The sequence below is a fragment of the Staurois parvus genome, unplaced genomic scaffold, assembly GCF_062004578.1.
Source record: "Staurois parvus isolate SC_StPar_1 unplaced genomic scaffold, SC_StPar_1.0 ptg001185l, whole genome shotgun sequence".
NCBI classification, from domain to species: Eukaryota; Metazoa; Chordata; class Amphibia; order Anura; family Ranidae; genus Staurois; species Staurois parvus.
The window spans coordinates 300,942-373,030 of NW_028318981.1; the positions used below are offsets into that span (position 1 = coordinate 300,942).

The following is a 72,089-nucleotide window of genomic DNA, read 5'->3' on the forward strand; positions in this document are numbered from 1 at the left end:
TATGGGATGTCTCCAACCTCTAGCCACACTTGTAGCATGTCCGCAGTCTCCTCCTATCTCCTATAGGATGTCTCCAACCTCTAGCCACACTTGTAGCATGTCCGCAGTCTCCTCCTATCTCCGGTAGAATGTCTCCAACCTCTAGCCACACTTGTAGCATGTCCGCAGTCTCCTCCTATCTCCGGTAGAATGTCTCCAACCTCTAGCCACACTTGTAGCATGTCCGCAGTCTCCTCCTATCTCCTGTAGAATGTCTCCAACCTCTACAGACACTTGTAGCATGTCCGCAGTCTCCTCCTATCTCCTGTAGAATGTCTCCAACCTCTACAGACACTTGTAGCATGTCCGCAGTCTCCTCCTATCTCCGGTAGAATGTCTCCAACCTCTAGCCACACTTGTAGCATGTCCGCAGTCTCCTCCTGTCTCCTGTAGAATGTCTCCAACCTCTACAGACACTTGTAGCATGTCCGCAGTCTCCTCCTATCTCCGGTAGAATGTCTCCAACCTCTAGCCACACTTGTAGCATGTCCGCAGTCTCCTCCTATCTCCTGTAGAATGTCTCCAACCTCTACAGACACTTGTAGCATGTCCGCAGTCTCCTCCTATCTCCGGTAGAATGTCTCCAACCTCTAGCCACACTTGTAGTATATGACAAAACCGAATGATTCACTTACCGAACGAATCCGAAGCCAACCCAAACACAGGTTTCCATCGTCACTTCCGTTTTCCAGGTATCTGGAAATGAGGAACGGGAAATGAGGATGAATTCCCCAGTGAGGGGCGGCAACAAAAATACAGCATTTAAAAACCGAGCCGAGGTTGTACCATTTCCCTTCTCCACAGATCACCAAAGAATCAAACTCCTTTCTCTGGACTTGGACTTTAGAAGTGCCTTCAAAACGTGGACCTATGACTGGGAAGCCACCGCTGACGCTACCTGTGTCTTTCTCCGCAGGACCAAAGGGCGTGTGCCCCACGGGGGACAGTTCGGAGTCGTCATCTGAGTCCTGCGACAGCTCCGTTGGCGATAAATGTTTCTTCGACACGAATTGTGGGGAGAATGAGAAGTGCTGCCTGTCGAAGTGCAAGAGACGCTGCCTGCGGGGTGAGTGGGTGGTGGTGGATGGAGACAACATGGGAGACTCTGGCTGTGTGATGGCGTAACACCTGGGGGAGGAGTCATCAGGGCATGTCCCTATTTAATTTGAAGAAAAAATTAACCGGAAAGCATCAAAAACGCACTGGAACGCTTTATTATGGTGTCACATTGGGTGTGACTTGGAATGCGATTTGCATGCCCTACGACTTGTAAATCTCATGCCAAGTCGCACCCTATTCTCTGCAATTATTGCGGTCAAATTGGTGCAATTCCGACTTGGTCGGAGCTGCACCGATTTCTAAAGTAGCGCATGCAGTACTTTTGGTGCGATTCACATAGTGCGATTTGATCCTTGTTTTTCATTTTTACACATGGGTTTTTTACGCATTTTTGATGCGTTTTGCATTTTTGCTTTTTTACGTTTTTATTTTTTCGCCAGTTTATCGCTGAGCAGATTAAAACACCAAATGAAAAACACATCAAAAACGCACCACATGTACTGTAAGTTGCACAATTTCAGTCAGGCTTGATGCGACCGGGGAGTAAGGCTAGGTTCACACCTATGAAGTTTGCGCTTGATACATTTTTTTGCGTTTTTAACCCCTTCACGCCGGCGCCTCCTGGCCCTTTAAGCGTTTCAGAAGCCGGGAGGCGGGGCGGTGTTTAGGGTCATGTGACGCGCCATCATGGTGGTCACATGATCGGGAAAGGTCCCGATTGAAAGAGGAGATTGGGACCTTTCCGTGAGTACCAGACATGTGTGCTGGGAGCGAGAAGAGCGCGCACTCTCTGCACATATGTCCTTTTTTAATAAAACACAAAATGTGCGTTCGGCCGACGAAAAGAGGTTAAACATGCGTTTTTGACACATTTTTGATGCATTTTGCATTTTTGCTTTTTTATGGGGTTTTTTGCCAGCTTGTCGCTGGGCAGATTAAAACACAAAATGAAAAACGCATCAAAAACGCACCGCATGCACTTCTGCAGCGTCTCCGTTGAAAAACGCAACACTTTGTGTTTAAAAAAAAATCCCTTTCTAAAAAACGCTGTAAGTCGCATGATTTCATTATGTCCTGGCTTGATGTGACCGAGGCATAAAGCTAGGTTCATTCACACCTATGAAGTTTGCGTTTGATCCATTTTTTTGTGTTTTTAACCCCTTCACGATGGCCCTTTAACCACTTCCCGACCGGCCGTTGCATATAAACGGCCGGACGGTGGCAGTGCAGGGTCGGGTGGCCGTTTATAAACGCCCTCCCCGCCCCCTGCTTGTGCGCGCTCCCTGGGAGTGCACAGCACCGCGATCCGGTGCCCGCTGTGTCCTCCGGACACAGTGAAACACCGATCGTCGGACGGGACCTCTGTACGAGGTCCCGATCATGTGATCACTGATTGGCCGATCAGTGATCACATGCAAAGTAGTAAGCAAGATGTCACGTGTGAAATCTGTGAATGATCACAGAGATCACATGGTACAGGGCTATTCACAACAGCCTTGTACCATGTGACAAGCTGTGACCAATCACAGCTCACTCAGTAGTTCTCAATGGCTGCAAGAATGCAGACAGAAAGAGAAATGATTGCTTTTACATCCTATATGGGTGTAAAAGCAATCAGTGTAAAAAAAAAAAAAAAAATCTTCGTCACCCCCCACAAGTAGTACAGTGTCACCATGGTGCTAGGGTGACAGTACGTAAAAAAAAAAAAATATATATATATATATAAAAAAATAAAAATGTAAAAAAAAATGTTTAAAAATTATAATTTTTGGTTATAAACTTATTTGGATTTTTTTTTTTTACTAAAAAGATAACGGAATAAATTTTGGCCAAGATTTATGATGAAATATTATTTATTTGCAAAATTTTATAAAAAAAACACTTTTTCTCAAAATTTTTGGACTTTTTCATTTACATAGCAAAAAAATAAAATCCCAGCAGTGAATAAATACCACCAAAATAAAGCTTTATCTGTCTCAAAAAAAGGCTATAAAATTCATACTGGTACAGTGTTGCATGACCGCGCAATTGTCATTCAAAGTGTGATAGCGCTGAAAGCTGAAAATTGCCCTGGACAGGAAGGGGGTGAAAGTGTCCGGACAGGCAGTGGTTAAGAGTTTCAGAAGCCGGGAGGCAGGGCGGGGTCTAGGGTCATGTGACTGCCGTAATGCACCGTCACAGTGGTCACATGATCGGGAAAGGTCCCAATCGAAAGAGATCGGGACCTTTTCGTGAGTACCGGGCATGTGTGCCGGGAAGGTCCAGACTCCGGGAGGCCGCCCATTTGCGTTCAGCCGGCGTGAAGAGGTAAAACATGTGTTTTTGATGCATTTTTTATGCATTTTGCGTTTTTTGCTTTTTTAGGAGCTTTTTTGCCAGCTTGTCGCTGGGCAGATTAAAAAACCAAATGAAAAACGCATCAAAAACGCAACACATGCACTTCTGCAGTGTCTCCGCTGAAATCCATTAAACGAAAAAACGCAATGTTTTGTGCTTAAAAAAAATTCTAAAAAACGCAGCGCATGCACTACTTTTGGTGCGATTCGAATAGGCGTCGGTGTCAGATGTCTTACGAATCGCACCAGAAATCAGCGCCTCACCCGACTTTGAAATCGTGCGACTTCGCTGTAAGTCGCACGATTTCAAAGTGACCGGAGGGTAAGGTTAGGTTTACAACTTTGAAGTTTGCGTTTGAGACTTTTTTTGCGTTTTTGATGCATTTTTGATGCGTTTTGCGTTTTTGCTTTTCTTATGGGTTTGTTTGCCAGCTTGTCACTGGGCAGATAAAAACACCAAATGAAAAACACATCAAAAACGCACCACATGCACTTCTGAAGCGTCTCCACTGATGTCCATTAAAACAAAAAACGCAACATTTTGCACTTAAAAAAAATCCCTTTCTAAAAAACGCAGCGCATGCAGTACTTGTGTCAGTGTCAGATGTCTTACAAATCGCACCAGAAATCGTCGCGTTACCCGGCTTTGAAATCGTGCGACTTCGCTCTAAGTCGCACGATTTCAAAGTGACCGGAAGGTAAGGCTAGGTTCACACCTATGAAGTTTGCGTTTGAGCCATTTTTTTGCTTTTTGACGCATTTTTGATGCGTTTTTGCTTGTCGCTGGGTAGATAAAAACACCAAAAGAAAAAACGCATCAAAAATACACTACGTGCACTTCCGCAGCGTCTCCACTGAAGTCTATTAAACCAAAAATGCAATGTTTTGCGTTCTAAAAAATGCACCGGGGTGAAAACGCAGAGATGCAAGCCTGTGCCCTAGGAAATCATGTGAAATGGACTGCAGCGCGTTTCTGCAAAACGCATCGGTGTGAAGCTAGACTTACAGCCCGGTCACGCTTTGAAATCGTGCGACTTCCAGCAGATGTCGTTGCGACTTGCAAGACATCTGTAGCTTGCAAGACACGGATGTCTGCGCAAGTCGCCCCTGAAGTTGTGCGTGCGCAACTTTAGTAATCGGAGTCGGAGTCGCACCGATATGACCGCTTTTATTGCGGGCAAAAGGGTGCGGCTTGCAAGTCGCATGGCATGGCAAATCGCATAGCAAGTTGCCCCCAGTGTGACCCGGCTTTACAACTACTTTAACGCTTCATACATTTTTCATCCATTTTCATGCGTCATGCGGGTTTTTTTTTTGCTTTGGCCAATGGCTAGCAGTAGCAGCAGTGACATCAATGTTGCTAGGCGGAAAAGACTGGACTTAAAGGGTTTGGTTCACCCCACCACGTTTTCAGGTGCGATTTGGGAATTGAAATCGGATCTAATGAATGTGAATGTGAGTATCTTAACATATACGCCATTGGTTCCAGCGCCATTTCAAAAGTAATTCTTGTGTGACTTTTTCTGCGGTTTGTTACGATTTTAAATGTAGACTACACTAGTAATCGCACTGCAAAACAAAATGGAAAAAACGCAAGAAATCGTTGGGAAATCTTCAGAAAACACAGTGAAATCGCAAACAAGACACGCGATTTTAAATCACGTCCAGCGTGAACCAAGCCTAAGTACAAAACGGCACCAAAAACGCATGTGCATGCATTTTTTCGTGCGCTCCCATTGTGGCGGATGCAGCCAAAAAGGCACCAAAAGAAGCACACGCGCCCTTCCCAAAAATCGCACCGGCAGAGGCCCTAGAGAATAAAGTGGTGGGTGTTGCCATTTTTATATCTGACAGTATTTGCGAAACGTTTCTTCAAATGCCATTTTTTTGGCAAAGTCCCTAAATAATAAAGGGGTGGGTGTTGCCATTTTTTTTATGTCAGACGATATTTGCGAAACGGTTTTTCAAACGCCATTTTTTTTTTGGCAGGGGCCCTAGATAATAAAATGGTGGCTGTTGCCATTTTTTTTTTGTCAAATGGTATTTATGCAGCGTTTATTTAAATGCCTCTTTTTTGGGGGGGGAAGAGGTCCTAGAGAATAAAATTGTGGGTGTTGACATTTTTTTATGTCAGACGGTATTTGCGCAGCGGTTTTTAAAACGCCATTTTTTTTGCAGAGGCCCTAGAGAATAAAATGGTGGGTGTTGACATTTTGTTTTGTCAAACGTTATTTGCGCAACAAATGGTGGGTGTTGCCATTTTTTTTTCAAACGGTGTTTTCGCAGCGTTTTATATAAAACCCTTTTTTTTTGGCAGAGTCCCTAGAGAATGAAAAGGTAAGTGTTGCCATTTTTTTAATGTCAGACATTAAATGTTCAGACATGTTAAAAATTGCTGACCCAGCCGGTTCCAAGCATCTGGTGATCTAGACACTTTCACTATCTAACCAGCCAGACACTTTCACTATCTGACCAGCCGGATGCTTTCACTATCTGACCAGCCAGAAGCTTTCACTATCTGACCATCGGACACTTTCACTATCTGACCAGCCGGACGTTTTCACTATCTGACCAGCCAGAAGCTTTCACTATCTGACCAGCCAGACACTTTCACTATCTGACCAGCCAGAAGCTTTCACTATCTGACCAGCTGGACGCTTCCACTATCTGACCAGCCAGACACTTTCACTATCTGACCAGCCGGACACTTTCACTATCTGACCAGCTGGACACTTTCATTATCTGACCAGCCAGACGCTTTCACTATCTGACCAGCCGGACGCTTTCACTATCTGACCAGCTGGACGCTTTCACTATCTGACCAGCCAGACTCTTTCACTCTCTGACCAGCCAAACACTTTCACTATCTGACCAGCTGGACACTTTCACTATCTGACCAGCCGGACGCTTTCATTATCTGACCAGCCAGATGCTTTCACTATCTGACCAGCCGGACGCTTTCACTATCTGACCAGCCAGACTCTTTCACTCTCTGACCAGCCGGACACTTTCACTATCTGACCAGCTGGACACTTTCACTATCTGACCAGCCGGACGCTTTCATTATCTGACCAGCCAGATGCTTTCACTATCTGACCAGCCGGACGCTTTCACTATCTGACCAGCTGGATGCTTTCACTATCTGACCAGCTGGATGCTTTCACTATCTGACCAGCTGGATGCTTTCATTATCTGACCAGCTGGATGCTTTCACTATCTGACCAGCTGGATGCTTTCACTATCTGACCAACCAGACACTTTCACTATCTGACCAGCCAGCAGCTTTCATTGTCTGACCAGCCAGACGCTTCCACTATCTGGCCAGCTGGACACTTTCACTTTCTGACCAGCCGGACGCTTTCACTATCTGACCAGCCAGAATCTTTCACTATCTGACCAGCCAGACACTTTCACTATCTGACCAGCCAGAAAATTTTACTATCTGACATCCGGACGCTTTCACTATCTGACCAGCCAGATGTTTTCCATTTCTTACCAACCAACCACTTTCATGATTCAACCTGCCAGCTGCTTTCACTCTCTGACCAGCCAACAGTTTTACAATCTGGCCAGCTTGGCGCTGCATTCACTATCTGACCAGCCATCTGCTTTCTCTACCGTACCAGCCAATCATTTCAATATCAGACACTTTCACTATCTGACCAACATGTTGCTTTCAGAAAGGCCCCTCCTCTCTCTAAACTCCACTGCAATAATGGTGGCCACACTACTCAATTAGGAATCTCTTGTCAAAGAGAAGCCCTACTGTGGAGGCAATGCCCAGAAGGCAAGGGACTAGTCAACGCTATTTCCTGTCGTCTACCTGAAGATACAATATGTTGCCAAAAGTATTGGCCCCGCCCTCCAAATCATGTGATTCAGGTATTCCAATCCCCTCCATGGACACAGGTGTATACAATCAAGCCCCTAGGCATGCAGACTGCTTCTACAAACATTGGTGAAAGAATGGGTCGCTCTCAGGAGCTCAGTGACTCCAAGCGTGGACCCGTGATAGGTTGTCACCTGTGCAATAAGTCCATCCGTGACATTTCCTGGCTACTAAATATTCCACGCTCAACTGTTAGTGGGATTATAACAAAGTGGAAGCAACTGGGAACAATAGCAACTCAGCCACCAAGTGGTAGGCCACGTCACATGACAGAGCGGGGTCAGCACATGCTGAAGCGCACAGTGCGCAGAAGTCACCAACTGTCTGCAGAGTCAATAGCTAAAGACCTCCAAACTTGGTGTGGCCTTCAGACGAGCCCAACAACAGTGTGTAGAGAGCTTCATGGAATGGGTTTCCATGGCCGAGCAGCTGCATCCAAGCCTTACATCACCAAGTGCAATGCAAAGCGTCGGATGCCGTGGTGTAAAGCACGCCACCACTGGACTCTAGAGCAGAGGAGACGTGTTCTCTGGAGTGACCAATCACACTTCTCTGTCTGGCAATCCGATGGATGTGTCTGGGTTTGGTGGTTGCCAGGAGAACGGTACTTGCCTGACTGCATTGTGCCAAGTGTAAAGTTTGGTGGAGGGGGGATTATGGTGTGGGGTTGTTTTTCAGGGGGTGGGCTTGGCCTCCTAGTTCCAGTGAAGGGAACTCTTAAGGCATCAGCATACTAAGACATGTTGGACAATTTCATGCTCCCAACTTTGTGGGAAGAGTTTGGGGATGGCCCATTCCTGTTCCAACATGACTGCACACCAGTGCACAAAGCAAGGTCCATAAAGACATGGAGGAGCCAGTTTGGGGTGGAGGAACTTGACTGGCCTGCACAGAGTCCTGACCTCAACCCCATAGAACACCTCTGGGATGAATTAGAGTGGAGACTGTGAGCCAGGCCTCCTCCCCCGACATCAGTGCCTGACCTGACAAATGTGCTTCTGGAAGAATGGTCCAACCTTCCCATAGACACCCTCCTAAACCTTGTGGACGGCCTTCCCAGAAGAGTTGAAGCTGTTATAGATGCAAAGGGCGGGGCCAACTCAATATTGAACCCTACGGACTAAGACTGGGGGGCCATTAAAGGTCATGTGCGTGGAAATACTTTTGGCAATATAGTGTATTTTCCCATTATTGACTTGTGCACTGGCATTAAAAGTGTCTAGGCACAGGAATTGCACTGATATAATGACTTCCTAGGCACAGGAATTGAACTATTATCAGTGCCTAGGCATGGGAGGTGCACTGATGTTATAAGTGCCTAGGCACAGGAATTGAACTGATATTATGAGTGCCTAGGCACAGGAGGTGCACTGATATTAGAAGTGCCTAGGCACTGGAAGTGCACTAATACTATAAGTGCCTAGGCACAGGAATTGCACTGATATTAGACATGCCTAGGCACAGGAAGTGCACTAATACTATAAGTGCCTAGGCACAGAAAGTGCACTGATATTATATGTGCCTCTGCGCAGGAAGTGCACTGCTAATTTCAGAAGGAATTCGAAACAAAATATGAATTTTGGGGGGGTACCGTTTCTAAATGTTTCCTATATCGTAAAACACCCTGACCTTCTGAGTTCTGCTTCGCTGGTTTGGTCCAAAACTCACAAAAGCTTCCGGTGCCGAAAAAAAATTCACTCGACTTCTACAGATCAAGAAATGGAACCCCCATCCCCCATTGCTTCTAGCTCACCCCACTCCTGGTTCCCCCCTTTTCCCAAGTCTAATGCAATGTTCTGATGATGGCTAGCCTATGCCATTGATTGGCTAAAGGCATGATGACGTCACCCCTCGCAGGCCTATCAGAGAGCCTCACACTCCCCCATATAATTAGCATAATGGCTATCTGAGGTCTTTGAGGTTCTGGGAGGCCAAAAAATGCTGCATCTCATTATCCACAACTGTCACTGATGACTCAGGAAAGTGATATGAAGATCTGGTAACGAGGAACTTTTCTGTCTGTCTAGAGGATAAAACGGGAAGGTGTCCAACTCCTCCACCCAGCCACGCTCATTGTCCGTACAAGATACCCAAGGAGAACTACAAGTGCCATTATGACTACAAATGTCCGGATAAGAAGAAATGCTGCTTTAATGGCTGCTGGAAGGAATGCAAAGACCCCATACGTAAGAGCACCAGTGGTGCCAAACATGGCTCCCCGTCTATCAATGATTGTTGTCTGTGTGCCCTATGGCCAAGGCCTGGGACAAGGAGTGGGGGGCAGGAGGGACAGCTGCCCTAGGCACAGAGAAGCAGGGGAGAAAATAATAGATGCGAGGTGGTACCCCCATTTTAAGACATGCATTAAAATTGGGAGAGCAATTCTGGACCCATGGCAACCTAGAAGAAGACCTCCCCTAAGTATTAGAGCTCCAAAATGTCCCAAACCCAGGGAGTCCTATAGGAAATCTTCACAATGCAAGCCTTCCTATTGGTTAGAGAGGTTTGGGGCATTGTATTGTGGTAGTGGGGGCTCCATTGTCGGGAAGGTGGAGGTGGGAGCAGAGCTATGACCATAGAGCAGGAGATGGCCAGTGCCTACTAAGCTACCATAGAAGGTACAGCCATTCTACGACATGCATTAACATTGAGGGAGCAATTCTGGATCCTTACCTTGGGCGCTGGACGACCTGTCCCGGTACTGCGCATGGCAACCTAGCAGAGAACCTCCCCTAAGTACTAGAGCTCCAAAATGTCCCAAACTCAAGGCCTCCTATTGGACACCTTCACAATGCAAGCCTTCCAATTGGTTAGAGAGGTTTGGGGCATTGTATTGTGGTAGTGGGGGCTCTGTTGTCGGGAAGGTGGAGGTGGGAGCAGAGCTATGACTACAGAGCAGGAGATGGCAAGTGCCTACTGAGCTACCATAGAAGGCACAGTCATTCTATGACATGCATTAACATTGGGGGAGCAAGTCTGGATCCTTGCCCTGGGTGCTGGATGACCCTGTCCCAGTACTGCCCATGGCAACCTAGCAGAGAACCTCCCCTAAGTAGTAGAGCTCCAAAATGTCCCAAACTCAGGCCTCCTATAGGAAACCTTCACAATGCAAGCCTTACTATTGGTTAGAGAGGTTTAGGGAATTGTATTGTGTTAGTGGGGGCTCCGTTGTTGGGAAGGTGGAGGAGGGAGAAGAGCTATGACCATAGAGCAGGAGATGGCCAGTGCCTACTGAGCTACCATAGAAGGCACAGCCATTCTACGACATGCATTAACATTGGGGGAGCAAGTCTGGATCCTTGCCGTGGGTGCTGGATGACCCTGTCCCAGTACTTCCCATGGCAACCTAGCAAAGAACCTCCCCTAAGTACCAGAGCTCCAAAATGTCCTTAACCCAGGGAGTCCTATAGGAAACCTTCACAATGCAAGCCTTCCTATTGGTTAGAAAGGTTTGGGGCATTTTATTGTGGCAGTGGGGGCTCCGTTGTCGGGAAGGTGGAGGTGGGAAAAGAGCTATGACCACAGAGCAGGAGATGGCCAGTGCCTACTGAGCTACCATAGAAGGCACAGCCATTCTACGACATGCATTAACATTGGGGGAGCAAGTCTGGATCCTTGCCCTGGGTGCTGGATGACCCTGTCCCAGTACTTCCCATGGCAACCTAGCAAAGAACCTCCCCTAAGTACCAGAGCTCCAAAATGTCCTTAACCCAGGGAGTCCTATAGGAAACCTTCACAATGCAAGCCTTCCTATTGGTTAGAAAGGTTTGGGGCATTTTATTGTGGCAGTGGGGGCTCCGTTGTCGGGAAGGTGGAGGTGGGAAAAGAGCTATGACCACAGAGCAGGAGATGGCCAGTGCCTACTGAGCTACCATAGAAGGTACACCCATTCTACGACATGCATTAACATTGGGGGAGCAAGTCTGGATCCTTGCCTTGGGTGCTGGATGACCCTGTCCCGGTACTGCCTTGGCAAACTAGCGGAAGACCTCCCCTAAGTACTAGAGCTCCAAAATGTCCCAAAGCCAGGGTGTCCTATAAAAAACCTTCACAATGCAAGCCTTCCTATTGGTTAGAGAGGTTTGAGGAATTTTATTGTGGTATTGGGGGCTCCGTTGTCGGGAAGGTGGAGGTGTGAGCAGAGATATGACCACAGAGCAGGAGATGGCCAGTGTCTACTGAGCTACCATAGTAGGTACATGTGGCATCGAATAATATTGTGCAGCACTACTTCATGTGTATACTTCATCAATACATAGAAATTGGAGAATAAAGTCGATCATGTGTCATCGAAGTCTTCAGTGCATCACATAAAGTGAAAACGAAAGCAACAAACAACCACACCGCCTTCGTTGATTGTGTGTGTGGTGGACGTCAAGAAAAGGAGATGATAATCCTTTGGCAGGGATAGGTAAATGACAAATGGAGTCGATCTGCCGGATATGAATGGATGGGAATTGGGGCGATATTTCCTATCACCATTAATGGCGGAAGTGTGGAGTGATTATTTTTTTTTCCCCAATATTATTCGGTGCATTCTTCGACCTCTCTGGAGGTCAACTCCAAGGTGCTCAAAATCACATGCACCAGTGATGGAGAAGGTGCACAGATAGAAGAATTCCCAGGAACAAGCCACATACAGTATATAGTGTTTGGCACTTTTTGTATTCACTTTGTTTAATGTGCTAAAGCGGTGGTCTCCAAACTTTGGCCCCAGGTGGCTGGATGCGGCCCTTTGCTCGCCTTTATCTGGCCCTTGACACACTATTCCTCCAACGGATACCAATGATGGGGCACTATTCCTCCCACTGATACCAATGATGGGGCACTATTTCGACAACTGACATCAATGATGGGGCACCCTTCCTCCCAGTGACACCATCAATGGGGCTCTATTCCTCCAAATGACACCAATGATGGGGCTTCATTCCTCCCACTGATGCTATTGTTTCCCTATTGTTTCCCAATGATGGCATTATTTCTTCAACTGACACCTATGATGGGGCACCATTCCTCCTACTGACACCAGTGATGGGGTGCTATTCCTCCCACTGACACCAATGATGGGGAACCATTCCTCCCACTGACAATCAATGGGGTTCTATTCCTCCAACTGAAATAAATGATGAGGCACCCTTTCTCCCACTTATTCAATCAATGGGGCTCTATTCCTCCAACTGACACCAAAGATGAGGCACTATTCTTTCCACTGTCACCCTCAATGGGGTACTATTTCTTCAACTGACACCAAATGATGGGGCACCATTCCTCCCACTGACACCAATGATGGGGCTCCATTCCTCCCACTGACACCAATGATGGGGCATCATTTCCTCCCACTGACACCATCAGTGGGGTTCTTTTCCTCCCACTGACACCCAATGATGAGGTGCCATTCCTCCCACTGATACCATCAATGGGGCTCTATTCCTCCAACTGACATCAATGATGAGATGCCATTCCTCCCACTGACACCAATGATTTATTTATTTATTTATTTATCGAGTTTATATAGCGCCAAAGGGTTTGCTCAGCGCTGTACAATAGAGGGGGGACAATACATGAAACAGAACAGTAACATCAAACAGTACACAAGGGGTAAGAGGGCCCTACTCTTTCGAGCGTACAATCTAGGAGGGAGGGGGTAGAGGCACAGGAGGAAACGGCTGTGGGGGATGGAGTGGTAGGAGGAGGGAAGGGCAGCGGCTGTTAGGTGAGGGTGGGGTAGGCTTCCCTGAAGAGGTGGGTTTTCAGGGAGCGCCTGAAGGTGAGGAGGGAAGGTGACAGTCTGATGGATTGGGGTAGTGAGTTCCAGAGGATGGGGGAGGACCTGGAGAAGTCTTGCAGTCGTGCGTGGGAGGAGGAGACCAGGGAGCAAGATAGAAGGAGGTCCTGTGAAGAGCGAAGGGTACGGGTAGGGTGGTACCTGGGAATCAGGTCGGTGAGGTAGTTAGGGGCAGTGTTGTGAATGGCCTTATAGGTCAGGGTGAGCAATTTAAATTTAATGCGTTGGGCAATCGGGAGCCAGTGGAGGGAGAGGCAGAGGGGGGTGGCAGAGGTGGAGCGGCTGGTGAGGTGGATGAGTCTGGCCGCTGAGTTCAGGATGGTCTGAAGCGGGGAGAGCCTGCACTGGGGTAGGCCGGTGAGGAGGGAGTTGCAGTAGTCCAGGCGTGAGATAATCAGGGAGTGTACTAGTAGTTTAGTGGTGTCTGGGGTAAGGAAGGAGCGTATCTTGGCGATATTGCGGAGGTGGAGTCTGCATGTGTTTGTGAGAGATTTGATATGAGGTTGAAAGGAAAGGTTTGAGTCCAGAATGACGCCAAGGACTTTGGCTTGCTGGGCGGGATTGATGGTGGTGTTGTTGGTAGTGATGGAAAGGATGGGGGGGGTGGCGCGGGCTGGGGGGAAGATGAGAAGCTCGGTTTTGGAGAGGTTGAGTTTGAGGAAATGGAGCGACATCCAGTCAGAGATGTCGTTTAGGAGGTGAGTGATGCGGGCGGAGAATGTGGGGGTGAGGTGAGGGGTGGATAGGTAGATTTGAGTATCATCGGCATAGAGGTGGTAATTGAAGCCGTGGGAGTGTATGAGTTTGCCAAGGGAGGAGGTGTAGATGGAGAAGAGAAGGGGTCCAAGGACAGAGCCCTGGGGGACCCCAACAGAGAGGGGGAGTGAGGAGGAGGTGGCACCGTTGTAGGAAACGCTGAAGGAGCGTTGGGATAGATAGGACGAGAACCAGGAGAGAGCGGTGTCTCGGATGCCAAGGGAGAGTAGTTTATTAAGGAGGAGGGGGTGGTCGACTGTGTCAAAGGCCGCGGAGAGGTCTAGGAGGAGGAGGACTGTCAGGGATCCCCTCGATCCCCGCCGCGTTGGTCCCGGCGCAGGCGCAGTAGGCCGCCCGGCGCAGGGACTCGAGCACTGGTTCCGGGCCGGCCGCGGCGTTCGAGTTCGCGCATGCGCAGTAGAAGCCGCGGCCGCCCGCTGGGCACCAATGGCAGCGCAGGGCGGGATATTTAAACGACCCTGAGCTGTCATTCAGTGCCTTCTGGTCTTTCCTGCATTCTGAATCCTGTGAACCTGTACCCTGTAAGTTATTGACCCGGATTGAACCTGACCTTGCTGTTTTCGCCTGTTCTGACCCTTGCTTTGCCTGACCTCTCTCCTGAATGCCCCCTATTGGATTTGACCTGCTGTTGCTGACCTGGCGTGTGACCCGACCATTCTATGCCCGCTGCCTTGTACCTTGCCGCCCTCTCTGTTACCGACCCGGCCCGTCTGACCCTGCTCATCCATCCATCCATTCCGTGCAGTGGGGTCTTCTGACCTCCTCACATCAGACTCTTCCCCGTGGGAGCCCCTTGCGCATACTACTACCACTGACGGACGCACCCGGTAGTCACGACCTGGTCTCAGGGAGCTCCAAGTCCATCCCCACCATCAGGGGCCCTGGTGAACAAGCACCCTGGGACTTAGACTCCGTGCGCTGGGGACGCCTATTCAGTGGAGTGCTAGTAGTACCGCCGGGCGGTCCATTACAGTACCAGAAGGCCATGACTGAGTCTAGAGGAGGTCCCTCGCCGCTGGAGGAGATCTGCAGGCACCTATCCAATTTGACACAGGCCGTATCGGCCCTGCAGGATAGATGTCAGCAGATTGAAACTCAATTCCAGGCCTGCACTATATCCGTTCCTGCCCCACAGGCCGCGGTCCCCACACCTCCAGCAGCCCCTGTGCTGGTGTCTGGGGCACTCGCACCACTCCCGGCGGCCGACCCCCGAGTACCCTTACCAGAACGTTTCCACGGGGACCGCACACGGTTCAGAGCATTCCGCGAGTCCTGCCTCCTCTATTTTGAGCTACAACCCCGAACCTTCGTGACTGAATCCGTGAAGGTGGGGTTCGTCATATCCCTCCTGCAGGGTGAACCCCAAGACTGGGCCCATCGATTACGGGGAAAAAAATGACCCTCACCTTGGTTCGGTTGACAGTTTTTTTGATGCTATGGCCATCCTTTATGATGACCCGCAGCGGGCAGCTTCTGCTGAAGCTACTCTGTACACACTCCGGCAAGGCCGCCGAGCGGCGGAGGAGTACGCATCTGAATTTAGGCGGTGGATGGGGGATACTCGCTGGAACGAGTTCGCACTCCTGCATCAGTTCCGTGTTGGCCTATCAGACGGCCTGAAAGACGAGCTCGCCCGGGTGGAGGTACCTGAGACTTTAGAGGACCTAATAGCACTGACCATTAAAATTGACCGTAGACTGCGGGAACGCAGGTTTGAAAGGTCCGGCCAGGGTCATGGAAATCCCTGGGGATCATTTCAGGGTCCCAGTCAAACACCTAGGCCAGTCATCCAAAACCGGCCACCTGGAGACAACCCCGAACCCATGCAGCTCGGCCTGGCACGGCCTAAACTATCCCCAGAGGAACATCTGCGCAGACGATCCCAGAACCTGTGCCTCTATTGTGGAGAAGCTGGTCATATGGCGCGTTCCTGCCCGCAGAAACTGAGTAAGTGCACCTCTTCTTCCTTATCCCTTGGCAATGTTGGTCCATCCCAATACTTAGTGGTGCCCCTTTCCTTTCAGCTTCCAGAAAGGACCGTGGAAGTATCGGCCATAATTGACTCTGGGGCATGCAGCTGCTTCGTGGATATTAATTTTGCTCACCAGCAGGGTATTCCCCTTCAATTGAAACAAAAGGGGTTCAATATTTATTTGGCCGACGGTTCCCGAATAAAATCGGGGGTAGTGAACCAGGAAACCCCCTCCATCACCACTGTCATTGCCGGCCAGCACCAGGAACTCCTCCGCCTGGATGCTATAGCTTCACCCCTCTTCCCAGTCATTCTGGGGCTCCCATGGTTACGGGCCCATAACCCCCAGATTGACTGGGAAACCGGAGTAATCACGTTCCCTTCCCCATACTGTCGGATATACTGCCGCACTTCGGGCCCGGGGACCCCCCAAATCCTCCTGTGCTCTGAGGTGGAAGCTGAATTAAAACAAGTAATCCCTGCGGCCTACCATGGGTTTCTAGATGTGTTCAGCAAACGGGGAGCTGATACTCTACCCCCCCACCGCCCTTATGACTGCCCCATTGACCTGTTACCCGGCTCAGAAATTCCTTTTGGGCGAATCTTCCCCCTTTCAGAGCCCGAATTGGGGGCCCTAAAGGAATATATCGAGGACAGCCTCCAGAAGGGGTTCATCCGCCACTCCACTTCACCGGCGGGGGCGGGAATCTTCTTTGTTGAAAAGAAGGACAAAACCTTAAGGCCATGTATCGATTACAGGGAATTGAACAGGGTCACGATAAAAAAACGTTACCCACTACCGTTAGTACCTGAACTGTTCCAAAGTTTAAAGTCAGCAGTAGTTTTTACCAAGCTGGATCTGAGGGGGGCGTACAACTTGATTCGCATAAGGGAGGGGGACGAGTGGAAGACGGCCTTCCGCACCCGCTTCGGTCATTTTGAATATCTGGTCATGCCGTTCGGGTTGTGTAATGCTCCGGCCACGTTTCAACATTTTGTAAATGATATTTTTAGAGATTTTCTGGATGTCTTTGTGATCGTTTATTTAGACGACATTCTGATTTTTTCCCCGTCTCTGGGGGAACACAGAATACATGTAGCAAAAGTATTGGGGCGGCTGCGGCAGCATGGGTTGTACGCCAAGGCAGAAAAATGTTGTTTTGAACAATCCAGCATTGCCTTCTTGGGCCTGATTATCTCCACCGCGGGGGTCGCGATGGATCCCCAGAAGGTCGCTGCAATACTGGATTGGCCTGAACCCACAGACAGGAAAGGCGTCCAGCGATTCATCGGCTTTGCAAATTTTTACCGGAAGTTCATCAAGAACTTCTCGGGTCTGGTCTCCCCCATTACTCAGCTAACCAAGCTGGGGACCCGATTCAGATGGACACCAGAAGCGCAGGAAGCTTTCGATGTCTTAAAGAAGCTGTTCACTTCGGCACCCATTTTGGGTCACCCAGACGCCGCTCTGCCCTACATCTTGGAGGTAGATGCATCGGAGAATGCGGTAGGCTCCATCCTCTCCCAACGAAAAGGCACCAAGGAACTGCTCCACCCGGTAGCGTTCTTCTCACGGAAACTGACCCCAGCGGAGAGGAACTATGATATCGGTGACCGTGAGCTACTAGCGATCAAAACGGCGTTAGAGGAATGGAGGTACCTGCTGGAAGGTGCGGTGCACCCCATCTTAATATTTACTGACCATAAGAACTTAGAGTATCTGAGAACTGCCAAGCGTCTACGCCCGCGGCAGGCGAGATGGGCACTATTCTTTTCAAGATTCAACTTCCATATTACGTACCGGCCGGGATCAAAGAACACTAAGCCGGATGCGTTATCACGGATGTACGAAGACGCCAAGGAGACCCCAGTACCTGACACCATCCTATCCTCGGGTAACTTCTTGGTCCTTCAGTCGGACCTTCGTTCCAGGCTAATGGAGGCATCCACAAACTTCTCTACCCCAGGCGGAGGGCCACTCCAGAACAAGGGGGGACTCCTATGGAGGGAAGATCGAATTGTGGTGCCGGAAGAAGCTCGAACCCTGGTCTTGGGGCATTGCCACGACCACCCAATGGCGGGGCACTTTGGCCCAGAAAAGACCCTGGAACTTCTCCGACGCTCATTCTGGTGGCCAGACATGGCTAAAGATTGTAAGGGCTATGTCAGGTCCTGTGTCACCTGCCAGAAGAACAAGCCCTCAAGAAACAAGGTTTGGGGTCTGCTGCGACCCTTACCTATTCCTGAACGGCCTTGGCAAAAGATCTCACTAGACTTTATAGTCGAGCTTCCGCCATCCCGAGACCACACGGCAATCCTGGTAGTCGTGGACCGCTTGTCCAAGATGGCCCACTTCATCCCGTTGAAGAAGACCCCCTCGGCGGCCGAGACCGCGCGAGTCTTCATTCGTGAGGTAGTCAGGTTGCATGGGGTCCCCGAAGACATTGTCTCGGACCGAGGGGTCCAGTTCACGTCCAGATTCTGGAGAGCACTGTGCAAAGCCCTGGACATCAAATTATCTCTCTCTGCTGCGTTCCACCCTCAAACTAACGGTCAAACCGAAAGGACCAATCAGACCTTAGAGCAATATTTGAGATGCTATACCTCATTTACTCAAGATGACTGGCTGCCACTTCTTCCTTTAGCGGAATTTGCGTATAACAACGCCCGCCACTCAGCAACAGGGCAGTCCCCGTTCTTCGCCAACTATGGCTTTCACCCAGTCTTCCTCCCGGATTTGGTGTCGGAATGCCCAGTACCAGCAACACAAGATGTGGTAACGTTCTTCGCTGCGAACAATGAGAAGCTTCAAGTGGCCATCAGTCGGGCCCAGGAAGACTACAGGAAAGCATTCAACAGGAAACGGAGAGGAGATCTGGTATTGCGGCCTGGGGAGAAGGTTTGGCTGGCGACGTCCAATCTAAAGATGCTTTGCCCATCAAAGAAATTGGGACCCAAATTTATAGGCCCCTTCTGCATTAAACGGATGGTTAACGAAGTAGCCTATGAACTCGCCCTCCCTGACACGCTCAAGATCCACCCGGTCTTTCATGTGTCCCTTCTGAAGCCTGTGGTCCCAGATGCCTTCCCTGACCGGGAATCTAGACCCCCGGAAGCGGTAACGGTCGAAGGAGAAGAAGAATTTGAGGTTGAAACAATCCTGAAGTGTCGAAGGAGGGGAGGCCAGACCCAATTCCTTATCAAATGGAAGGGCTATGGTCCTGAGGACAATTCTTGGGAACCAGCCCATAATGTCCATGCACCCAGACTTGTCCGGAGGTTCTTTCGCGATCACCCGTGGTGGAGAGATCGGATGGGCATCCGGAGGTTGCCCGTAGGGGGGGGGCAATGTCAGGGATCCCCTCGATCCCCGCCGCGTTGGTCCCGGCGCAGGCGCAGTAGGCCGCCCGGCGCAGGGACTCGAGCACTGGTTCCGGGCCGGCCGCGGCGTTCGAGTTCGCGCATGCGCAGTAGAAGCCGCGGCCGCCCGCTGGGCACCAATGGCAGCGCAGGGCGGGATATTTAAACGACCCTGAGCTGTCATTCAGTGCCTTCTGGTCTTTCCTGCATTCTGAATCCTGTGAACCTGTACCCTGTAAGTTATTGACCCGGATTGAACCTGACCTTGCTGTTTTCGCCTGTTCTGACCCTTGCTTTGCCTGACCTCTCTCCTGAATGCCCCCTATTGGATTTGACCTGCTGTTGCTGACCTGGCGTGTGACCCGACCATTCTATGCCCGCTGCCTTGTACCTTGCCGCCCTCTCTGTTACCGACCCGGCCCGTCTGACCCTGCTCATCCATCCATCCATTCCGTGCAGTGGGGTCTTCTGACCTCCTCACATCAGACTCTTCCCCGTGGGAGCCCCTTGCGCATACTACTACCACTGACGGACGCACCCGGTAGTCACGACCTGGTCTCAGGGAGCTCCAAGTCCATCCCCACCATCAGGGGCCCTGGTGAACAAGCACCCTGGGACTTAGACTCCGTGCGCTGGGGACGCCTATTCAGTGGAGTGCTAGTAGTACCGCCGGGCGGTCCATTACAAGGACAGAGTAGTCGCCTTTGGCGGTTAGTAGATCGTTGGTGATTTTGAGGAGGGCAGTTTCGGTGGAGTGTAGGGGACGGAAGCCGGACTGTAGTGGGTCAAGGAGGTTGCTGTCAGTCAGGTGGGCGCTTAGGCGATCGAAGACCAAGCGCTCAAGGAGCTTGGAAGTGAGTGGCAGCAGGGAAATTGGTCTGAGGTTGTTGAGGTCAGTGGGGTCCAGGGAGGGCTTTTTGAGTATGGGGGTGATGTGCGCATGTTTTAGGGGGGAGGGGAAGACGCCAGTAGAGAGGGAGAGATTAAAGATGTGGGTGAGGGAGCGGATGAGGGAAGAGGGGGGTGACCGGAGGAGTTGAGAGGGGATAGGGTCCAGGGGACAGGTAGTGAGGCGGGCTTCTGAGAAGACTCTGCTGACTTCCTCAGTGGTAGTAGGGCTGAAGGAGTGCAGTGATGGGGGGGTTACGGTAGGCAGGGCCTTGGGTGTGGTGGGGGGCAGTGCCGTTGCGAGGTCAGAGGAGGGGAGAGATGAGGGGGTGATGGAAGGGGGGGGGCTAGATGGGGAGGTAGATTGCAAGTTGACTATGTCCTTGCGGATTGCGTCAATCTTTTTGTGGAGATGAGTGGCAATTTTGTGGGCGGTGAGTGAGGTACTAAGTGGAGGAGGGGGGGGAGAGAGCAGGGAGTTGAAGGTGGAGAAGAGTCGGCGAGGGCAGGTGGAGAGGGTGTTAATCAGGTTAACAAAGTAGGCCTGCTTGGCGGCGTGGAGGGAGGAGGTGTAGGTCAGGAAGGCAGATTTGTAGAGGGAGAATGCATGAGGGGACCTGGTTTTGCGCCATAGTCTCTCCAGCGCACGGCTGCGACGTTTGAGGCATTTAGTGTGGTCGTTCTGCCATGGTTGGAGCGGTCTGGGTTTGATGTTGCGTGTGGTTAGGGGTGCCAGAGAGTCTAGGGTAGCTGATAGTGAGTCATTGCACGTGTTAGTGGCTAGGTCAGGACATGACAGTGGAAGGATGCTGTCGTGTAAGCGGTCGGCAGCCGAGTGGAGGGGGGCCGGGTGCAGGTTGCGGAGGTTGCGGCTGGTGATGGTTTGGCGCACTGGGGGGGGGGAAGTTAGGGGAAGGGGAGGTGGAGAACGTGAGGAGGTGGTGGTCGGAGAGAGGGAAGGGGGTGTTAGTGAAGTGGTTAAGGGTACAGAGGTGGGAGAAGACGAGGTCCAGGGTGTTCCCATTGATGTGGGTTGAGGATTGAGTGTATTGTGTGAGTGTGAAGGAGGAGGTTAGGTGGAGGAGTTGGGAAGTAGCTGGGGTGTTGTCATTGATGGGGATGTTGAAGTCCCCGAGGATGATGGTCGGTAGCTCAGAAGAGAGGAAGAAGGGAAGCCAGGCGGCGAAGTCATCCAGGAAGCGGGCTATGGATCCGGGGGGCCTGTAGATCACTGCGATCCTTAGGGGGGTGGGTGAGAAGAGCCGGATGCAGTGAGCCTCGAAGGAGGAGAAGGTTAGGGAGGGGGGGTTAGGGAGGACCTGGAAGGTGCTCAGCGGTGATAGGAGCAGGCCGACACCACCACCTTTGTGACCGCCCAATCTAGGTGAATGGGACCAGATGAGACCTCCATGGGAGAGTGCCGCAGGGGAGGTAGTGTCAGTGGCCTGTACCCAGGTTTCGGTGATGGCTAGGAGGTTGAGGGAGCGGGAGATAAAGAGGTCATGGATGGCAGTTAGTTTGTTGCAAACCGAACGGGCGTTCAGAAGTGCAACCGAGAGAGGGGGGATGGATGCGGGGAGGAGGTGCACAGGTATGAGGTTGAGGGGATTGCGGCGGCTGGCGGGGGCAGGGGGGTCCCTGGAGGGGGGGAGAGGTGGTGAGGGGCCAGGGTTCGGGGAGATGTCCCCGGCGGATAGGAGAAGGAGAAGGGTGAGGAGGGTGGCATGGGAATGGGAGGTGTAGGAGCGTGTGGGTCTGGTAGTGGTGGCACGTGGGTCGACCGGGGAGTGGAGTACCAGGAGGAGGTGGTGAGTGCCGTAGTGGGGAGAGGGCAGAAGTGAAGGGGCAATGTAGAGCTGTTTTGGGGGGGTGGGCGGGTAGAGGGAGGCGATTTTTGGGATGGAGGAGAGGAAGACGAGGAGGAGAAGTGCAGGTGGCATGCTGGGGTGAGTGCAGTGCTGTTCGGGTCGGGGGAGGTGAAGGGATATGGGTCAGGGCGAGGTGATGTGGAGAGTCTGTATCACCGTGGAGGAGTCCACTAGAGTCCTTCAGTAGCTGCAATCTGTGAGTGCAGTATGCTGGCGTCAGAGGGGTCTTCAGTGGGTCCGGTGGATCGGCGAGTGGAGGGGTCGTAGGGTGCGATGTCTGGGGGTGTTGGTAGGCACAGCGTCTGGTGATGTTGGTGGCTGGAGATTCGCTGGGTGGTCCGGGAGATTCGCTGGGCGGCGTCTTGATTCGCTGGGTGGTCCGGGTGTTGGGTGTCCAGAGGTGGTAGCTGGGTGCCCGGTAGCTGGGTGCTGGGTGTCCAGGGGTGGTAGCTGGGTGCCCGGTAGCTGGGTGCTGGGTGTCCAGGGGTGGTAGCTGGGTGCCCGGTAGCTGGGTGTCCAGGGGTGGTAGCTGGGTGCCCGGTAGCTGGGTGGTAGCTGGGTGCCCGGTAGCTGGGTGGTGGGTGTCCAGGGGCGGTAGCTGGGTGCCCGGTAGCTGGGTGCAGGGTGTACAGGGGTGGGCCCAGAACCGATATATGGGTTGGGCAGCGGAGCAGCGATCAGTGGGCCTGAGCTGATTCCTGGTGGTCAGGGATGGACACAGGGCTAGTGGGGAGGGCCCTGCGAAGGCTGGCAGGTCTGTGGGGATCGGTGGTGGCAGCTTACCCGTTCTGGTGGTGCTGCCGTGCAGGTATCCTGGGGTGGTCCTGGGCTGCTGTCAGCTTGGTGGTCCTTGCTTGCTGTTCCTGGTGGTCTAGGGTAGTCAATGAGGACCCAGGGCTGATGGGGAGGGCCCTGGGCAGGCAGGCAGGTCGGTGGTACCTGGTGATCAGAGCGGAGACGGTCCGGGCGGATGTCCGGCGATGCGGTCCGGTCGCGGCAAAAATTGAGGCCCCGGCTTCAGGTGCGCAGGTAGGCCGTGATTCCCGGAGCTCCGGGAAAAGGTCCAGAAGCTTACCCTGGTGGTCGGGCTGGGCCGGGAGTGTCTTAGGGGCCCCGCTGGGGTCCGCTGCGGGCCGGATGGCAGCGGATTGGGGCTAGGAGCACAGGAGCTCCTAACACATGTCTGCTCCCGCAGACAGGAAATAACAATATAAAATAAAATAACAATAACATGATGGGACATCATTTCCTCCCACTGACACCATCAGTGGGGTTCTTTTCCTCCAACTGACACCCAATGATGAGGTGCCATTCCTTCCACTGATACCAATGATGGGGCCCTATTCCTCCCACTGATACCAATGATGGGGCACTATTCCTCCCACTGATACCAATTATGGGGCACTATTCCTCCCACTGATACCAATGATGGGGCACTATTCCTCCCACTGATATCAATGATGGGGCACTATTCCTCCCACTGATACCAATGATGGGGCACTATTCCTCCTAATGACAACAATGATGGGGCACTATTCCTCCCACTGATACCAATGATGGGGCACTATTCCTCCCACTGATACCAATGATGGGGCACTATTCCTCCCACTGATACCAATGATGGGGCACTATTCCTCCCACTGATACCAATGATGGAACACTATTCCTCCCACTGATACCAATGATGGGGACACTATTCCTCCCACTGTCACCATCGATGGGGCACTATTTCTCTAACTGATACCAATGATGGGGCACTATTCCTCCCACTGACACAAATGATGGGGCACCATTTCTCCCACTGACACCATCAGTGGGGCCCTTTTCCTCCAACTGACACCAATGATTAGGTGCCATTTCTCCCACTGATACCATTGATGAGGCACCATTCCTCCCACTTATACCAATGATGGCAAACCATTCCTCCCATTGACATGATCAACGGGGCTCTATTACTCCAACTGACACCATCAATGGGACTCTATTCCTCCAACTGACACCAATGATGAGGTGCTATTCCTCCCTCTAAAATCAATGATAGGACATTTACTGACACTGACACCAGGGATGTTTCTACTCCCACTGGCCACAGTCTGGCCTCCCTAAAGCCCAGAGGACAGTAAAGTGAACCTTGATTTAGAACGTTTGGAGACCCCTGCACTTAGATGACACATGACGGATTTTGCTGTCTAATTTATATATTGATTGAAGATACACATCCAGCAGCGCTGCACAATATTATTGGATTTGTTATTTTTACCTGTGAATGATACACAGAAGAGTGTTTTTTATTTGATTTTTAAAAATGTTTTTACATGTAGCATCTGTGGTCACCACAAATTCATCTCCTACTCTCAGATTTTATAGCATAGTTTATTAGTTTATTGTATTGGGTTTTTGAGTGTTGGTACAGGATGTGTAAAACATGCACATATCCAGTTCGGCTCCAGAAAAATCTTTTTTTTTTCACATCCATGTAAAAATCTAAATTTTTGGCAATAAAATTGCTTAACACCTTCCCAAAAAAAAATATATTATATATATATATATATATATATATATATATATATATATAAATGTTTATATATATATATTATATTTTTTATATATATATATATATATATATACAGTATATGTATATAAAATATTAATGTATATATATGTAATATAAATGTATGTGTATATATATATATATATATATATATATATATAAAAATATATATATATTAATTTATATATACAGTGGGGATCGAAAGTTTGGGCACCCCAGCTAAAAATTTGTATTAATGTGCATAAAGAAGCCAAGGAAACATGGAAAAATCTCCAAAAGGCATCAAATTACAGATTAGACATTCTTATAATATGTCAACAAAAGTTAGATTTTATTTCCATCATTTACACTTTCAAAATAACAGAAAACAAAAAAATGGCGTCTGCAAAAGTTTGGGCACCCTGCAGAGTTAATATCTTGTACTGCCCCCTTTGGCAAGTATCACAGCTTGTAAACGCTTTTTGTAGCCAGCCAAGAGTCTTTCAATTCTTGTTTGAGGTATCTTTGCCCATTCTTCCTTACAAAAGTCTTCCAGTTCTTGGAGATTTCTGGGCTGTCTGTCACGCACTGCTCTTTTAAGGTCTATCCATAGATTTTCAATTATGTTGAGGTCAGGAGATTGTGAAGGCTATGGCAAAACCTTCAGTTTACGCCTCTTGATGTAATCCCCCGTGGATTTCGAGGTGTGTTTAGGATCATTATCCATTTGTAGAAGCCATCCTTTCTTTAACTTCAGCTTTTTCACAGATGGCATCAAGTTACCATCCAAAGTTTGCTGAAATTTTATTGAATCCATTTTTCCTTCTACTCGTGAGATGTTCCCTGTGCCACTGGCTGCAACACAACCCCAAAGCATGATTGATCCAACCCCATGCTTAACAGTTGGACAGAGGTTCTTTTCATTAAATTCTGTGCCCCTTCTTCTCCAAACGTACCTTTGCTCATTCCGGCCAAAAAGTTCAATTTTAACCTCATCGGTCCACAGAACTTGTTTCCAAAATGCATCAGGCTTGTCTATATGTTCATTTGCAAAGTTCAAACGATGCTTTTTGTGGTGAGGACATAGAAGAGGTTTTCTTCTGATGACTCTTCCATGAAGACTATATTTGTACAAGTATCTCTTTATAGTGGAATAGTGTACCACAACTCCAGTGTCTGCCAGATCTTTTTGGAGGGATCTTGCAGTCAAACGTGGGTTTTGAATTGTTTTTCTCACAATCCTGCGAGCTGTTCTGTCTGATATTTTTCTTGGTCTTCCAGATCTTGCTTTAACTTCCACTGTTCCTGATGACTGCCATTTCTTAATTACATTCCAAACAGAGGATATTGACATCTGAAAACGCTTTGCTATCTTCTTATAGCCTTCTCCAGCTTTGTGAGCGTCAACTATTTTCAGTTTCAGTTTTCTAGACAACTGCTTAGAAGAACCCATGGTGCTGATTGTTGGGGCAAGGTCAGATGAGTCTGGGCATTTAAAACCTTTGAGATTGACATAACCTGGTCTTCCCAGACGATGATTGAGAACAGTCCATGACACTGGCAGGTCTCAGCTTTGCAAAGGGGGCAGTGCATTCTATAAATTCTGCAGGGTGCCCAAACTTTTGCAGACGCCATTTTTTTGTTTTCTGTTATTTTGAAAGTGTAAATGATGGAAATAAAATCTAACTTTTGTTGACATATTATAAGAATGTCTAATCTGTAATTTGATGCCTTTTGGAGATTTTTCCATCTTTCCTTGGCTTCTTTATGCACATTAATACAAATTTTTAGCTGGGGTGCCCAAACTTTCGATCCCCACTGTATATATATACTGTATATATATATATATATATATTGTGACAGTATGAACGGCGAGGTGATAGAGGGACGCTATGTGTCTAAGCACACAATTGCCACAGTCATCACGTGCTTTGGTCAAAGCATTGCATCTGACCTGTGGTCAGGTGCATTACTTTCACCAATCACAATGCACTGTCAGGCCACAGTGCATTGTGGGGCTCGGAGAGTGAACAGCCTACCGAACGCCCCTACTGTTCGTGTGTTCAGTGAACACAAGAACGGCCCATGTTCGAGTCAAACTTATGTTGCAGCCCATCCCTACTGAACATATTCGAGAAGCTGGGAGAAGCTCCATCGGTAACAATGAGCGAGTATGCCCCAATGAAGGCAGTAGAAAAAGTAGGGCATTCCAGAACCGAAGACGGGTGAAAGGTGAGAGAGAAGGGGAGAATGTGCAGAATACCCACCCAAAATCTGTGGCGGGTGGTAGAGAGGAAGAAAAGGGAGGGAGGTGGGAGGCTTGCCTGGAGGGAAAGAGAGGGTGAGGGGGGAGAAATCTTGTGCGGCTGCACAAAAAATGTTCCTCCAAACAATCATATGAAGAGTAAAGAATGCTCCAAGTTTAAAAGGTAATTCTAGGCTATCCATGGATCCCAAATCTTAAGAAATTTGGCGAAGGGTGTCATGGTTTTAAATTTTGGACTTTAAGGAATGGTTGGTGCTAGGCTTTGGCCAAGGTCTGCCAGAAAAGTAAACCTCATAGTTTCCTCTTGGCTTTATCCAAAGACAAGATCGACTTATGCAGCAACACTTCCCAGGGATCAAAAACATTCTGGACCGTGCGGATCATTGTATAGACTCAGGGCCAAAATTTCAGGGTTTTGGGGCATGTCCACCAAATAAGGAGAAGGGTGCCCACTTCCCGAAAACACAGGAGATGCACAGGGGACAAAGTTTACTACCCATATAGGGGTCATGTACCGGCGTGAGAGCAGTTTCTCAGAATTCTTCTGAGCGATTTACACTCCCCGGCCACTTACTAGTACCAAGAAATTCTCCCCCACACCATGACACCATCACCACCACCCTGAATAGTTGATACAAGGCAGGATGGATCCATGCTTTCATGTTGTTTACACCAAATTCTGACCCTACCATCTGAATGTCGCAGCAACCAGTCTGGTCATTCTCCTCTGACCTCTGACATCTACAAGGCATTTTCCTCTGCACAACTGCCACTCACTAGATATTTTCTCTTTTTCGGACCATTCTCTGTAAACCCTAGAGATGGTTGTGCATGAAAATCCCAGTAGATCAGCATTTTTTGAAATACTCAGACCAGCTTGTCTGGCACCAATAACCATGCCACGTTCAAAGTCACTTAAGTCCCCTTTCTTCCCCATTCTGATGCTCGGTTTGAATTTCAGCAAGTCGTCTTCACCACGTCTAGATGCCTAAATGCATTGAGTTGCTGCCATGGGATTGGCTGATTAATTTGTGTTACCAAGCAATTGAACAGGTGGGCCTAATAAAGTGGCTGGTGAGTGTATGACTTAGTTTGAAGAGGACCTGTCAGTATCGTTGCAATGAATAAATCCTTGACATGATACAATTTAGAGGAACAGTATATATTTGTAGGAAAATCTCCTTTTAGGAATAACGTAGAACTATAGGCATTTTTTTAAAATTTTGGATGGAGTAAGGAAGATTTATAAACCCTATGAGATTTTTTTTTTTTTTTTGCCATCTGTGTTCCATTGCAGAAATTTACCTTCACTTTCTGTACAATAATAAACACAGGAAGTGAGAGGAATTCCCTACGGATTAAGAGAATAAATTGTCCTCTCCCCTCTCCCCAAGGTCACCAGAACTAGTCCCCTATTGGAAGATTTGCCCTCTATCTGGGGTCAGCCCAAAACCTTGGATTTTCCATAAATTTTTACTTTTGATGATAATGGTAAATAGGACAAATAGAGAGGGTGAATCTCCCTAACGGGGGCACAGGCAGCAATAAAAACCTGACAGGGGGGGTCTAATCCATCTCCAGCTTTAGGCAACTTTTTAACATTGCTTTTTTCCTCCCCTGGAACATAGACATCCTTAAAGGGATGCCTATAGGGGGGCCTTTATGTCCACATTTGGTGATTTTTTTTATTGTGTTCATCCATTCACTGAGCCTCGAACATCTCAACACTCAAACACTCTCTCGGCCCAAACTCGAAGCTCATTCCTAATAACAATGTACACATGATTTGCATCTAGTTCTGGGGGTTGGGTTAGGCTGTGGTTAGGTTTTTATATGTAGGGTAAATATTTGGTTATGTTTTAGGTGAAGGTTTAATTTTTGATGAGGTTTTCAGGTTAAAGGTAAGAGTGGTACTCTAAAGGTCAGGTTAAGGTGAAGTCTTTAGGGAGTGTAAGGGAAGACTTTTCTTCATAGCCACAATCTCAGTGCCCAGAACAGAGCTCATCTCTAATGACAATGTATGATTTCAAACTGGGATATCTAGTGTTGGGAGTTGGGTTAGAATGGTGCTTAGGTTTTTATATTTAGGGTAGATATTTGGGTATGTTTTAGGGTTATGTAAATTAAGGTGAGGGCTTTAAGGAGTGTAGGGGAAGACTTTTTTTGTAGCCAGAATCTCAGTGCCCAGAACAGAGCTCATCCCTAATGACAATGTATAATTTCCAACCAGGATATCTAGTGTTGGGAGATGGGTTAGGTTGGTGCTTAGGTTTTTATATTTAGGGTACATATTTGGTTATTTTTTAGGGTTACGTGAGTTAAGGTGAGGGCTTTAAGGAGCGTAGGGGAAGACTTTTCTTCGTAGCCAGAATCTCAGTGCCCACAACAGAGCTCATCTCTAATGACAATGTATGATTTCAAACTGGGATATCTACTGTTGGGAGTTGGGTTAGATTGGTGCTTAGGTTTTTATATTTAGGGTAGATATTTGGGTATGTTTTAGGGTTACGTGCGTTAAGGTGAGGGCTTTAAGGAGTGTAGGGGAAGACTTTTCTTCATAGCCAAAATCTCAGTGCCCAGAACAGAGCTCATCCCTAATGACAATGTATAATTTCCAACCAGGATATCTAGTGTTGGGAGTTAGGTTAGGCTGTGGTTAGGGTTTTATATTTAGGGTAAACATTTGGTTATGTTTTAAGTGAAGGTCTAATTTTCTATGAGGTTTTGAGGTTAAAGGTAAGGGTGGTAGTCTAAGGGTCGGGTGAAGGTGAAGTCTTTAAGGAGTGTAAGGGAAGACTTTTCTTCATATCCAGAATCTCAGTGGCCAGAACAGAGCTCATCCCTAATGACAATGCATGATTTCCAACCAGGATATCTAGTGTTGGGAGTTGGGTTAGATTGGTGATTGGGTTTTTATATTTAAGGTAAATATTTGGTCATAGTTTAGGGTTATGTTAGTTAAGGTGAGGGCTTTAAGGAGAGTAAGGGAAGACTTTTCTTCGTAGCCAGAATCTCAGTGCCCAGAACAGAGCTCATCCTTAATGACAATGTAAGTATGATTTCCAACTGGGATATCTACGGTTGGGAGTTGGGTTAGATTGGTGCTTAGGTTTTGGTATTTAAGGTAAATATTTATTATGTTTTAGGGTTACGTGCGTTAAGGTGAGGGCTTTAAGGAGCAAAGGGGAAGACTTTTCTTTGTAGCCAGAATCTCAATGCCCAGAACAGAGCTCATCCCTAATGACAATGTATGATTTCCAACTGGGATATCTAGTGTTGGGGTTGGGTTAGGCTGTGGTTAGGGTTTTATATTTACGGTAAATATTTGGTTATGTTTTAGGTGAAGGTTTCATTTTTCGATGAGGTTTTGAAGGTAAAGGCAAGGGTGGTAGTCTAAGGGTTGGGTTAAGGTGAAGTCTTTAAGGAATTTAAGGGAAGACTTTTCTTCGTAGCCAGAATCTCAATGCCCAGAACAGAGCTCATCCCCAATGACAATGCATGATTTCCAACTGGGATATCTAGTGTTGGGAGTTGGGTTAGATTGGTGCTTAGGTTTTTATATTTAGGGTAAATATTTGGTTATGTTTTAGGGTTATGTGAGTTAAGGTGAGGGCTTTAAGGAGTGTAGGGGAAGACTTTTCTTCTTAGCCAGAATCTGAGTGTACAGAACAGAGCTCATCCCTAATGACAATGTATGATTTTCAACCGGGATATCTAGTGTTTGGGGTTGGGTTAGGCTGTGGTTAGGGTTTTATATTTAGGGTAAACATTTGGTTATGTTTTAGGTGAAGGTCTAATTTTCGATGAGGTTTTCAGGTTAAAGGTAAGGGTGGTAGTCTAAGGGTAGGGTTAAGGTGAAGTCTTTAAGGAGTGTAGGGGAAGACTTTTCTTCGTAGCCAGAATCTCAGTGCCCAGAACAGAGCTCATCCCTCACGACAATGTAAGTATGATTTTCAGCAGGAATAGCTACAGTAGTGTTGGGAAATTTGTTAGATTGGTGCTTAGGTTTTTATATTTAGGGTAAATATTTGGTTATGTTTTAGGGTTACGTTAGTTAAGGTGAGGGCTTTAAGGAGTGTAGGGAAAACATTTCTTCGTAGACAGAATCTCAGTGCCCAAAACAGAGCTCATCCCTAATAACAATGTATGATTTCCAACCGGGATATCTAGTGTTGGGGTTTGGGTTAGGCTGTGGCTAGGGCTTTATATTTAGGGTAAACATTTGGTTATGTTTTAGGTGAAGGTCTAAATTTTGATGAGGTCTTGAGGTTAAAGGTAAGGGTGGTAGTCTAAGGGTTGGGTTAAGTTGAAGTCTTTAAAGAGTGTAAGGGAAAACGTTTCTTCATAGCCAGAATCTCAGTGCCCAGAACAGAGCTCATATCTAGTGACAATGCATGATTTCCAACTGGGATATCTAGTGTTGGGAGTTGGGTTAGATTGGTGATTGGGTTTTTATATTTAAGGTAAATATTTGGTTATGTTTTAGGGTTATGTTAGTTAAGGTTTGGGCTTTAAGGAGTGTAGGGGGAAACTTTTCTTTGTAGCCAGATCTCAGTGCCTAGAACAGAGCTCATCCCTAATAACAATGTATGATTTCCAACCAGGATATCTAGTGTTGGGGTTTGGGTTAGGCTGTGGTTAGGGTTTTATATTTAGGGTAAACATTTGGTTATGTTTTAGGTGAAGGTCTAATTTTCGATGAGGTTTTCAGGTTAAAGGTAAGGGTGGTAGTCTAAGGGTTGGGTTAAGTTGAAGTCTTTAAAGAGTGTAAGGGAAAACGTTTCTTCATAGCCAGAATCTCAGTGCCCAGAACAGAGCTCATAACTAGTGACAATGCATGATTTCCAACTGGGATATCTAGTGTTGGGAGTTGGGTTAGATTGGTGCTTAGGTTTTTATATTTAGGGTAGATATTTGGGTATGTTTTAGGGTTACGTGAGTTAAGGTGAGGGCTTTAAGGAGTGTAGGCGAAGACTTTTCTTTGTAGCCAGATCTCAGTGCCCAGAACAGAGCTCATCCCTAATGACAATGTAAGTATGATTTCCAACTGGGATATCTAGTGTTGGGGTTTTGGTTATGTTGGTGCTTAGGTTTTTATATTTAGGGTAAATGTTTTAGGGTTACATTAGTTAAGGTAAGGGCTTTAAGGAGCGTAGGGGAAGACTTTTCTTCATAGCCAGGATCTCAGTGCCCAGAACTGATGGTGGGATGGCAGCAACAATGTTTGACTAATGTTCTCATTGTCTTTCCATCCACAGATTGAGGTCACGGCAAGAAGGGAAACAAGAAGCTTGAAGCTGCAAGTTGATTGATGACACACTATGGTGGAATTAACTCTTTGTGATCAGGGAGAGGTCACCTTGTATATGACACTACTATACATAATAAAGGATAATTCAATTCTGCTCCATGATGATTTGTGGCTGCATCTTTACAGGGGTTTTTTTTATAGTGGAACCAAAACTCTACAATCAGAATTTTCCCCACATCAAAGTACATCTTATATGTTTCCAAATTGTTGTTTCCAGGTTCTCTGAAGCATGATGAAGTTTATTTCTGATGAGGATGCAGAGATGAGAATGCCCAGTTGCTACTGGGTCCCCGGCATCCTCATTGTGGCAGGATCTGCAGATCACGTAATCTGAGTGGCGTCAGGTGTCGACTCTTGCATTGGTGCCCACCCTGACAGATCTCAGGTGAGGTTTGGCATGCGCAGAATTTATTGATGCCATCAGTGGAGGAAGGATGAAGGCATGTAGAAAGTAGGCACCAGGATGGATAAAAGATGGAGCAGGAAGGGAGGGTTCTGCAGGGTACAGTCTTGTGCATGGTGAGGCAGGCTATAACTCTTTGAGAACTCAGCATTCTCAAAGATGAAATTGTGGTGTAATTGGCTGTCCCTCTCCAATCAGAGAACACCATGTATGCATTGAAACAAATACAAGGCTTCTCCTGAGTGTTGGAGTGAGCAAGTAGGACTCGCTCAGAGTTATGCTTAGGAGACCCCATTTTGTATCAGGTATAAATGCAGAATCCCCTTTTAAAGTATTCTTTTTCCAGCTGCATTCACAGGAATACAAAGATTGTTCCTTATTCTTATGGGCATATGGCTAACAGGTACCTTGAGCACCTAAAATAGAGACGTGTCTTGTTTTGACAACTGACACGTTGATCTAACTCTTATCTCTTAACTGTATAATGTCTTTAGAAGACCATAAAATAAACTGAGAAAACTTCCACCCTTCACGCGTATGTTTTCTCCTTGTGCACAGTTCAGGTATTCATATTTACAGTATACACAAACTGCTTCTAACTTTATCAGATGGGCAGCAGCAAGCTACTCTCTGTATTTGGTGCACATAGGGTAAGGTGCTTGAGCACCAGCTGGAAGAGGATGCCACTTCCTGTATATAGCATAGGCCACAACAATGAACTACAGCTTCACCATTGGCAACACGGAGGGGGCATCTGGATAATTCATTTGAGCCAAGCTGGCCAAAAGTATGTGTTTAAACTCATCTCATTCCTGGAGTTCTTCCTTAAAGGAAAGTTCAAGGAGCACCATGTTCTCTTAAAAAAAAAAAAAAAAAAGCTTGCAGTGTAAAGTAATATATATGATGAAAAGTCTGTGGACCCCTGACCATCACACCTACAGTTGTGTTCAAAATAATAGCAGTGTGTTGAAAAAAGTGAATAAAGCTCAAAATCCTTCTAATAGCTTTTATTTCCATCCACACAAATGCATTGGGAACACGACACATTCTATTCCAAATCAAAACATGAAGAAAAATACATCAAATTTGTGTTGTTCCTCTAAAAAAAATTTAAGAAAAATGAATATTAGACTGTTCAAAAAAATTGCAGTGTTTGTATTCTTCTTTACAAACTCAAACATTCACTATATAAACTGAAAAATTAAGATTTTGCTTTCCTTTGAATGACTTCATGAATATTTGGTTGTAGTCGCACTATTTCTGAGAACTGCTGTACATCTGTGTTGCATGGAGTCACCCAACTTCTGGCCCCTGTGATCAGGTATTCCAGCCCAGGATGATTGGACGACATTCCACAGTTCTTCTCTATTTCTTGGTTTTGCCTCAGAAACTGCATTTTTGATGTCACCCCACAAGTTTTCTATTGGATGAAGATCCGAGGATTGGGCTGGCCACTCTATAACGTCTTGCGAGCCAGAAAACAAAAAAAGGAAAGAAAGTCTCCCTAATATACACCATAAAATATATGTCCTCTATATGATCGGATCGCAAACATTTACCACATAACTACCAATGTGAAAAAATGTGAAATAAAATCCTATAATGTTGCGCTCCCAAAACACTTAAATTTATATATGAAATCACTTGATCTATGTCTTAAAAACCATATGCAGAAAAAAATTGTATATATGATAAATCAAATGACATAAAAAATTACATTATTGAAAAACCTCCATGATTATACTAAAATAATACTGTGATTAAAAATGAATATTACTATACTAATAAAAAATTATTCAAATAATCAATGTGCATGAATAAATAAATAAATGCATCTGTGAAAATAATGTCCCATATAATAAAAGTGACTTTGTGCTGTAAATTAATCTTCAATCCATATTGCATGTAAATCCGTGACTGATTGTGAATCCTCCCATTAGTGCAGATGTACGCTCACCTCCTTATCTGCCTGCAATTAGGCTATATACGCTTTTGGTTCTCCTCCTATGGAACCTACTTGATTAGGACTTTTTCTTTTGGAATAATAGATATCCGTTGTAACTGATATGTGCTGTGGGATTGATCCCTTCTCCAGAGGATTCAACTCCTCTATGCTCTCATCTCCATGCGACTCTCCACATAGGAAAAAGATCTCAACATGGTGTTTTATCCTTTATACAGATTGGCTTTATTGACTCCAAGTATAACACTCACATGTGTTGTATTCAAAAATTTTCTCACAATGTGAACCGAGTCCTCCGCTGACTGTCAGAGGCATACACCCGTGGTCCGGCAAACTAACTGACTCCCTCCGAGTGACGTTACAGTCCCACCCCTACGCGTTACGCCACTGGTCACGTGGCTTCATCAGGGGGATTTGATTCTAATTTGATCAATTGAATCAAATCCCCCTGATGAAGCCACGTGACCAGTGGCGTAACGCGTAGGGGTGGGACTGTAACGTCACTCGGAGGGAGTCAGTTCGTTTGCCGGACCACGGGTGTATGCCTCTGACAGTCAGCGGAGGACTCGGTTCACATTGTGAGAAGATTTTTGAATACAACACATGTGAGTGTTATACTTGGAGTCAATAAAGCCAATCTGTATAAAGGATAAAACACCATGTTGAGATCTTTTTCCTATGTGGAGAGTCGCATGGAGATGAGAGCATAGAGGAGTTGAATCCTCTGGAGAAGGGATCAATCCCACAGCACATATCAGTTACAACGGATATCTATTATTCCAAAAGAAAAAGTCCTAATCAAGTAGGTTCCATAGGAGGAGAACCAAAAGCGTATATAGCCTAATTGCAGGCAGATAAGGAGGTGAGCGTACATCTGCACTAATGGGAGGATTCACAATCAGTCACGGATTTACATGCAATATGGATTGAAGATTAATTTACAGCACAAAGTCACTTTTATTATATGGGACATTATTTTCACAGATGCATTTATTTATTTATTCATGCACATTGATTATTTGAATAATTTTTTATTAGTATAGTAATATTCATTTTTAATCACAGTATTATTTTAGTATAATCATGGAGGTTTTTCAATAATTTAATTTTTTATGTCATATGATTTATCATATATACAATTTTTTTCTGCATATGGTTTTTAAGACATAGATCAAGTGATTTCATATATAAATTTAAGTGTTTTGGGAGCGCAACATTATAGGATTTTATTTCACTCTATAACGTCAATCTTGTTGGTCTGGAACCAAGATGTTGCACAGTTACTGGTGTGTTTGGGGTCCTTGTCTTGTTGGAACACCCATTTCAAGGGCATTTCCTCTTCAGAATAAGGCAGCATGACCTCTTCAAGTATTCTGATGTATTCAAACTGATCCATGATCCCTGGTATGCGATAAATAGGCCCAACACCGTAGTATGAGAAACATCCCCATATCATGATGCTTGCACCACCATGCTTCACTGTCTTCACAGTGTACTGTGGCTTGAATTCAGTGTTTGGGGGTCGACTGACAAACTGTCTCCGGCCACTAGACCCAAAAAGAACAATCTTACTTTCATCAGTCCACAAAATGTTGCACCATTTCTCTTTAGGCCGGTCAATGTGCTCTTTGGCAAATTGTAACCTCTTCAGCACATGTCTTTTTCCCAACAGTGGGACTTTGCGGGGGCTTCTTGCAGATAGCTTGGCTTCACATAGGCGTCTTCTAATTGTAACAGTCCTCACAGGGAACGTCACACCTTCTTTCATCTTCCTGGAGCTGATTGTTGGCTGAGTCCGCGCCATTTTGGCTATTCTTCTATCCATTCCAATGGTAGTTTTTCGCTTTCTTCCACGTCTTTCAGGTTTTGGTTGCCATTTTAAAGCATTTGCGATCATTTTAGCTGAGCAGCCGATCATTTTCTGCACTTCTTTACATGTTTTCCCCTCTCCAATCAACTTTTTAATCAAGGTACGCTGTTCTTCTGAACAATGTCTGGAACGACCCATTTTCCTCAGAATTTCAGAGAGAAATGCACTGTAACCAGCATGTACAACATTTGCTGCCTTCCTTCCTTAAATAAGGGCAATAATTGCCACCTGTTTTTCAAAGAATGAATGACCTCACTAATAGAACTCCACACTGCTATTATTTTGAACATGCCCCTTTCAATGAGTGATTCAATGACACAGAATCAGCAGCATGCATGTCATGACTGTTGGGTCTGTTGGATTTCTATTACTCTACTACACCTGCTAGTAAATTATTTGCCATGTAGAAATATCATTTCTACCAAAAACAGTGATTGATCCGGTTAGTGATGTCTGACTGCTATTATTTTGAACACAACTGTATATGATCTTGAGCTGTGAGAATGTCTTATGGCACTGCTCCAAGCTGGATAGTAAACCAAGAATCACCCTGCCGGCAAAGAAAGGAAGCAATTTCAGTGTAGCTGATAGGATGAGATGGATGCTGCTCAACCAACCCCATGGTCCAGACGCATGGATGACTTGGCCCTCTGACACATTTTGCCACAGCCATCGGGGCTTAATCACAGAGGCCACAGCGGTGGCTGAGGCCCAGCCATCCATGCATCTGACTCCTGGGGTCGGTTTAGTGGCGTCCATCTTCTAAACCTATATGATCTTGTTGGACTTCCCATTTCAAAACCATGACTGCTAGCATTGGGTTGTCCCACTTTGTGTTTATATCAGTCTCCACATTTTGGGCTGCGTCTGAGGGATCTTGTACCCATATTCAGGTACCAATATTGGACCGATGATAGTGAGCTAGTTTTTCTCGTCCATCATCAGTACTTGACCTCACAAGTGAGCACAAATTCCTACAGACACTCCTAAAGTTTGTGGAAAGCCTTCCTAGAAGACTGGAGGCTATGACAGAACAATACAATATGATACAAGAAACATTGTAATCCCTATTTTAATCCCTGCCCCTTTCTTACTAAACCAGAATTAAAGGGTGAGGTCTGGAGGAAGGTGGTGGTGAAGATTACAATGTGCCATAACATCTTCAGATGAAGGAATAACTACTTGGGGCAGAATACATTCCAGATGTGCTCATTGAATGGGCTCCACCTACAGAGATTCTGGCAGGAATAAGGCAGTTCACCACATTCAGTTGACAGTAAGGTCTTCCCAAAGACATAGGGACAGAAAGGCCCAGTCCCACCACCCAACAGATTCAATTTCAGCAGTATCATAAGTCCAAACCTTCAGCTTTAATAACTATTCAGAGGACATATAGCAAATTCTACACAGCCAAACCGTCAATATCTTCCTGAACAAAATGTAATTCTGAATCACCTATGTAGCGCCCTCTCGGTAGTTAGGGTGGGGGTTTTTTTGTTTGTTAGTCAGGCTGGATAGCAGCCTGGGATGAGTCAGCCTGGGAGGGAGGGAGTGAGTTCACCTCAGAACAGGCTCTACAGGTCAGGGATTTTGGAGCCCTACCACCCTTCTAAAACTTAGAGAATATTCTGGAAGTGGGGCGGAGGAGGGGAGGAGGCCCAGATATGCATGTTTGAGGGCATGTGGCCAATACCCATACAGGAGGCTGGGCATGGTGGCTAAGAGCAACCTTTAAATGTGGCAGAGTCTTTGCAGCAGGGAAGTCAGAGGGAAGATGGATTGAGAGAAGGCTAGAGTGTGGAGTCTGGGAGGGGGCCCCAGGGAGGGAAGCCAACCTACAGGCAGGATGCTGAAAAGAAGGATCTTCACTATGCCCAAGGTCTCTTAGGGAGGACATCCTGAGCACCTACCAATCCACCATGCTGACAGGACAGTGTGAGCATTCCTACACCTGGGCCAGATGAAAGGTGAGGGCCCATCAGTGATCTCTTCACTATAATGCTCAATTTGCTCACCTGCCACAGAGTCCTACTCCCCTCCATTGTAATGGATAATAGTAAGAGGATCCAGTGGAGACAGTGAGAACACCTTATAATTGCATGGCCAGAGATGGAGCTAGGAACACACTGCCAGAGCCTGAGGGACTCTTATAAACCCGGGGGGGGGGGATTAAACCTAGCTACATGCACATAAACAGAATAGCATGGTCTGTTGATTTTAATGTTGGGGAGAGCTGTTCTCCAAGCGACCGCTGGAACCATTATGAGTGTAGCTACCCACAGAAATGAATGAATGTTTAAAATGAAGAGGAGCCAGCTGGGTCCATATCAGCGGTAAGATAGTAACTGAAGCCAAGGCTCCAGGTTTAGTAGGAGGATACCTTCACCAAAGTCCATATTAAGCAAAAAACTGCCTAGATACACAATAAAGAAATTCAAACCATTTTGAACCTATACATGCTATCCATACCTTTGAGGATCTAATATTTTACTGTGTAGCAAGTGGCAACATGAACATGATAAGGTAAGTTATGTAGATAGCCATTTATCCAACTATCCATCCAGAGTCTCTGGTTTATAGACCGGATACATCCTAAATATAGAGCCATTTATCCACCTGTCCATCCAGAGCCTCTGGTTTATAGACCGGATACATCCTAAATATAGAACCATTTATCCAACTGTCCATCCAGAGCCTCTGGTTTATAGACCGGATACATCCTAAATATAGAACCATTTATCCAACTGTCCATCCAGAGCCTCTAGTTAGTAGACCGGATACATCCTACATATAGAGCCATTTATCCAACTATCCATCCAGAGTCTCTGGTTTATAGACCGGATACATCCTAAATATAGAGCCATTTATCCGTCTGTTACCGATTTTAGTTTGAAGCTGCTTTCCTATTTAGGATGGGTGATATTTTTGATGTTAGAGCCTCAAGAGCTGCCATACCTATTGATTTTTTCACCCATACCCATGAATCAAATGACCTTAGGGGTATTTTTTTACATCTTAACAATCTCACCACCACGGAGGTTAAAACTCTATGGGACGTCTCCTTCTTAGAGAGATATGTTGGAGAACATATGGTCCCGAGAGCCCTTAGGTGGAATGTTACTCCTGACTCTGATGACACTGCAGCAGTGGCAGAATGGCACCAGTATTTTAACTTAGCTGGTTTAGATCTGCTGAAGTTCATCATTGCCAGAAAGAAAAAGAAACTGGCCATGTTAGACAAAGAAATTAACTTAGTTAGGGAAAGGTTAATCCCCTACAAAAGTAATGAGGAATATACCTCTGAGTCTAACAAATTAAAGAAACACCTGGAGCACATAGAAAACGAACAAAAAAATAAAAAAAGAAAAAAGTATCAACGTGATCTAAATGATTACCAGTCTAATCTGATTTTTAAATGGCAAGAGGACCCCCTAGATGCCATGCAAATACCTGTTACAGAACCTACACCTAGGTCCCCAAAACCTCCTATACCTAAGCTACCACTCCCAAAAGGGAAAAATTCTAATAAAAATAGGAATATAAATGCTAATAGCAATAAGAATGACCATCAGATCAAAACCTCTAATAGGTTTGAACCACTATCCAATCTACCTGACACTAATGTGGGTTTTAGAGACTCTAGGTGGCACCCCAATAACTATCAGACGCCGCAAAATTTTAACCAACCATATCCTCTTGAGAGGAATTATCAACACAGCCCTGCTAGACCAGCTCAACATGGGGGGTATCACCGAAAGGGACCTGAGATACAATCTAATGATAAAGGGTACTACCCCTCTCCAAGGAATCATAATAAGAACTATAAGAAACCACACAAAAAATCTTACAACCCTCCGAGAAATCCTGCTCCTAACTATTACCCTCCAATAACTCCTAGGGTTTATAATACTAATGATTACCACTATTATAATAATCAGGAACAATGTTTTTTAGGACCAGGCAGGATAAGAAAAAGGAGCGTAGACCAAGAGGAAAGAGAGGAGGAAGAAGAATACATAGATACCCAAAAAAGGAGGAAGGTATAATAGGTAAAGGTATTTTTAATTTGAGTACTACATCCCTTTCAGATAATGAACTGAAGCTCCTAGACAAAGGATTAAAGTACGCGCCGGCTATATCCCTTAACAAATTTGAGACGTTCATAGACGTGCACAAGTTCGCTAGAAAATTGTCCATAAAAAGACATTTTCTAACTAATCCCATTGCTAAAGATTTAACTATGAATAAAAATAGGAATTCTTCTAACCTCAGTAACGCATCCACATTCAACCCTCCACCACAAACTAATTCTGCAGTGGGTCTTTTTAGAGATCAAACCTTAAGAGACTTACAGAAATTACAGATTAAAAAAGTTTATGCGGATGCAAGTCTTAAACATGCAACTAAAACACTGCTAGAGAAAAATGACTTGGTCATCCGCCCTGCGGATAAAGGTGGAGGAATAGTAGTCCTTAACAAACAGGATTACATGGAGGAAGTATACAATATCTTGAAAGATTCCTCCACTTATCTTCCCCTCAATTATAATCCTACAACGACCTTTAAGAACGCCCTGAAAGCTATCATAAAGACAGGTTTTGAGAGAGATACCATCAACAAAAAAGAAAGGGACTTTCTCTGTCCCAAGGCACCTAAAATACCAATCCTCTATATCTTACCTAAGATTCATAAGGACCCTTTGAGACCCCCAGGAAGGCCAATTGTCAGTGGGATCAATTCCCTTTGCTCCAAGATCGGACAATACATAGACCATTATCTCCAGCCACTAGTGGTCCACACCCCTTCATATCTCAAGGACACCAAACAGGTCCTAAATGCCATTAAGGATGCAGTTATCACTCCATCTACAATATTGGTTACAGCAGATGTTGAATCGCTGTACAGTAACATTAACCATGCAGATGGGATGAGAGCCGCAGAATGTTACCTAAGACAACAAAGCTCTCTTGGTTCTACACATATTGATTTCATTATAGAACTACTTGAATTTGCAATGGTTAAGAATTACATGTGGTTTGATGGCAAATACTATTTACAAGTAAAGGGTGTGGCTATGGGGGCGAAATTCGCCCCCAGCCTCGCCAATCTATTTATGTCCTTCTGGGAGGAAGAGATTATATACTCTAGGGACTGGCCAGAATTGGTCTTCTATAGGAGATATATTGACGACATTCTCTTGTTGTGGAATGGGAATACACAATCGCTAGAAAACTTTTTCACTACCTTGAATTACAATAATCAAAATATTAGACTCACCTATAACTTCAGTCATGAAGAAGTTAGTTTTTTAGACCTCACCTTGGTGAAGGTAGACAATAAAATTATCACCAAAACGTTTTTCAAGTCGTCCGATCGGAATAGTTATATTCCTTTGGATAGTTGCCACCATCCCAGTTGGCTTGCTAACGTCCCTAAAGGACAATTGCTTAGACTGAGAAGAAATTGTACTAACACCTCAGATTTTCAGATACAAGCCAATATTTTGAAAGAACGCTTTTTGGAGAAGGGCTATAATGGGGTATCCCTAGATAACACTATCTTAGATATCACCCAGATTAGCCAGGAGGAACTTTTAGGTACCAATTCTAAGAAAATCAATGACATTTTTTGTCCGTTTATCACTACCTTCTCTGTCCAACATAGAGCGGTCAAACATATTATCAGGAGAAATTGGAATATATTAAAATCAGATCCAGTTTTGAATAACATACTTCCTGATACACCTGAAGTAATTTTTCGGAGACCAGCCATTCTTAGAGATAAAATATCTCCTAACATTATTAACCCTCCTGTTAAATCACTCACATTGTTTAATATGAAAGGTTTTTACCCCTGTAATAGGTGCATCGCCTGTAAGTGCAATGGAAGTAGAAAGAAGAAAACTTATTCCTATAGTTCTAGCCAAACACACAAGACATATGAAATAGATAAATTTATTAGTTGTGACAGCAAATTTGTAGTCTATCTGCTTGAATGCCCGTGCTCCAAACAATATATTGGCCGGACCACCAGGAGGCTTAGAGACCGCCTTCGTGAACACATTGCTAACATGAGAAAAGGATATAAAGACCATTCATTATCCCTACATTACAGACGTTTTCACCATAGGGATCCCACATCACTCAAGTTTGTGGGGATCGACTTAGTCACCCCTCATTGGAGGGGTACACATAAAGCGAGAGCAGTTTCCCAGCTGGAGACTAAACACATTTTTGAATTGGGTACTTCCCATCCAGCGGGGCTCAATATAGACTTAGACCTTAACTGCTTTATTGCTAATGGGTGATGTGAATTTAACTATTATTCTCCCCCCTTTTTTCCATGTTATAGACGCATGGTTTGACCTTCACACATGCGTTTCTATCTAAATATTTTTTATTGATCTTTTAATGATTCCCACATGTGTCATTGGTTTCGAGGTTGGTGCAGACTCAGTTCTGCAGTCTTTTTATTTGATTTTAGTTTCACCCTCTGAGAACTTCTTCCTGGCACATAACTGTTATATATATGATGTCGTTTTGAATATTGATAAATTTTAATTTGCAAAGATATAATGACGCATGTATATACATTTACTGAAATTATACTATCTAACTGGAAATAAGTTCAACACATTGGCGCTATCGCGCCTATTTGATATTTTTATATAGATCTGAATCAGATTGTCTTCAATATGGGTGTATTACACACCGTTGTTGAACTTGTCTTCATTGACATTCATCTGTCAAGCATAGGGCATCCTTGCCCTTCCATCCTGTGTCTCCGAGCTCCATTAAAATGGAAGACGGAGCCACGCACATGCGCCTTGGTTATTGCACACTGGCGCATACGTAACCGCGCATGCGTCATTATGCCTATTTATATGCGCCTATTCGCGTCATCACGCCAATGGTTCCATACCTCTGAAGATGTGCGTGCGCACGTAACGCGTAAGGAGGAGCCTGGACGTCGAGACGCTACGCCGCCGGAGCCACGTGGAGGCCCGGCGGCCATTATTCAGAGTGTCAGGGTTAGTTTGTCTTGCTGACACATCTGTATGATACCTGCCTACTTTGAATTGGATATTATTTTAATAAAGCTGCTTTTTATAACCTTACTACACTATGGGTGTCCTTCCCTACAACTCCCTTGTGGAGCTTTTGCTTGCAGAATCTTGATCTTGGAATCCTACACCTAATCGGGAGCAGGAGGATCTGTTGCTGCATCCACAGAGGAGGGACCCACCATTCCTTCAACCGGACCAGCTTTACCCCTCTGGATTGAGGATCCATGAGCACTAGATGCACACTGCGTTTATATGTCTTACTTCTGGTGAGTGCGTTTTTCAGCCGTTTCCACACGGATCACCAATTCTGAATCCTCATTTGTCGCTGGACACGTCCTAATGACCAAGACTTTTAGTGGACTTATATCTGTTTTATTACTTTTAGCGCTGCACTTATTTTATGTTATTTCACTTAAGTATATATTGGTTGCTTAGAGTGCCTAGCCGCTTTCAGGATTAGCGCTCACTGTTGTTTTTTTCTATTTTGATTTAACCACCTGTTCATCCAAAGCCTCTGGTTTATAGACCGGATACTTCCTAAATATAGAGCCATTTATCCAACTGTCCATCCAGAGCCTCTTGTTTATAGACCGGATACATCCTAAATATAGAGCCATTTATCCACCTGTCCATCCAGAGCCTCTGGTTTATAGACCGGATACATCCTAAATATAGAGCCATTTATCCACCTGTCCATCCAGAGCCTCTGGTTTATAGACCGGATACATCCTAAATATAGAACCATTTATCCAACTATCCATCCAGAGTCTCTGGTTTATAGAACGGATACATCCTAAATATAGAGCCATTTATCCACCTGTCCATCCAGAGCCTCTGGTTTATAGACCGGATACATCCTAAATATAGAACCATTTATCCAACTGTCCATCCAGAGCCTCTGGTTTATAGACCAGATACATCCTAAATATAGAATCATTTATCCAACTGTCCATCCAGAGCCTCTAGTTAGTAGACCGGATACATCCTACATATAGAGCCATTTATCCAACTGTCCATCCAGAGCCTCTTGTTTATAGATGGGAAACATCCTAAATATACAAGCATTTATACAACTGTCCTCTGGTTTATAGACCAGATATATCCTAAATAAAAAGCCATTTATCTAACTGTCCATCCAGAGCCTCTGGTTTATAGACCGGATGCATCCTACATATAGAGCCATTTATCCACCTGTACATCCAGAGCCTCTGGTTTATAGACTGGATACATCCTAAATATAGAGCCATTTATCCAACTGTCCATCCAGAGCCTCTGGTTTATAGACCGGATATATCCTAAATATAGAACCATTTATCCACCTGTCCATCCAGAGCCTCTGGTTTATAGACCGTATACATCCTAAATATAAAGCCATTATCCAACTGTCCATCCAGAGCCTCTTGTTTATAGATGGGAAACATCCTAAATATACAAACATTTATCCAACTGTCCATCCAGAGCCTCTGGTTTGTAGACCAGATATATCCCAAATAAAAAGCCATTTATCTAACTGTCCATCCGGAGCCTCTGGTTTATAGACCGGATGCATCCTACATATAGAGTCATTTATCCACCTGTACATCCAGAGCCTCTGGTTTATAGACCGGATATATCCTAAATATAGAGCCATTTATCCAACTGTCCATCCAGAGCCTCTGGTTTATAGACCGGATATATTCTAAATATAGAGCCATTTATCCAACTGTACACCCAGAGCCTCTGATTTATATACTGGACACATCCTAAATATAAAGCCATTTTTACACCTGTGCATCCATAGCCTCTGGTTTATAGACCGGATACAGCCTAAATATAGAACCATTTATCCAACTGTACATCCAGAGCCTTTTGGTTTATAGACCAGATACATCCTAAATATAGAGCCATTTATCCAACTGTCCATACAGAGCCTCTGGTTTATAGACCAGATACATCCTAAATATAGAGCCATTTATCCAACTGTACAGAAAGAGCCTCTGGTTTATAGACCAGATATATCCTAAATATAGAGCCATTTATCCACCTGTCCATCCAGAGCCTCTGGTTTATAGACCGGATACATCCTAAATATAGAACCATTTATCCAACTGTCCATCCAGAGCCTCTGGTTTATAGACCGGATACATCCTAAATATAGAGCCATTTATCTAACTGTCCATCCAAAGACTCTGGTTTATAGACAGTATACATCCTAAATATAGAACCATTTATCCAACTGTCCATCCTGAGCCTCTGGTTTATAGACCGGATACATCCTAAATATAGAACCATTTATCCAACTGTCCATCCAGAGCCTCTGGTTTATAGACCGGAAACATCCTAAATATAAAGCCATTTATTCACCTGTCCATCCAGAGCCTCTGGTTTATAGACCGAATACTTCCTAAATATAGAGCCATTTATCCAACTGTCCATCCAGAGCCTCTTGTTTATAGATGGGAAACATCCTAAATATACAAACATTTATCCAACTGTCCATGCAGAGCCTCTGGTTTGTAGACCAGATATATCCCAAATAAAAAGCCATTTATCTAACTGTCCATCCGGAGCCTCTGGTTTATAGACCGGATATATCCTAAATATAGAACCATTTATCCAACTGTACACCCAGAGCCTCTGATTTATATACTGGACACATCCTAAATATAAATCCATTTTTCCACCTGTGCATCCATAGCCTCTGGTTTATAGACCGGATACAGCCTAAATATAGAACCATTTATCCAACTGTACATCCAGAGCCTCTTGTTTATAGACCGGATACATCCTAAATATAGAGCCATTTATCCAACTGTCCATCCATAGCCTCTGGTTTATAGACCGGATACATCCTAAATATAGAACCATTTATCCAACTGTACACCCAGAGCCTCTGGTTTATAGACCGGATACATCCTAAATATAGAGCCATTTATCCAACTGTCCATACAGAGCCTTTGATTTATAGACCAGATACATCCTAAATATAGAGCCATTTATCCAACTGTACACCCAGAGCCTCTGGTTTATAGACTGGATACATCCTAAATATAGAGCCATTTATCCAACTGTCCATCCAGAGCCTCTTGTTTATAGACCGAATACATCCTAAATATAGAGCCATTTATCCAACTGTACACCCAGAGCCTCTGGTTTATAGACCGGATACATCCTAAATATAGAGCCATTTATCCAACTGTCCATCCAGAGCCTCTTGTTTATAGACCGAATACATCCTAAATATAGAGCCATTTATCCAACTGTCCATCCAGAGCTTCTGGTTTATAGACTGGATACTTCCTAAATATAGTACCATTTATCCAACTGTCCATCCAGAGCCTCTTGTTTATAAAACAGATATATCCTAAATTTAGAACCATTTATCCAACTGTCCATCCAGAGCCTCTGGTTTATAGACCGGATACATCCTAAATATAGAGCCAATTATCAAACTGTCCATCCACAGCCTCTGGTTTATAGACCGGATACATCCTAAATATAGAGCCATTTATCCAACTGTCCATCCAGAGCCTCTGGTTTATAGACCAGATACATCCTAAATATAGAACCATTTATCCAACTGTCCATCCAGAGCTTCTGGTTTATAGATGGGAAACATCCTAAATATAGATCCATTTATCCAACTGTCCATCCAGAGCCTCTGGTTTATAGACCGGATATATCCTACATATAGAGCCATTTATCCACCTGTCCATCCAGAGCCTCTGGTTTATAGACCGGATACATCCTAAATATAGAACCATTTATCCACCTGTCCATCCAGAGCCTCTGGTTTATAGACCAGATACTTCCTAAATATAGAACCATTTATCCAACTGTCCATCCAGAGCCAATGGTTTATAGACCAGATACATCCTAAATATAGAACCATGGAGAAGATATCTCCAAAAGTTTGACTCAAGTCATAGGGATAAGCATCCCCATTGGAAGATTTTCTCACTTCTTTTTCAGGTGCAGCTCAAAATTCTTGGCTTTCCCATGACTTTATCTCTAGATGACAATATTCGAATATTTAATGTTACAATGACAAAGCTGAATATATTATCATGTATAATAGGCTGAAACTCCATGTGATATCAGGTGATGTCTGTTCAGTCTGCAGGATGTTTACGCATTCACCTCCAATATTCTCCATTAACCCTCTGAACATCGCAGAGGTGTACAGTATATGGAAGACCATCAGCACACAGAGGATTAATCACGAGTTGTAGGGATTGACATGCAGTCCCACCCCTCCAGCAAGTAATGCCTGGGGATAAAGAAGTGCTCACGGCCAGATCAAGGGGGGGTGCAGGGGTGGGCATGCCCCCCCAGATTTTAGTTGTTCCCTCCAAAGCCAACCTTAACCTGTCACTATGCTGCCCTAACCTACGACTATACTGCCCTAATCTGACACTATACCACCCTAATCTGATACTTTACTGCCCTAGCCTGACACTATACTGTCCTTGACTGACACTATACGGATCTCAGTTATGTATTGTGTGGGGAGAAAGAGCTCTGCTGCCTGTGCCCAGGCTGTGTGCAGTGCAGGGATGGGAGAAAGAGATGTGCCCCTGTCCTCTGCCCTGCCAGCAGTGACCCCTGTCTTCTGCCCTGCTAGCATTGACCCCTGTCCTCTGCCCTGTTTATCTCCGATCCTCTGCCCCCTGACATTTTGTACTGCATCCCCACATCAAACAGGCTAGATCGAGTCCTGGGAGTGCCTGGGACTAGAGGAGTACCCGAGACTAGACGAATGCCTGGGACTAGAGGAGTGCCTGGGACTGGAAGAGTGTCTTGGACTGGAAGAGTGCCTGGGACTGGAGGAGTGCTTGGGACTGGAGGAGTGCCCGGGACTAGAGGAATGCCTGGGACTAGAGGCGTGTATGGGACTGGAAGAGTGCCTGGGGCTGGAGGGGTGCCTAGACTAGAGGAATGCCTGAACTAGAGGAGTGCCTGGGACTAGAGGTGGGCCTGGGGCTAGAGGAGTGCCTGGGACTGGAAGAGTGCCTAGGATTAGAGGAGTGCATGGACTAGAGAAGTGCCTTTGACTAGAGAAATGCCTAGGACTAGAAGAGTGCCTGAGACTAGGGGAGTGCCTGGACTAGAGGAATGCCTAGGCCTGGAGGACTGCCTAGGACTAGAGGAGTGCCTGGGACTGGAGGAGTGCCTGGGACTAGAGGAATGCCTGGGACTAGAGGAGTGCATGGGACTAGAGGAGTGCCTGGGACTGGAAGAGTGCCTAGACTAGAGGAATGCCTGAATTAGAGGAATGCCTGGGACTAGAGGAGTGCATGGGACTGGAAGAGTGCCTGGGACTGGAGGAGTGCCTAGACTAGAGGAATGCCTGAACTAGAGGAGAGCCTGGGACTAGAGGAGTGCCTGGGACTAGAGGAGTGCCTGGGGCTAGAAGAGTGCCTGGGGCTAGAAGAGTGCCTGGAACTGGAGGAGTGCCTAGGATTAGAGGAGTGCCTGGACTAGAGAAGTACCTGAGACTAGAGGAGTGCCTGGGACTAGAGGAATGCCTGGAACTGGAGGAGTGCCTAAGACTAGAGGTGTGCCTGGACTAGAGGGATGCCTGGGACTAGAGGAGTGCCTGGACTAGAGATATGCCTAGGACTAGAGGGATGCCTGGGTCTAGAAGAGTGCCTGAACTAGATATATGCCTAGGACTAGAGGAGTGCCTGAAACTAGAGGAGTGCCTGGGACTAGAGGAATGCCTGGAACTGGAGGAGTGCCTAAGACTAGAGGCGTGCCTGGGACTAGAGGTATGCCTAGGACTAGAGGAGTGCCTGAGACTAGAGGAGTGTCTGGGACTAGAGGAGCTCCTGGGACTGGAGTCTTCAATACAGCTTTCCAGCTAACTACACAAGAAAATAACTGGAGGTAGACTATAGAAGGCTGGTCTGATGAAATACATTGTTTTTTTGATTATGAACTATTATTGCTCATAGCTTGGCCCATCTTGGTCTAAACTAACTATCTGAACTTCACTAAAACATGGAGATAAGCTTTAACCCTTGGTTCACACTTTACATGGTTTCCAATGGATCTAGTTCACATCTGTGCGTTTTGAGCCAGTGCATTTTTTGGAAGGGATCAGGGACTTTTTTTTCCTGCAGCAGATTGCATTTTGCATGTAATAGACTTCAGTGGATCGTCACCAAAAACGCAAGTGTTGAGTTTTTGATGAATGTTGTGGGGGTTTTTTTGCTTATAAGAAAGTATGACAGTTCTGTTCATGTAGTGCAACTTCGATGTGACTTTACACACATGGGTGAGGGGCTAGGGTTAGGGTTTGATGTTAGGGTTAAGAGCTAGGGTTAGCGTGAAATGTTAGGGTTAGTGTTAACCCTTTGAGGACCAAGGGACGTATTTGTCCCATGTTTTTAATTGCCTGTATCATCTGATTAAGAACTTAAAAATCTTTCTTTTTTTTTGGTTTGAGTCAAAATATTAGTTCCTATCAACAAACAACAAATGGGTCTAGCTTTTTGCCAATTATTTCATGAAATGGCTTAGTTACAACAACTGAAGTGTACAAACTTTAAAAACAAAAAATTGATTCTTTTGGCGTTCCGTAATCTTATGGTCCTCAAAGGGTTAAGGACTAGGGCTAGGGCTAATGCTAGGGTTAGGGTTAAGGGCTAGGCTTAGGGTTAAATATTAAGGTAAAGGGTTACCCTTATCCCTGATGCTAACATTTAACCCTAACCCTTGCCCTTAACCCTAACCCTAACCCTAGCACCTAACCCTAACCTTAACCCTTACATTTAACCCTAGCCCTTAATCCTAACTGTAGTCCTTAATCTTAACATTTAAACCTAACCCTAGCACATAACCCTAACCTTAACCCTAACAATTAACCCTAACACTAGCCCTTAACCCTAATGCTAGCCCTTAACCTTAACATTTAACCCTAACCCTAGTCCTTAACCCTAACCTTAACCCTTACATTTAACCCTAACCCTTGCCCTTAACCTTAACCCAAGCCCTTAACTCTAGCATCTATCCCTAGCCCTTAACCCTAACCCTAGCCCTTAACCCTAACCTTAACCCTTACATTTATCCCTAACCCTTGCCCTTAACCTTAACCCAAGCCCTTAACTCTAGCATCTATCCCTAGCCCTTAACCCTTGCCCTTAATCCTAACCTTAACCCTAACAATTAACCCTAGCCCTTAATCTTAACATTTAACCCTAACCCTAGTCCTTAACCCTTACATTTAACCCTAACCCTAGTCCTTAACCCTAACCTTAACCCTTACATTTAACCCTAACCCTAGTCCTTAACCCTAACCTTAACCCTTACATTTAACCCTAACCCTTGCCCTTAACCCTAACCCTAGCCCTTAACTCTAACATCTAACCCTAGCCCTTAATCTAAACATTTAACCCTAACCCTAGTCCTTAACTCTAGCATCTAACCCTAACCCTAGCCCTTAACCCTAACATTTAACCCTAACAATTAACCCTAGCCCTTAATCTAAACATTTAACCCTAACCCTACCCCTCACTCTAGCATCTAACCCTAGCCCTTAACCCTAACCCTAGCCCTTAATCTTAACATTTAACCCTAACCCTAGTCCTTAACCCTATCCTTTAACCCTAACATTTAACCCTGAACTTTGCCCTTAACCCTAACCCTAGCCCTTAACCCTAACCCTAGCACTTAATCTTAACATTTAACCCTAACCCTTAACCCTAGTCTTAACCTTTACATTTAACCCTAACCCTAGCCCTTAACCCTAACATTTAACTCTAAACCTTGCCCTTAACCCTAATCCTAGCCATTATCTCTAGCATCTAACCCTAGCCCTTAATCTTAACATTTAACCCTAACCCTAGTCCTTAACCCTAACATTTAACCCTAAACCTTGCCCTTAACCCTAACCCTAGCCCTTAATCTTAACATTTAACCCTAACCTTAACCCTAACCTTAATATTTAACCCTAACCCTAGCCCTTAACCCCAAAATTTAACCCTAACGCTAACATTTAACCCTAACCTTGCCCTTAATCTTAACATTTAACTCTAACCCTAGTTCTTAACCCTAACCTTTACCCTAACATTTAACCATAACCCTAGCCCTTAATCTTAACACTTAACCCTTGGTTCCTTCAATACTTTGATGCTACTTGAGTGCCAGAGAGTGTAAAGTCACATCAAAGTTGCATCAAAGTCACACTACATGAACAGAACTGTCATACATTCCGATTAGTTAAAACAACCCGCAAAACGCATTCAAAATAGCATCCAGAACACATCAAAGATGGATGTTCGAAAACGTGCTGCAAAATGTGCTGGAAAAACACATCAACCGCAACCTGCATAGATGTGAACCTAGCCTAAGTTATGATTGGAAGTTTGAAGCACTGACTGCTCTTATTTCCCCATCCACAGAGCAGAGGTATTCATTCCAAACCACAGGCATGAGACTGACAGCAGTGACCCTATCCATCCTCCTGGGGGTGCTATTGCTCCGAGTTGTGATTGCAGGCAAGTAATGCTCTGCTATGGCTTTTACTGATATCTATAACTTTGACATATACCGCAGTGGTGTACAGAGAACACTGAGCCAGTCACATCAGTCTCTGTACCAGAGGAGCTTACACTCTAATGTCCCCACTATAGTGACACACTGTTATTATACATAACATTCCCACCCCTCCAGCAAGTAATGCATGGCAGTAAAGGAGTGCCCATGGCTTCATCTAGGGGGGTGCAGGGGTGGGCAGATTTTAGTTGTTCCCCACAAAAGCCAACCCTAACCTGCCACTATAATGCCCTAACCTGCCACTATACTGCCCTAATCTTACACTTTACCGCCCTAGCCTGACACTATACTGATCTCAGTTATGCATTGTGTGGGGAGGAAGAGCTCTGCCTGTGCCCAGGCTGTGTGCAGTGCAGGTATGGGAGAAAGAGCTATATCCCTGTCCTCTGCCCTGCCAGCAGTGACCACTGTCTTCTGCCCTGCCAGCAGTGACCCCTGTCTTCTGCCCTGCCCCTGTCCTGTAAACTGCTTATCTCCCATCCTCTGCCCCCTGACTTTTTTCTTGCACCCACACATCAGACAGGCTAGATTGAGTCCTGGGAGTGCCTAGGACTAGAGGAGTGCCTTGACTAGTGAAGCGCCTGGGACTAGAGGAGTGCCTGGACCAGATGAGTGACTGGGACTAGAGGAATGCCTGGGACTAGAGGGGTGATTGGGACTGGAGGAGTGTCTGGGACTAGAGGAGTGCCTGGGACTAGAGGAGTGATTGGGCCTGGAGGAGTGCCTGGGACTAGAGGAGAGCCTGGGACTAGAGGAGTGCCTGGGACTAGAGGAATACCTGGGACTAGAGGAGTGATTGGGACTGGAGGAGTGCCTGGGACTGGAGCAGTGCCTGGGACTAGAGGAGTGCCTGGGACTAGAGGAATACCTGGGACTAGAGGAGTGATTGGGACTAGAGGAGTGATTGGGACTGGAGGAGTGCCTGGGACTGGAGGAGTGCCTGGGACTAGAGGAGAGCCTGGGACTAGAGGAGTGCCTGGGACTAGAGGAATACCTGGGACTAGAGGAGTGATTGGGACTTGAGGAGTGATTGGGACTGGAGGAGTGCCTGGACTAGAGAAGTGCCTGGGACTAGAGAAGTGATTTGGACTAGAGAAGTGATTGGGACTAGAGGAGTGATTGGGACTAGAGGAGTAATTGGGACTGGATGAGTGCCTGGGACTAGAGGAGTGATTGGGACTAGAGGAGTAATTGTGACTAGAGGAGTGCCTGGGACTAGAGGAGTACACTGACTAGAGGAGTGCCTTGACTAGAGGAGTGCCTGTGACTAGAGGAATGCCTAGGACTAGAGGAGTGATTGGGACTGAAGGGGTGCCTGGGACTGGAGGAGTGCCTGGGGCTAGAGGAATGCCTGGGACTAGAGGAGTGATTGGGACTAGAGGAGTGATTGGGACTAGAGGAGTGGTTGGGACTAGAGGAGTGATTGAGACTAGAGGAGTGTTCTCCTGAGCCAGGCATATCAGTCTTTGTACCAGAGGAGCTTACACTCTAATGTCCCCAGTATTATTATACACATGCCGGCACTTAGTTCATTGTCATGTGATGTGGAAATCTCTGTGCAGGGTACAGTTGAGAGTGTCATTGTCTTGCCTAGCAGTGAGGTTTTTCAATGTACAATGTGTACAAATGTGGTCCACCTATCTTGTGAAACCTCAACTCAGAGGTACCAGAACCAGTAGATGGAGATTCACCGTTCATGTATGATGTGTAGAGCATCACCAACTGTCCCCTCTGTCCTCTTTCCATAGACAAACCTGGAAACTGCCCAGTGTTTCGCAATTTCTGCCACAATTATCAAACGGAACATAACTGTCAGGAGGATGAAGACTGCCCCCGAGAGGAGAAGTGCTGTGAATTTTGCACGAAGATGTGTGTAGACTCATCATCGCCAGGTACTACCACCCCACCCGAATATAGAGTCTTTCCGATCTTTGGGGGGGTAATATTGTATTCTTTGTGTATTGAGCTGTGTGATGGTTAATGTGTAAAACCATGAAGGACACAAGACGAATTTAGGAAATGCATTGACCACAGAAACAGCCATGACATCAAACTGGGTCTACTCAGCCTTTCCTTTATGTATAAGCTCCACACAACCCCGACCTAAAGATTAATAAAGATTTATCATGAAATCATTGTTCTAATATCCCCCCACTGTCACACACACACGGGGCGGACTGACCATTTGGAAACTCGGGCACTGCCCAAGGGCCCAGGGTCAGTAGGGGGCCCCATGAGATGCCCCTGGTACCTTTCTCATAGGCTTTTTTGAGTTTGGGCAAGGACACAGGGCAAGGACACAGGGGCCCCATGATCCCCTATTGCCCGGGGGCCCCATGAGTTGTCAGTCCGCCCCTGCACACACACACTATTATTATAGATAAATATGGCTCTGATATATACCGTAATGCTGTACAGAGAACACTGTGCCAGTCTGATCAGTCTCTGCACCAGAGGAGCTTACACTCTAATATCCTTACCACAGCATACAGTCATGACTATTATACATTTATATGATCTGGAGATAGAGGCAACCAAAGGTATATGCAAACTTTGACTTTTCCTGTAAGAGTCAAGCTTGACCCTTCCTCCTCCTGCCTCCAAAGACACCATTTTAATCACATAATGTGATGAACAGCCTTTTTGACCAGTTGATGGCAGGACAAGACCAGGCAAGACTATGTGGTCCATAAGTACTCTTCATCCAGAGTGGCAGTGAAGAGGGAAGTGTGACCATTGATGTATTTACCATATAGACCACCATTGCCTAGACAGTTCCTCTGCAAGGGGCAGGCACTAAACCCAGTTACTAGAGGCATTAGAAGAGGATTGTGGAAGGGGAGTGATCAATGCTGTTAGTACTCTAAAATGAGCACTCATGACACCCTTGTAACGTTTTGGGGAGGGCAGTGTTGAGTTTCCCCTACTTGTCCAAGTTCCACCCAATTCCAGTATCCAGTACAAACACATATCATGGTCTCACCCACTAATGGATTTTCTATAATGTTGAATAAAGATAGGTTTGTAGGAGTTCAGCTGTGAGTGGGTGACATCCTTGCTATGGTTTTGTGGGAGGGACAAAGACAAACTACTTTAAAGGAATCTTTCTATTGGTGGAGGGGATTTGAAGGAGAAGACACAAGCTACAGTCGGGAAGACTCACAACTGTGGGAGGAAACTCTGACATAAGAAGCTAAATGTTCATTCAACCCAGTGGTGTCCACCCAATGCTATAACACAGTGTTTCCATTGGATCAGTCAGTAGTCATTGCTGGGTAATTGTGTGGGCAGGTTGGAAGAAATCCCTTCCAACCTGTAGATTGTGCCCATTGGTGGCAGTGAACCCTCTTGGAGCTTGGACTGCTACCTTTTTGATAAGGCCTTATGGTTGTTTCCACATGTAGACTTAGAAAAGAAGGAAAGAGCACCTGATTTCCAAAGAAATGAGAGTTTTAGGTAAGTTTAAATGGTGTTTATTGAAAGTAGCGATATGTACATAAAGCCAATGTGTTTTGGGGGAAATTACTTCCCTTCTTCAGGGCTGTTACTCCATGCTACTAGATGTGAAAGATTGCTGCCTCTGCAGCTATATCCGGCACTCTGTCAGCCTGCTTTCGGAAATCTTGCAATGAATATATCCAGTTTAGGAACCATTTCTATCTAATAGCATGCACAAACAGCCCTGGAGAAGGGCTCTTTTCAACCCAAAACTCATTGACTTGATGTTGCTACTTTCTTTTCTAAGTCTACAAGCTACAAAGGGGAAGTCTAACAGCTTTGGGAGGAAACTCTTATATAAGAAGCTGAGGGATCCTTCAACTCAGTAGTGTCCACTCAAAACTGAAATACAATGTGTCCTTATTTCATGTAATAACGCTTATATTTGACATATTGACTGGTAATGTGTTGGGATTATATTCTTCATGTCTGTCTTCATTTTCTCCTCATCCAGAGTGAAGTCACAGAAGGGTGGGACAAGTCACAAGATGTTCCAGTTGAAGAGAGCGATGTTAATTCTTTGTCCATTACAGGGACATTGCCCTGTCAATGATGAATAAATTATCATTCCCAATTGGCTCCATGATGATATGTGTGGTTTCATATCTATACATCTGTGAAGGTTCTCATTAATCCAGATCACAGTATACTGTAGCTAATAGTAGTTAGTCACATTTAACTGGTCTTGTTCTGTAATAGTGGAGACATTTCACAGCTCACTTACGTTGCTTCCTCAGCTGTAATGAGTGTCAGGAACCTACCTCAGTATCTAAAGCCATACAGGTAATTCAATCACCTTCATCCAATCACTACCACCACCAATCAAGGCAGATGTTACCATCACCAATCAAGGCAGATGTTACCATCACCAATCAAGGCAGATGTTACCTCTGCCACCAATCAAAGCAGATGTTACCATCACCAATCAAGGCAGATGTTACCACTGCCACCAATCAAGGCAGATGTTACCACCACCACCAATCAAGGCAGATGTTACCACCACCACCACCACCAATCAAGGCAGATGTTACCACCACCAACCAAGGCAGATGTTACCATCACCAATCAAGGCAAATGTTACCACCACCACCAATCAAGGCACATTGAATCACCGCCACCAATCAAGGAAGATGTTACCACCACCACCAAACAAGGCAGATGTTAACACCACCATCAATCAAGGAAGATGTTACCACCACCACTACCACCAATCAAGGCAGATGTTATCACCACCACCAATCAAGGCAGATGTTACCACCAACAACAACCAAGGCAGATGTTAACACCACCAATCAAGGCAGATGTTATCACCACCAACAATCAAGGCAGATGTTACCACCACCACCACCACCAATCAAGGCAGATGTTAACATCACCACCAATTAAGGCAGATGTTAACACCACCACCTATCAAGGCAGATGTTACCATCACCAATCAAGGCAGATATTACCACCACGACCAATCAAGGCAGATGTTACCATCACCAATCAAGGCAGATGTTACCACCACGACCAATCAAGGCAGATGTTACCATCACCAATCAAGGCAGATGTTACCACCACCACCACCAATCAAGGCAGATGTTAACAACAACACCAATCAAGGCAGATGTTAACACCACCACCTATCAAGGCAGATGTTGCCATAACCAATCAAGGCAGATGTTACCACCACGACCAATCAAGGCAGATGTTACCACCACCACCAATCAAGGCAGATGTTACCACCACAACCAATCAAGGCAGATGTTACCACCACAACCAATCAAGGCAGATGTTATCACCACCACCAATCAAGGCAGATGTTAACACCACCAATCAAGGCAGATGTTATCACCACCACCAATCAAGGCAGATGTTACCACCATGACCAGTCAAGGCAGATGTTATCACCACCACCAATCAAGGCAGATGTTAACACCACCACCAATCAAGGCAGATGTTACACCACCACCAATCAAGGCAGATGTTATCACCACCACCAATCAAGTCAGATGTTACCATCACTTCCAATCAAGGCAGATGTTATCACCACCAGCAATCAAGGCAGATGTTATCACCACCAGCAATCAAGGCAGATGTTACCAATGCCACCAATCAGAGGTTACCACCACCACCAATCAAGGCAGATGTTACCATCACCAATCAAGGCAGATATTACCATCACCACCAATCAAGGCAGATGTTTTTTGTAAAAGACCAAAAAAGGAGGTGTGAAATGTTGAGAAACTTGCCCTGTTCTAATTATATAATCCAATCCCATGATGCCATGAAGTTTGGAACTGATGGTAACCCTTTGAGTTATAAAGCTAAAGGTCTATATTTTTGTCAAATCACCAAGGCAGAGATGTTAAAATGACATTATATAAAGATGACAATGTTTTCAAAGGCCTCCACCCCTGTTTAGTAATTGTTGATGTAGATGGCCTATTTCACATCTCCTCAAACCATTTTTCCAAAATGTGCACCTCAGTGTCCTCAAAAGGATGTCCCTTTTCCTCACAGTGTATACAAAGTCAAAGCTTCTTATTTTAATTTTGTAGGAAGTATGGGAGGGTTAGAACCTGTTTGGGTTTTTTTTGCTGTCTACATCCCCATTAGCCACCATTGGACTATGGTATAGGAGGTGAAGGGAAATACAACATGTTTGAGTTGTCACGAAAAGGGAAAATTCTTTGATGGTAAAAACCAGTAGCAACTGTCTAAGAGGTGATTTCTCCTCACTTTGAAGGGATCTTCTCTTACTTCTTGTATCTCTGGTACAGAATGTAAAGAGAAATCTAAGCAAGGGTACATAGACAGCAAAAGAAAACCTGACAGGGATCTTAAGTGTTTCCTACTCGACCTAAAACTGAAAAAAAATCTTGGCTTAACATATGATTTAAGGTGTAGGAAGACCTCCGAGTCCTTGACCGACACCGTTTACCCTTCATTATTAGGCCATTAATTTCTTGGCAGATTGTTTTGTCTTCCTGATGTACAGATCTTTAAATTCATCGCTGCACTATTCCATATATCAAGTCTGGGTGGAGATCTTGGATGTATAAGCTTCTGCATCAATCTCAGTCTTAAATATAGACGCATTTATCCAACTTTATGAGCCATTAATCCAACTGTCCATCCAGAACATCTGGTTTACAGACCACAAAAAAACAAACCATTTATCCAACTGTATATCCTTTAGTTTATAGACCAGATACACCCTAAATATGGAACCAGAGAGAGGATATCTCCCAAACTTTCACAATTGTCAAAGGGACAGATGTCCCTTTTGGGAGATTTCCTTCTTGTTCTGGTGACAACTGAGATTTTTTTCCTCTAGATGACCATGATCGAATGATTATTATTAAGCTGACAAAGCTGAAGATATTATCAGGTATCGTATTCAGAAACCCCATGTGATAATATCAGGTGATGTCTGTTCAATCTGCAGGGTGTTTACGAGTTCACTGTCAATATTCTGCATTAACCCTCTGTGCACTATGATCCCTGTTATGCGATTCTTGTAGACTTTTGTATGAGGCATTCCGGGCTCACATACTTTCTAATACCTCCTATACCAGCAAAAGGCCAAACACTTCCATGGACTTGAATAGAGATGGATCACTTTGATGTATATACGCCATACAAGAAACCTGCAAACATTTCCTAGAGGAGTATATGGAAGACCAGCAGCTTGCAGAGGGTTAATCATGAGACTTAGAGGTTGATACACGGTTCCAGCCCTCCAACAGCTCATACTCTATACATAGCAGAGGAGAGGTTGGAACAAGAGGCTTTAATACAGCTTTCCAGGTAATGATACAATAAAATAAATGGAGGTAGACTCCTGCAAGCCTGGCTGATGGCAAAAAAATGTAGCCTTCTATTGTGAAATATGAAGATCGATTTGGAAGTTTGGGGTGCTGACCTCCTTTTTTTTTTAAGATTGGGATATAAAATCCATCCGCAGAGTGGAGATATTCCTTCCAGACCACAGACATGAGACTGACAGAAGTGATCCAATGCATCCTCCTGGGGGCGCTACTACTCCAAGTGGTGTTTGTAGGTAAGTGTGATGTTCTGCTATAGCTTCTTTTGATATCTATGGCTCTGACAGGTTCTGCAGTGCTGTACAGAGAACCCTGACTTAGTTTCATTAGTCGCTGCACCAGGGGAGCTTACATTCTAATGTTTCCATTTTAATCACACCTTATTCATGTATTATTATTATTACCTGGATAAAGTCATATGTTTTTTCATGCTTAGTGAATCTGAGAATTCATATGAGTTCTAGTTATGGTATCAAGCGATAAAGGGTGGTTTTGCTTCTCTAAGTGGAATAGAGGGGTTCATGTCCCATAGCTCCAACAAGGCTCTGAAGAGGTTAATGAACAATAGGAGTGGCGTAGAAATGGTACTTGGCATTACAAAAAGAGTCCTGATAGACTCCATCCCTTCCCAAATGTGCTCCCCCCTCCATTGCCATAACCTGCTCCACCACTTCTAACATGCATTGAGACTGAATGCTATATGACCCAAAGTCTGTGGACCCCTGACCATCACAGCTATATGAACGTATTCCAAAACCATGACCATTCATATGACGTTTTGGGCTGCCACTAGAAATCCCAGGGGCCCCACACAACCTAACTGACAGCCCCCCCCCCCCCCCCGCAAAAATATGAAAACTGTATTATCACTAAAAATACACAAATATCATTAACAGGCACAAACATAACATAACTTACGACATTCCTGCTAAATTCAAAATATATATCTGTACTGTGTTAATAAATAAAGCTCTCCTAGCACAAATCCCACCCAGTCCCCCTCCCAGTACAAATCCCCCGAAACCCCCCTCCCAGCACAAATCCCCCCAAACCCCCCTACCAGCACAAATTCCACCCCAATCCCTCCTCCCAGCACAAATCCCTCCAAATGCTCCCTCCTAGCATAAACCCCCCTAACACCCCTCCTCCATGCACAAATCCCACCCCAGTCCCTCCTCCTAGCACAAATGCTACCCCAATCCATCCTCCTAGCACAAATCCCACCCAACACCTCTCCCAACACAAATCCCACCCCAATCCCTCCTCCCAGCACAAATCCCTCCAAATGCTCCCTCCTAGCATAACCCCCCCTAACACCCCTCCTCCATGCACAAATCCCACCCCAGTCCCTCCTCCTAGCACAAATACTATCCCAATGCCTCCTCCTAGCACAAATGCTACCCCAATCCCTCCTCCTAGCACAAATCCCACCCAACACCTCTCCCAACACAAATCCCCCCAATCCCTCCTCCTAGCACAAATCCCACCCCAATCCCTCCTCCTAGCACAAATCCCACCCCAATTCCTCCTCCTAGCACAAATCCTACCCCAATCCCTCCTCCTAGCACAAATCCCACCCAACACCTCTCCCAACACAAATCCCCCCAATTCCTCCTCCTAGCACAAATCCCACCCCAATCCCTCCTCCTAGCACAAATCCCACCCAACACCTCTCCCAACACAAATCCCCCCAATCCCTCCTCCTAGCACAAATCCCACCCCAATTCCTCCTCCTAGCACAAATCCTACCCCAATCCCTCCTCCTAGCACAAATCCCACCCAACACCTCTCCCAACACAAATCCCCCCAATCCCTCCTCCTAGCACAAATCCCACCCTAATCCCTCCTCCTAGCACAAATCCCACCCAACACCTCTCCCAACACAAATCCCCCCAATCCCTCCTCCTAGCACAAATCCCACCCCAATTCCTCCTCCTAGCACAAATGCTACCCCAATCCCTCCTCCTAGCACAAATCCCACCCAACACCTCTCCCAACACAAATTCCCCCAATCCCTCCTCCTAGCACAAATCCCACCCCAATCCCTCCTCCTAGCACAAATCCCACCCCAATCCCTCCTCCTAGCACAAATCCCACCCCAATTCCTCCTCCTAGCACAAATCCTACCCCAATCCCTCCTCCTAGTACAAATCCCACCCAACACAAATCCCACCCCAACCCCTTCTCCTAGCACAAATCCCACCCCAATCCCTCCTCCTAGTACAGATCCCACCCAACCCCTCTCCCAATACAAATCCCCCCAATTCCTGCTCCTAGCGCAAACCCCACCCAAATCCCCCTTCCCAGCACAATTCCCCCCCAGACCCCTTTCCCAGCACAAATCTTCCCTAATCCCTCCACCTAGCACAATCCCCCCTCCCAGCACAAATCTCCCCAAATCACCATCTCACAGCAAATTTCCCCTCCCAGCACACACACCCAAACCACCATCTCACGACAAATCTCCCCTAACTCCCCCCCAGCACAAATTCCCCCCAATCCCTCCTCCTACCATTAATATTCCCCCAATCCCTCCACAAATGCACAACCCCCTCCCAATTAACCTTTCCAGCACAAATTCTTCCTCCCTACTTTAATCACAAATTCATCAAATTCCCCCCAATCCCCTCTCCTGGCTTAAATCCCCCAAACCCTCCTACTAGCACACAATCCCTTCATTCCTCCTTCTAGAAAATACCCCCCCACACACACACAAATCCCTATTACACTTCCCAGAAATGGTGAAGAGGAAAGAGACAGGAGGAGGTGAGCTGTGCTCTCCGGACTCTCCCTCCTGACAGAACAGCGCTCGTCCATGCAGCACATGAGACAGGATCACTGTTAGATCATATTGGATTGTACACACACATACACAGCATGATTACCGCTCCCTACTTCCTACAAGGGCTGCTCATCTCCCAGCAGCACAAAATGTGGGTAGGGGATGATATTCATATTGTGCAAGCCACTCAGGAACAATAGGGCACCCCTCGATCTGGGGGAGAAGGTAGAAACCGGCTTTCGGCTGCTGGAGGTAGAGATATCCAATGCATCAATCTGTAATTGCCCTCCCCTGCCCCACTGATTCTCCTGCTGTCCGGGCCCCCCTGTGTGCCCAGGCCCCCTACAGGAGTACCAGTGGTACCCCCCTGATGGCGGCCCTGATGACATTGGCCCCCTTTTGGAGCTATAACAACCTCCAGTCCTCTGGGAAGGCTTTCCACAACATTTTGGAGGGTGTCTGTAGGGATATGTGTCCATTTCTGAGGTCTAGTACTGATGCTGGTCAAGAAGACCTGGCTCACAGTTAGCACTCTCGAGCAGATTTGAGGCCCAAAGGTGTTCAGTTGAGCTTGAGGTCCAAAGGAGTTCAGTAGAGTTGATGTCCAACACTGTTCAGCAAGTTGAAAAAAGTTTTGTAAAGTCTCAATCAATCAAAAAGTTGCATGACCCTTTTTCAAAATGCATGCTATATTCGTTTTCCGGGAAATGTGGTATGCTGTTCTCTACTATACAATGCGTGGAAATCCCCTTCACAATGACCAGCACCTCAAAGCACAGCACATGAAGCAGGTGCATTGCCATTACACGTGTATTGGGGCAATTTGCATTTTAGCGTGTATTACCACAACACATAAGTATGAATGAAGACTGCACACTATATTGCCCAAAGCCTGCAGACCCTGACCCTCACACCTGTATGGACTTTTATTATTATTATTATACAGTATTTATATAGCGCCAAAGGGTATGCTCAGCGCTGTACAGTAGCAAGGGGGACATAACATGAGACAAGACAGTAACAATACAATACACGAGGGGTTCGAGGGCCCTGCTCTTACAATCTAGGAGGGAGGGGAAGGTGGCACAGGAGGAGATGGCAGTGGAGGATGGAGTGGTGGGTGGAGTGGAGGAGGTTAGTTGTTAGGTGAGGTCGGGTGTTAGGTGAGGTTGGGGTAGGCTTCCCTGAAGAGGAGGGTTTTCAGGGTGCGCCTGAAGGTGAGGAGGGTAGGTGACAGTCTGATGGATTGGGGTAGGGAGTTCCAGAGGATGGGGGAAGTCCTGGAGAAGTCCTGCAATCGGGCGTGGGAGGAGGAGACCAGGGAGCTAGAGAGCAGGAGGTCCTGTGAGGAACGGAGGGCACGGGTAGGGTAGTATCTGGGTATCAGGTCGGTTATGTAGTTCGGGGCGGCATTGTGAATGGCCTTGTAGGTCAGGGTTAGCAGCTCGAACTTGATGCGTTGGGCAATCGGGAGCCAATGAAGGGATTGGCAGAGAGGGGTGGCAGATGTGGAGCTCTTGGTGAGGTGGATGAGTCTAGCCGCTGAGTTCAGGATAGACTGGAGTGGGGATAGCATTCGTTTAGGTAGGCCAGTGAGAAGGGAGTTGCAATAGTCCAGGCGTGAGATGATGAGGGAGTGTGCGAGTTGTTTGGTGGTGTCTGGGGTACGGAATGTGCGTATCTTGGAGATGTTGCGGAGGTGGAGCCTGCAAGATCTGGATAGCAGTTGGATGTGGGGTAAGAAGGAGAGGTGGGAGTCCAGGGTGACACCCAGGACTTTGGCGTGTGGGGTGGGAGAGATGGTGGCGTTGTTAGTAGTGATGGAGAGGATGGGGGGGCATGGGGTGGGGGGGAGACCAGGAGCTCGGTTTTGGATAGGTTAAGTTTGAGAAAATGGAGCGACATCCAGTCTGATATGTCGTTTAGGAGGTGGGCGATGCGGGCAGAGAGTGAGGGGGTGAGGTGGGGGGTGGAGAGGACTTGTTCCAAAACCAAAACCATGACCTTACATATGACCTCAAAGCACAGCACATGACACATGAAGCAGGTGCATTGCCATCACCGGTGTATTGGAGCAAGGTGCATTTTAGCATGTATTACCACAACACATACAGTAAGTATGAATAGGTACTGTACTTTTGGCCTCCTTTTGGGGCTATAACAGCCTCCAGCTCTCTAGGAAGGCTTTCCACAAGATTTTGAAGGGTGTCTGTGGGGATTTGTGCCCATTTGTGAGGTCAAGTACTGATGCTGAAGAAGATCAGGCTCATAATTGGCATTGAAATGCATTTTAAAGGTGTTGAGTAGGACTGATGTTCAAAAGTGTTGAGTAGGGACAAGGCCCAAAAGTGTTGAGTAGGGTCAAGGTCAAGGAGCTCAGCAGGGGTTGAGGTCCAAAGGAATTCAATAGGGTTGAGGTCCAAAGGAGATCAGTAGGATTGAGGTCCAAAGCTGTTCAGTAAGTTGAAAAAAGTTGTGTAAAGTCTCAATCAATCAAAAACTTGCATGGCCCTTTTTCAAAATGCACGCTATGTTCATTTTGGGGAACTGTGGTATGTTGTTCTCTACTATACAATGCATGCAAGTCCCACTGACAATGACCAGCACCTCAAAGCAAAGCACATGAAGCAAGTGCGTTGCTATCACCCATGTATTGGGGCAATGTGCACTTTATTGTGTATTACCACAACACATAGGTATGAATAGAGACTGTACACTATATGGCCCAAAGTCTGTGGACCCCTGACCATCACACCTATTCCAAAACCATGACCATTCATATGATGTTGGCCCCCTTTTGGGACTATAACAGCCTCTAGTTCTCTTGGAAGGCTTTCCACAAAATTTTGGAGGGTGTCTGTGGGGATTTGTGTCCATTTGTGAGGTCAAGTACTGATGCTGGTCAAGAAGATCTGGCTCACAATTGGCATTGCAATGCATTTTAAAGGTGTTGAGTAATACTGAGGTCCAAAAGTGTTGAGTAGGATCAAGGCCCAAAGGTGTTCAGTAGGGTCAAAGCCCAAAGGTGTTCAGTAGGGTCAAGGTCCAAAGGAGTTCAGTAGAGCTGAGATCCAAAGGAGTTGAGTAGGGTTAAGAGCCAAACGAGTTCAGTAGGGTTGAGGTCCAAAGGTGTTCAATAGGGTTGAGGTCCAAAGGAGTTCAGTAGGGTTATGGTCCAAAAGTATTCAATAGGGTTGAGGTCCAAAGGACTTCAGTAGGGTTGAAGTCCAAAGGAGTTCAGTAGGGTTGAGGTCCAAAGGAGTTCAGTAGGGTTGAGGTCCAAGGGTGTTCAGTAGGATTGAGGTCCAAAGGCGTTCAGTAGGGTTGAGATCCAAAGTAGTTCAGTAGGGTTGAGGTCCAAAGGAATTCAGTAGGGTTGAGGTCCAGAGGTATTCAGTAGGGTTGAGGTCCAAAGGTATTCAGTAGGGTTGAGGTCCAAAGGTATTCAGTAGGGTTGAGGTCCAAAGGAGTTCAGTAGGGTTGAGGTCCAAAGGAGTTCAGTAGGGTTGAGGTCCAAAGGAGTTCAGTAGGGTTGAGGTCCAAAGGAGTTCAGTAGGGTTGAGGTCCAAAGGCGTTCAGTAGGGTTGAGGTCCAAAGGAGTTCAGTAGGGTTGAGGTCCAAAGGAGTTCAGTAGGGTTGAGGTCCAAAGGAGTTCAGTAGGGTTGAGGTCCAAAGGTATCAAGTAGGGTTGAGCTCAGTAGGGTCAAGGTCTGGGATTTGTGTCCATTTGTCAGGTCAAGTACTGATGATATCAAGAAGATCTGGTTCACAATAGACATTGTCGAGTAGGGTCAAGGCCCAGAGATGTTCAGTAGGGTCGAGGTCTGGGATTTGTGTCCATTTGTCAGGTCAAGTACTGATGTAATCAAGAAGATCTGGCGCACAATAGGCATCATCGAGTAGGGCCAAGGCCCAGAGGTGTTCAGTAGGGTTGATGTCTGGTATGAATCAGAAAAATGACCCCTCCACACCATCTGGCCTATTTTGAGTGTGTATGGACGGTCAATTAGAAAGAGACAGTCCTAAAGCAAATATGTTCTACTAAGCTTTCTTTAGAATCCCGTGTTATGAATGACTGTATGCTGTGTTTTAAAAATGTAAAGTATATCTCTAGCAAAAATATTTTTCTAATTTTGAAAGTGGTTAAGGATTAGAACTCTGTTGGGGTTTTTTTATTGCTGTTTGTATCCAAGCTGGGGAGAATAACACTCCATGTTTGTCCTGGTGACCACTGTCTCCAGGACATTTATCTATTGGGGACACCTGTTTGGTGACAACTGTTGAAAATTGGAATTGCCTTCACTTTAGAAGGGTTTCCTCCTATATGGGGCAGGAAGTGATGGGAGATCTCCTCAGTGGGACACAAACAGCACAGTAAAAACCTTAGAGGGGGCTTTTACCCTTCCCTACTTCATCTAAAACTATAACATGTCAACTTTAATGACAGTCAAATGGTAAGGCAAAGCTATTTTATCAAAGTGTTTACTTTTTTTTTTTTTTTTTAGTTCTGGAAGTGTCACAGAACTGAAGACTCCTAAAATGTCACACAAGATATCTACCAAAATACTCTGTGTGCATTCCCCATTCTCAGTATAGATGGCCATTGCTGGGAAATGCAGCTAACAATAATTGTCTTTCCAGAAGTGAAAGCGGGAACCTGTCCAAAGGAATACTCCTCCCGATCATGTATGAGGCCCACCTACAGAGGGTGCAAAGGGGACTCGGATTGTTCAGCGAAAAAGAAATGCTGTGTAATACTTTGTAATATGAAGTGCCTGGTTCCCGAAGGTAAGTGTACCTCTGCATTAAAAAAATACTAATTGACCCGATGCAGACCAGATCTCATCCAAATGTGAGGGGGGAACTGTTGGTATTGCCCATAGAATCCAATCAGATCTTCCCTTTCCTTCTCCCAGAGATAGAAAAATACCAAAATAAATAGGAAAAATATAGAGCTTTGAAGTAACATTGTTTATAAATATCGATCAGACAAGAAAAAGAAAGATACAAAGTAACATTTTTTGTAAGCATTGATCAGACGGGAGATACAAAGTAACATTGTTTATAAACATCACTCAGACGGGAGAGAGATACAAAGTAACATTGTTTATAAACATCGATCAGACGGGAGATAGAGAGATACAAAGTAACATTGTTTATAAACATCACTCAGACGGGAGAGAGATACAAAGTAACATTGTTTATAAACATCGATCAGACGGGAGATAGAGAGATACAAAGTAACATTGTTTGTAAACATCGACCAGACAGGAAATAGAGAGATACAAAGTAACATTGTTTATAAACATCGATCAGACGGGAGATAGAGAGATACAAAGTAACATTGTTTATAAACATCGATCAGACGGGAGATGGAGAGATACAAAGTAACATTGTATATAAACATCGATCAGACGGGAGATGGAGAGATACAAAGTAACATTGTTTATAAACATCAATCAGACGGGAGATGGAGAGATACAAAGTAACATTGTTTATAAACATCGATCAGACGGGAGATAGAGAGATACAAAGTAACATTGTTTATAAACATCGATCAGACGGGAGATAGAGAGATACAAAGTAACATTGTTTATAAACATCGATCAGACGAGAGATAGAGAGATGCAAAGTAACATTGTTTATAAACATCGATCAGACGGGAGATAGAGAGATACAAAGTAACATTGTTTATAAACATCGATCAGACGGGAGATAGAGAGATGCAAAGTAACATTGTTTATAAACATCCATCAGACGAGAGATAGAGAGATGCAAAGTAACATTGTTTATAAACATCGATCAGACGGGAGATGGAGAGATACAAAGTAACATTGTTTATAAACATCGATCAGACGGGAGATAGAGAGATACAAAGTAACATTGTTTATAAACATCGATCAGACGAGAGATAGAGAGATACAAAGTAACATTGTTTATAAACATCGATCAGACGGGAGATAGAGAGATACAAAGTAACATTGTTTATAAACATCGATCAGACGGGAGATAGAGAGATACAAAGTAACATTGTTTATAAACATCGATCAGACGGGAGATAGAGAGATACAAAGTAACATTGTTTATGAACATCGATCAGACGGGAGATAGAGAGATACAAAGTAACATTGTTTATAAACATCGATCAGACGGGAGATGGAAAGATACAAAGTAACATTGTTTATGAACATCGATCAGACGGGAGATAGAGAGATACAAAGTAACATTGTTTATAAACATCGATCAGACGGGAGATGGAAAGATACAAAGTAACATTGTTTATGAACATCGATCAGACGGGAGATAGAGAGATACAAAGTAACATAGGTTCCATAAACAATAAAATGACAAGCATTCTCACCAGTAATATAGCAGTATCATCACATAAAAGCCTTGTGTGCCCCATGAAATAAGTTTGGTATGTTTGTTAATGAGAAGTCATTTCTGAATTGGCACGCCAATAACAGAATCCTTAAGCTGGGTTATGCTCTCAAAGAATTTCATTTGACATTTTGTGTTGTAAGAACGTGTTTCCTTTTTTCTGGTACCAAAAGATCTTTGTTGAAAAGAGTAACAAAGCATGAGAGCAAAAGCGGTACATAACAAACGACGTCCAAACAAGGAACAGTGCACAGTGTCATAATAGCAGGGGTCCGCTGAACAGGAATCAATTGTTATGATTGGCTGTTAGAGCAGGGGTCTCCAAACTTTCTAAGCAAAGGGCCCGTTTACTGTAGTACAGACTTTAGGAGGGCCGGACTGGAAAATGTTCCGGTATCAGTGGGAGCAGGGGCGGACTGACAGCTCATGGGGCCCCCGGGCAATAGGGGATCATGGGGCCCCTGTGTCCTTGCCCAAATTTAAAAAAGCCTATGAAAAAGGTACCAGGGGCATCTCATGGGGCCCCCTACTGACCCCAAGTCCTCAGGCAGTGCCCGAGTTTCCAAATGGTCAGTCCACCCCTGAGTGGGAGTAAACAATGCCCCATCTTTGGTGTTAGTGAGAGGAATTGTGCCCCATCGATGGTGTTATTGGGAGAAATTGTGCCCCATTCTTGGTAATATTGGGATGAACTGTGCCCATCGTTGGTGTCATTGGTGGGAATTGTGCCCCATCATTGGTGCCATTGGTGGGAATTGTGCCCCATCATTGGTATGATTGGTGGGAATTGTGACCCATGATTGGTGTCATTGGTGGAAATTGTGCCCCATCGTTGGTGTCATTGGTGGGAATTGTGCCCCATTGTTGGTGCCATTGGTGGGAATTGTGCCCCATCGTTGGTGTCATTGGTGGGAATTGTGCCCCATCGTTGGTATCATTGGTGGGAATTATGCCCCACCGTTGGTGTCATTGGTTGGAATTGTGCCCCATCATTGGTGTCATTGGTTTGAATTGTGCCCCATCATTGGTGGGAATTGTGCCTCATCATTGGTTTCATTAGTGGGAATTGTGCCCCATTGTTGTGTCATTGGTGAGAATTGTGCCCCATCATTGGTATCATTGATGGGAATTGTGCCCCATCATTGGTATCATTGATGGGAATTGTTCCCCATCGTTGGTGTCATTGGTGGGAATTGTGACCAATCGTTGGTGTGATTGGTGGGAATTGTTCCCCATCGTCAGTATCATTGGGAGGAAATTGTTGGTGTCAGGGGATTAGTAGTGCCCCAAGGGCCTGATAAAAGCGAGCAAAGGGCCACATCTGGCGCCCAGGCTGCAGTTTGGAGACTACTGGTCTAGAGTGATATTGTGAAGAAACACTGAGCTCATAACCAGAGGTATACCTAAACCTGGTAGTCTACAGCAAATGTTTGCTGAGGAATCATATAACCTGACTGCAAGAATATCTCCCATCAATATCCCAAGGAGAAAAAAAGGGGGGTAAGAGTCAGTTGTGACGGGAGTGACTTTGGGTGGGGGGGGGCCCATGGAACACAGCTCACTTTGGAGGGGTGGGGAGACCCCTGTCTCAGATCCCCATTTCCCTATTATGTGTAAGTCACCCTGTGCCTGTTAGGGGTACAGGGTGGAATGTTCCAATATTGGGATGGGGGTGTTCATTGTTCACTGCCATGTGGCTGCATCCCATTGTTCTATTGTGTGTCTTGCTTGGGAGCAAACTATTATGGGATGTATGGGTTTCCCAATGAGCACAGTGGCCTCCATCATCTGTAAATGAAAGAAGTTTGAAACCACCAGGAATCTTCCTAGAACGGGCCACCAGGCCAAAATTGAGGGAGAAGGGCCTTAGCCAGGGAGGTAACCAAGCACCCAATGGTCATTGTGAAAGAGCTCCAGCATTTCTCTGTGGAGAGAGGAGAACCTTCCAGAAGAACAACCATCTCTGCAGCACTCCACCAATCAGGCCTGTATGGTAGAGTGGCCAGACGGAAGCTACTCCTCAGTAAAAGGCAAATGGCAGCCCACCTAGAGTTTGCCAAAAGGCACCTGAGGGACTCTTAGACCATGAGAAACAAAACTCTCTGGTCTGATGAAACAAAGATTGAGTCTTTGGCCTGAATGCCAAGCGTCATGTTTGGAGGAAACCAGGCACTGCTCACCACCTGGCCAATACCATCCCTACAGTGAAGCATGGTGGTGGCAGCATTCATACATACACCTACTAGGGGCAATTTAGATAGGATCAAATTAACCTACCGGCATGTCTGTGGGGTGTGGAGGGAGGCTGGAATGCCTGGGGGAGGCCCATACAGGCACAGTGAGAGCATGCAGGCTCCAGGCAAGTGGTGCGGTGGTTGGGATTTGAGCTAATGACCCTAGTACTGTCAGGTGGAGGTGCTAACCATTTAGCTACTGTGCTGCCCCATACCCCATTATGTTTTTCACAATATACCTTGTAGTGTTTGCTTTTCAAAATGGGGTAATTTTGAGGTTTTTTTCTGTCCTGCTGTTCCAGGGCCTCCAAATATATGAGAGGTAGTCAGTAAAATATATGTGTAAATTATGCTCCTTGAAAGCCCAAGGGTGCTCCTTGGATTTTGGGTCCCCCTATGCATCTAGGTTGTGAAAAAGTCTCACACATGTGGTATCCCCATACTCAAGAGGCATAGCTGAATGTGTTTTTGAGTGTAATTTGTAAGGATGCCCATGCTATGTGTGAGAAATAACTTGTTAAAATGGCAACTTTGTGAAAACAAATGTATTTAACTTCATTTTCTGAAAAACTGAGGTAAAAAATTACAACATCAGAAAAGTCACCATGCCTCTAATTACTGCAAATACTTTGGACTGTCTACTTTCCTTAACCTCCTCCTGCCTGCCATATAAGGAAATGACGGTCGCAAGGCAGTTCTCTTGTTCTGGGAGGACATCATATGATGTCCTCCCACTTTAATCGCACGTGAGCGCCCCCGGGGGCGCGGAGAACGGCGATTGGTGGTGTACTGTGTCCCTGGGTCACAGCGGATCACCGATGAATGAAAAAAGCTGAAGATGTCGGCTCAGTCATGTGATCAGCTGTGTCCAATCACATCAGTGTGCCCTGATGATCAGTGTGGCCCCAGCAGTGCCACCTGTCAGTGTCCATCAATGCCACCTGCCAGTGCCCACCAGTGCCACATCAATGCCACATATCAGTGTCTACCAATCCATATCAATGCCATATATCAGTGTCTACCAATCCATATCAATGCCACATATCAGTGTCCATCTGAGCTGCCTTTCAGTACCACCTATCAGTACCAGTCAGTGCCACCTATCAATGCCAGCCAGTGCCGTCTATCAGTGCTGCCAATCAGTGCCACTTATCAGTGCCAGTCAGTGCCGCCTATCAGTGCCAGTCAGTGCCACCTAAGGATAAAAATCACTTATTTCCAAAATTTTATTACAGAAACTAAGAAAAAAACTTTTTTTTTTTCAAAATTTTCAGTTGTTTTTGATTTGTTTAGCAAAAAAAACCCCAGAGGTGATTAAATACCACCAAAATAAAGTTCTATCTGTCTCAAAAAATGATAAAAATTTCATATGGGTACAGTGCAGGGGCAGACTGACCATTTGGAAACTCGGGCACTGCCCGAGGGCCCGGGGTTAGTAGGGGGCCCCATGAGATGCCCCTTG

General features: G+C 45.8%; 3 long non-coding RNA genes across 3 annotated transcripts in view; all 3 read left to right on the top strand.

The window, feature by feature from the left end:
- Positions 1 to 3,288: 3,288 nt before the first annotated feature.
- On the top strand, positions 3,289 to 32,179 carry LOC149438510 (uncharacterized). Its single transcript, XR_016307894.1, has 3 exons — positions 3,289 to 3,405; positions 9,351 to 9,509; positions 32,028 to 32,179. It is a non-coding gene; the product is annotated as an uncharacterized LOC149438510 (long non-coding RNA).
- A 16,923-nt stretch (positions 32,180 to 49,102) lies between these two features.
- Positions 49,103 to 56,004, top strand: LOC149438511 (uncharacterized). Its single transcript, XR_016307895.1, has 3 exons — positions 49,103 to 49,250; positions 53,669 to 53,812; positions 55,873 to 56,004. It is a non-coding gene; the product is annotated as an uncharacterized LOC149438511 (long non-coding RNA).
- A 2,944-nt stretch (positions 56,005 to 58,948) lies between these two features.
- Positions 58,949 to 72,089, top strand: part of LOC149438512 (uncharacterized) — a 13,598-nt gene continuing 457 nt past the window's right edge. The window contains exons 1-3 of the long non-coding RNA XR_016307896.1: positions 58,949 to 59,213; positions 59,346 to 59,466; positions 66,654 to 66,800. This is a non-coding gene — a long non-coding RNA (uncharacterized LOC149438512). The remainder of the gene's footprint in view (positions 59,214 to 59,345; positions 59,467 to 66,653; positions 66,801 to 72,089) is intronic.